General features: G+C 42.2%; 1 pseudogene across 1 annotated transcript; it reads left to right on the top strand.

Moving 5' to 3' along the window:
• The first annotated feature begins 6,713 nt into the window (after positions 1-6,713).
• Positions 6,714-30,721, top strand: LOC146577391 (NACHT, LRR and PYD domains-containing protein 12-like; annotated as a pseudogene). The gene is made up of 10 exons (XR_014889429.1): positions 6,714-6,785; positions 10,636-10,767; positions 10,852-10,944; positions 13,117-13,218; positions 20,109-20,350; positions 20,467-22,258; positions 23,769-23,945; positions 25,690-25,887; positions 28,041-28,217; positions 30,587-30,721. The product of XR_014889429.1 is annotated as an NACHT, LRR and PYD domains-containing protein 12-like (transcript).
• Positions 30,722-52,312: the final 21,591 nt, after the last annotated feature.

Raw genomic sequence — 52,312 nt, 5'->3', positions numbered from 1 at the left:
GAGAAATAATATTTTTGGGAAACATTTGGTGACATTGTTGACTGTAGGTTAATGACGTTAGCATTGATTAACAACTCTCCATGAATCATGTTCAAAAACATAAAGGGAATTTCATGACGACAGGAGGCTCCAAATACACCAGTTACACCAGTTACACCAGTTACATCCTGTGTTTTTGGCTGGTTTTGTGACTGAAGTAAATTTCCAGCTTTAAAGTTGCTACAATCCTAATTACAAAAGGAAATAGTAGTCCTCAATCAACCCTAATAACTTTAACATGACAGAAATTATCTTTAAAATAAAATAAAAAATAGGGGTGTGCGTGTGTGTGTGTGTGTGGGGGGGGGGGGGGGCACTCAACATCTGCACATTCAAAAACATCTGTTTCCGTTTCAAATATTTTTATTGAGAGCAAGTATCATGATTGTAGTTTTTACAAATTGACATAACATAGCTTATGCTCCTTTTTTTCTCTAAACTAACAAGGCAAATAATTAAACAACACCAACAACAAAAAAAAAAAAAAAAAAAAGAAAAAACCCGCAGTCACCCATAAGGGGTCCCAATACCCCGGCTGTCAGCAAAAGGGAAGAGAAACAAGTAAACAAAGTTTTATATTTTCCCAAGGTATATAAGTAAAGGGTGCCAGATTAATTCAAAATCTTTTACATTGTCATTCATACTATATCTTATTTTTTCAAGGTGAAGAGTGTTTATAAGTTCAGTAAGCCACATTTTTAATACAGGAGTCTCATTGCCTTTCCAAAGCTGCAGGATCAATTTCTTTGCAATAATCAAAGCATATGCCATAAACCTTTTTTGAGAGTGTTGTAAATTTTGTGTTTCGTTGGAAATCCCAAAGATGATTACTGTCGGATTTGGTTCAATCTTACTTTTAAAAATATTAGACATATAAGTAAAAATATCATACCAAAAACCCTGAAGCCTTGGACATAGTGCAAAACAATGTAACAGATTTCCATAGTGTATCTTGCATTTTTCACAGAGGGGGGAACACTCTGGATACATTTTGTGAAGTTTTTCCCTTGAATAGTGTAGTCTGTGTATAATTTTGTATTGAATTAAACAGTGACGGGAATTAATAAAAGGCGTATTTATGTTGTGTAAGGCCTCCTGCCAGAAATCTTCTGATAGGAGAGTCCCAAACTCTTTTTCCCACTCCTCTTTGATTGAAGTAGTTGAAGGTATACTCATCTCCTGTATTGAATTATAAAATAATGAAATTCTCTGTTCAAACCCCCTTCCATCACTAAGACATCTGTCCAAAGGATCGGACGATATGTTTTCAAATTGTGGCAGGTATGTACGGATATAGTCTCTTAGTTGAAGATATCTAAAAAAATGACTGTGAGGCAATCCAAATCTATCTTTTAAATGTTGGAATGACATAAAAGTATCATTTAGGTATAAATCTTTTAATTTACAAATTCCCAATTCCTGCCATATATTGAAAGCTCCGTCTACACATGATGGAAGGAAAGAGGGGTTAGCTGTAATGGATGTACACATTGATAGTTTTTTCAATTTGAAGTGCTTAATTATTTGTCTCCAAATTTGTACGGTATTATAAATCACTGGATTCGAGTTGTAATATGAGTTTGTCAAAAGAATAGGAGAGAGTAGTATTCCACCAACACAGTAAGGAAGGCAATCCTCCCGCTCCATCTGTAAGCCGTTAGGGAGTATTGCTGTGTCATCCAATAGAAGGGAAATTATTCTTAAATTTGATGCCCAGTAGTAGTACATAAAGTTAGGTAGTGTAAGTCCACCAAGGGATCTATGTTTGCATAGGTGGTCTTTTTTTATTCTATGTGTTTTATAATTCCATATAAATGGCATAATGATGGCGTCCATCTTTTTAAAAAAAGATTTGGGCAAGAAAATTGGGATGTTTTGAACCAGATACAAATACTGCGGGAGGAATACCATTCTTATTGAATTCACTCTCCCTATTAAAGAAATAGGAAGTGTCCTCCAGTACTGAATGTTATTTTTAAGTTTCTCCAGTAAGGGAAGAAAACATCTGTTTCCATCACAAATACTTCAAATGTTGTCTCTTACATAACCAATCCATTTAAAACTATGACTTATTTAGGAGAACACAACATTTTCCTCAGCTCAGCTGGTTTGGAGCTATCAGGATGAGACAGCAGATATTCCTCTACATCTTTGTCTCTTACAAACATGATGTTTCCATGAAAGCGCTCAATAATACTTCTTCTTTTTCTTCCAAGACCAAAGTCGGCATCCATGGTCACAATCATTGTGCCATCAGTCTGAAACCAAACATCAACACTGGTTCATCCATTTCTGTCATTGATGGAACCAAATCTTATGACAGGATTATTAACTTGGTTGGTAGATCATTAGATAGCACCTCACAGACTGATCACCAACCCACTCCAGTGCACATAAGAGTAGAACATATGATCTAGTGTCAACATTTACGGACTTTTTAGCCTGAAACATTTTTATATAGAGAAATGTGTCAAATGCTGTTAAACTGTAGGAACTGCATTGTGTTGCACTGAGGAATGACACTCTAGTGTCCTCAGTTGTTGGTGAAATACTGAGATATGAACCTGCTCGTTTGAAGCTTTAGGAGTAAAGAATTATTGTCAATGTATGAAGACAACAATGATTTTTTTGGATTAGCTACAGAAACATGAATTTATATCAATCGATGATACAGCAGCATAACAGAATGACTCATTTCTGATGTCGTTACAATATCAGGTTGGAAAATGTTGAACCTAAAGTATTAAATGACCTCCAGAAAAGTAAGACAGTGAGTCATCCCACAATTGTTTTTATGAACCTCCTGAGACCCACTGCCCTCATATGGCGACATGGTGATGATGGTAGCTCCACCTTCATCCTCCTCTTGCCAATATATCCACTAACCCTCTGTGCACATGCACAATCTGTCTCAGACTTTCAAACCTGAGCTGTGCCTGCCATGTACTCATTGCTAAACCTTTTCATTTTGTCCAGTCCAAGCATTTAGAAATAAATAAACACAAAAACACCATTCAAAGATAATTTTTACTTTTTCTACTTATCAGGTACGACCAATCTGAAATATCTTTTGGAGAAATGAACAATATATCCTAAACTTGACCTCAGGCCCATCAGGTTAATGCAGTCATTACATGGACATGTTTCATTTTAAAATGAGATCAGAATAGTTTGGCATTAAGTCATAAATCTGTAAGAACAAACCTGTGTTCACAAACATGTTTATCTCTCTTGTGTTTACTGCGCGGGTCTGTGATCCTCTGGTAAATGTAGCTGTAAATGTTGTTTTCCAATATAGACGAGTACTGCTGCGTTCATACACCGATGTTCTCCATGTTCTTTGCAAATAATGCAAATGCTTGTGGATGGTGCTGAGGATTTATATGACATCTTTCAGTGAACCCCACAGGCTGAGTTCTTCTCTCTTTGCCTAACTGCTTGCTGTCTCTGAACCAAAAGAGCTCCAAGTCACATTATCCATGTTCTCAAGTGCAAGTGCTGATCCATGTTCTCAGCCAGTGGTGTGACTGGTGTGGGGACAGGTGAACCAGTCTGACTGAAGCTGGGAGGTGAGGACTTCATTCATTCAATAACAGCCCCTCTCGCTCAGTTTTTTCATTCGCTCTTGCTCAGATCTCTGCGAACCTGCTCGCAGTGTGTCGCTCAGTGTGGTTTATCATCTTCATCTTAACTTCCTGCTTCTATCATGGTTAAAGCTGATGAATCCTCTGGACATCAAACACTGATGGTGTTATTGGAGCTGAGTGAAGTTTGATGGCTTTATTATCCACGCTGTGACACATGGCAGCTGTCAGAGCAGAACACATTAAGTCAGCAGGTGTGTTTAAATGCAGCCTCTGCTTCCTCTGGAGGTCCATGACATCACAGCGTGGCCGCAAAGGGCGTCCAGAATCCTAGCCTCCCACAAACGTGTCCACCTTCTCCCTGGATTTGAAGCACAGGTGGGCCCACCCTATCCCAAGATGCATTGCAGCATGGTGGTGGAACATATATTTTGGGTCCAGAGATGGAGCAGCTCTCTCTCTCTAAGTCTTTGAGGATGTTTTCTGTTTGAGTCTGGCTTCAGTTCAGTCTAATTTAGCAGCTGTGACATCAGAGATTGTAGGGGAGGAACAGCCACACCCACAGGTGAGTTTCCCACCCAGAAACAGAGCGTGAACATCACCTCTGTCTGTGATGTGTTGGTCACAAGCTTTGTTCTGGGCTTTTAAGTGGAGGGTGGAGCTTGTGAGTGATGGAAGCTGAGAGTGGTGTTTGCAGATGCTCAGTGTGACAGGATGTTGGCTGCTGTGTTTGCACATGCTCAGTGTGACAGGATGTTGGCTGCTGTGTTTGCACATGCTCAGTGTGACAGGATGTTGGCTGCTGTGTTTGCACATGCTCAGTGTGACAGGATGTTGGCTGCTGTGTTTGCACATGCTCAGTGTGACAGGATGTTGGCTGATGAGTTTGCACATGCTCAGTGTGACAGGATGTTGGCTGATGAGTTTGCACATGCTCAGTGTGACAGGATGTTGGCTGCTGTGTTTGCACATGCTCAGTGTAACAGGATGTTGGCTGCTGTGTTTGCACATGCTCAGTGTGACAGGATGTTGGCTGATGAGTTTGCACATGCTCAGTGTGACAGGATGTTGGCTGATGAGTTTGCACATGCTCAGTGTGACAGGATGTCGGCTGCTGTGTTTGCACATGCTCAGTGTGACAGGATGTTGGCTGCTGTGTTTGTACATGCTCAGTGTGACAGGATGTTGGCTGCTGTGTTTGTACATGCTCAGTGTGACAGGATGTTGGCTGCTGTGTTCGCACATGCTCAGTGTGACAGGATGTTGGCTGCTGTGTTCGCACATGCTCAGTGTGACAGGATGTTGGCTGCTGTGAAAGCTGAATGCTCTCTGGTTAGAAGTGATGTCACACATTAGGATAACTGTGCTCGCTCTCTGTCAGAGTACCAGGGCCTCGCTTTGACCACATGACTCTCAGTACACAGCATGATGTGTGCGCTGTAAACAGGAAGCAGAGGAGCAGGACTGAGGTAAACCTCTGAGGGATCAAACTGAGACTGAGCTCCAGATGTTTCCACATGTTTCTGCTCTGTGTGTGTTTGATGATTATTTCAGGTATAGATGATGGAATATGACCATCAGCCTGCTTCTCTGACAGCGCCTCACCTCTCTGTGCTGCCCCCTGCTGGCTCTGATCATTACTGACTGAGTCCTTGCTGCCACTTTATTAGGTACAGCTTGCTAACACAGGCTCAGACCTGCTTTGCCTTTACAGATACCTTAAACCTTCATGGCTCAGATTCAGCGAGGTGCTGGAAACATCCCTCAGAGTCATGTGATCAGTGACGCCTGCTTCAGCACTGACAGATAGAAAAGTACATCCACATAAACAGGAAATATAATAATAATAATAATCAAATGCTGATTCTCAGCTTTTCAGCCCTTTGTCTGGATGTTAATCCAGCAGAGTGTGTTTGTGATGATAGTAAATAAATGTTAGACTTACAGCTCCTGTTTTACTGCATTAAAGTGATCAGATTACTTCAGCGCTTTTACATGGATGGTAGTGAAAGCAGGACATGACAAATGTAGCACAGCAGCAGTGTTTAACACGTCTGAGCTGGAAACAGAAACTCTGGTATGAACATCATTCATAGAACAGCTTCCAGCTTCTTTTGCTCGGCTACATTTTGGATGGATTTGCATTTAAAGATGAGACTAAAATGGTTAGGGTCAGGAGGTCAAAGGTCAGAGCTTCAGTGGGTCTGAGGACGGCCTCACGCTGGAGAAGGATGAAGGAGTCTGACCTGAGCCAGTGTTTGACATGAACACATCAGCACTGCTGTCAGTGAGCCTAACGACAGCCGTTAGCATCATTTCAGTGTTTCAGTCATAAAAACACTTCCTGTCACTGTGGTGGTTACAGTGACATCATGCAGTTTGTGCTTTGACCTCCAGAGGGCGACAAATCCGCACAGACAGAGAGCTCCATTCAAACTTTGCTGCCAAAAGTAATAATTCTTCAAATATAATCATCAGTGTTTGAGCAGTTATGATATCAGGGACAATCTAGACATGTGTGACAATACTGAACATGTCACATGACACACCTTAAACATCATGTGATCCACTCTCAGTCTGCACTTTGATTCATTACTTCAACAGGTTGAAATTAGAGTTGAAGAAACTTTCAGTGAAATAAAGCTTTCATCACAGGATTCATGTGAGCAGCAGATGAACTTTGTACCAACAACATCTTCAATAACAGAGTCTGAATGAAGCTCAGGTGTTGATGCTGCTCACTGATTGGACGCTTGGTTTCAGCTCTGCTCTCAGTCTTTACTGCACAGGTGAAGGTAGAAAGTGTGACTGGATCTATAGACTGGAAACAGAGAAACATGCTGAACATTTGAAGCTTTGCAGCAGAAATGTTCATGTTACAAATACAGCAGAGCTGATCTGGGATCAGTGTGTTCACACCTGCAGCTACAACAAGGTTTCATGTCTCCACACGTCAGCATGTGAACTTTACTCTGACTCAGTCTGAGCAGTCAGACGGCATATTTTTAAAGTTAACACGTCAGCACACACAGAGCTGAGCCCCTCCCACCCGTGCTGAGTTTCAGGTGGAGTCCCGCCTCCTTCCAGGAAGCAGCTCACCTGTGTGTCCGTGTTTAGTGTCCAGGTGTGGAGTGGAGCTTGTTGTTGGTGTGTGAAGAAACTGTAAGTTTGCTTTGTTTCCTCCTTTAACAGTTTGTCTTTAGGAACTTTACTGTTTGTTCAGCTCACATTTGATTTCTTCACACAACAAACTGTGTGTTTGTATTTCCGGTCTCTCCATTAAAGTCAGTGTGTAATGTTTCCTGGCTAACATCAGCTGTGTGCAGCTTAGTTCCAGCACAAACAGCACAAATCTGCCGCTCCATAGTTCACGGTAACGGACTCACAGCTGGACCAACGAGGCCGAGTGTGTCCGCCACTCTGAGCTACGTTCCTGTTTTGTGTACTTGTAGTTTGTACTGTGTCCCAATTAAGAGAGTGCACGCTTGAAGTACGCGCACTACGCGTACTACGTACGGTGCGTACTATAATTACGAGAAGTGCGGAAGTGAGAGGTTTGTGAAATGGGACGGTCTAGCCTTCGTCGCGCTGCTCAGGTTGCCTAGCAACCATGATACTAACAGCGAGAAACGTTTCATACAGCTTTGTTTGACAGAAATGGAGAAAAAATGTTTTGTTGCTCAGCCATTTTTTTTCATGATATCACTTTGATTAGTTGAGTATCTGAGGCTGAGACCACAGGACTGTAAAACATGATTGTTGGGCTTCATTTCTGTGCTGAACAGTCATTTAAGATTAGCTAGTAAATAACAATTAGCTAATGTTGTTCATGAGACTAAAGTCATCTCACTGTGGTAATGTAAATATAATATGGCCAATATTATATTTATTGTCAGATTATTATGATATATATATATTACAGCAGTGAGCTTGAACTCTGTGTCAAAGATTCAAGTAGCAGTTATTTATATTTCCTATCACCTTAAATCTTCAATCAAAGACAAGTATCTTTGACTGTGTATATATAGATGTATTATATATAAGAAACAAATGTTGTTCTTTCAGTATGTTGGCATTACTAAATTTGGCTCAGTGCTTACATATATGTGTAAAAAGAAAATGTGCGAGCTGTGGTAACTGTGTCTGATAGAATGAAGAGTAGACTGATAAATGAAATATTCCTTTATTGGGTGAGAAAATCAGACCATGTCATAACTGCTTTAAGTCACACAGAATAGATATCAGAGCCTTAAACAGGCTGACTTCTGCTAAATGGGTCAAACTGGGCAGAAAGTCTACAAACACATAACATCCTTATAGAAAATGATGTAACACTATAGATCAACTTAGCTCAGAATATATAAAGCATATAAACAGTTACAGCAATATGATGCAACAAACACAGCAGCTACTGATCCAAAATACTCAAAGCTTCATAGAAGTGAAACAAACATTTATTTTTAGCTCCATCCTGCTGCTGATACAGACTTTAGGTTTCTGAACATTAAACTTGTTGCTGCCTTTCATAGTGTGTAACTTGAAGGCCCTGAGTACTTTCTCCCACACTGAAAACACTGGAATGATCACATTATTTGAACATTACCTAATAAGACTGATTCAGAACAGACAGTTAGTTATTCTAAACTTTCCTAGCAGTCCTTCACAAACAGGGAACAGTCTGTCTATTCTCTCCATCTGTCAGCTGCTGCTGGCTCTTCCTCCTCCTCTTCCTCACACACTGCTGAGTTTGTCCTGGTGGATCATCAGGGCTGCAAAGCCTCACAGGTGATGTGCAGCAGTGGCTCCCTCAGTCTGTCCTCACTCTGGACACTTGCAGTCGTCACACATGGAAATCAATTTGTGATAAGCTGCAGGATTCAAACACAAGTGTAACTTATAAACACATGTTCATACTTTTATTCCACAATCAGAGAGAAAGAAACAGAGAGAGAGTGCAGGACAGACAGACAGGTGACAGTCTCAGGTGTACACACTGCTACAAACAGGAGGATTTAGTGTTTGTGTTATTACGAGTGCTAAACAAGAAGAGTTCCAGATGGTGCAGTGGACACATGTGTGACTGCTGTGATTAAAGCATCTTTCTTTCAGCTTAACGAGTGAACCGTCAGCTCGTTCAAACACATGTTAAAGTCCGTTTGGCTCGACACCACCGAACAGAGGCAGCAATATAACATAGCTAACATTAACGGTGCAGTGAATCCTGCTTGTGCCGTGATATTCAGGACTGCAAACCGAGCAGCATCACTGACTTTCAGCTTGTTGTGTTTGTGGATATATGACTGACTTTAATTATTCATAAAATCATCAGATTCTCTGTAAGATTAAGGTCGACTATACATATATATATTTTGAAGTAGAGGCTTTAAAACCAAGTAAACGCTGAAAGTACAAACATCACTAATGTCACATAACTTTGCCGACATGTGGCCAACAGGAATGTTTTAATGTTTTTCATTATTAAACATCTGCACATAAATAAGTGACATAATATTCAGTACTTACTTTTGAAGGTTTACTCTTTGGCCACTCCGCTTCTGCCGTCTGCCGTATAGGGCTTTGGAGTTGATGTCACACCGCAGTGCATTGTGGGATTGCTGCACCATGTCAGAAGGCCAAAATCAAAACAAACACACTGTGTTGGAAGCAGGACTGTCAGAACCATGCTTAAAATCAGCGCAAAGGACAAAGGGCTGTATCGCAACCGATTGCGCCAAGACGCCAAAAGACGGTACTTGGACAAAATAGCGTGCATCGGTAATGTGGACCCGTATGAAATAAGGCAGCGGAGCGGAAACCCAGACAGCCTACTGCCGTTGTCCTATCCCGATATTTTCGTGTACCTTGTCTGTGGAGTCAGCGCATACACGGCGAATCATTTTCGGAATTATAAATTCCTGGAGGCGCACATCTAATTCACAAACGGTTGGGTACAAGATTTGGCCGTTTTTAAGCCTCCACATTGTGAGTACGTTGACCATATGACCAAGATACAGCTTGAGGTTGCACATAACATTGACTTCTCCTCAGCAGCTGCCCCAAAAATTGCTCTAGATGAACAATTCACGATTGATGCAAGCTGTGCGTTGCCATGTAAATAGTTTGCATTTCATGTGTATGTACTTGCTAAGTACATGTGAACAGATCTTGAATAAAAAAAAATTAACATACTTTTCTTTTCTGTTTTATTGAAACCGCTTTACAGAAAGTACAATTATTTACAATGAACTGTACATGCAACACAACAGTTTTATGAATATTCAACAAGAGCAAGTTTCATTTGGCCCTGGTTTGACAACCACACTGGGGCACATATTCACCAAAACACAGCACACCTTAACAATCTTATCAAGCAGTGTTGTGCGCCGGTCCGAGTTTGACACAGGTATGTCGTCGTGCCCCATGTGCAGCGTTGGAGCCAAGTCTGGATTTGTTACATCCATTTCATATGCTGGTTTGAGTGCAATAATGCCAAATAATAAGCCTCTCCGTCAACATGACGTGGTTCTGCAGCATCACACATTAGGATGCTTTATCTAATTATCTATGACCTCAGCGCATTCAAAATGACACTAAAAGCCTATTAAGAGAGATATGAATTTATTTAGAACTCACCAGAAAGAAAATGCTGCGAGCAAACCAACAAAAAATTGGGGATGGCAGAAAACTCGATATCCACTCGTCTGACCTCTGCAAACCAAGCTTGACGTATTTGTTTAGAATGTTGTTCACACCTGTTGAACTGACTGAAACTTCTAGTCACAGTAAATCAGTGTGTGTCAGTGAATGCATCGTGTGTGCTTCGTGGCTCCATCGATTGGACTGATAGTAGAGCAGCTGATGGCAGCTTCGTCTGCCTCACACTGCTGTCTGACTGCATTCAGCTGACACTGAGATGAAGCAGGAAAGAAGCAGCTGATATTTGGACAGCACACATGATGGAAAGGAGGATTTCAGTTGATGTGCACATGAATGATTTGTGTTTCCTCTGCAGGTGAAGGTAGAAAGTGTGTGTGAGCTGATGTGAATTGAGCAGCATGGATCAGTGTGAGGACAGAGAGGAGGGAGTCCCTCCCTCTAAAAGCACTCTGTGTGGGGAACATGAGAGCCAGACCAAAGCTCAGAGGTGAGATGACCATCTCTAACTGTCCATGACTCTTCTCCATGTCACAGCTCAGCACTCACATCACTGCTCCATCATTATTCACAGGAACCAGCCTGGACCTCCACCCAGCTCTGTGTCCCTACAGAGTGACGTGTCTAGAGGTTTCCTCATTGATTTTAAAGTCTCTGCTGCAGAGAGGTGAGCTGTTAGTAACAAGAACTCTCTGATTTAAAGGATTTTGATGTTTCCTGGTTTCTAAAATGCATCTCTGTAGCAGAGCAGTGTCTCCAAGGACACACAGGCTCAGCTGTAACTGTCAGTTTATCTGGTTTTAAGACACATTTGGACTCAATTGGCTGTTTTTAACTATGTATTTTAATCAGAGGTGTAAATTTAGAGCTCACACATCTGGATCCTAAACTATGATAGAAACAGCTGCTAGCAGTGGGTAGTTTGACTTTGATACGCTGCTCTAGAAAGCAAACAAAAGTTTTTGCAGCTCCTCTGTTCAGCTGCAATCTTTTCTAAATGGACACAATGTTCTTGAGAGGTTTCAGTCTGGTTTTAAAACTCTTCATAGCACAGAAACTGCACTTTTAAAAGTTCTTAATGATCTTTTATTAGCCACTGACTCAGGTGACTCAGCTGTGCTTCTGCTTTTAGATCTGACCGCTGCCTTTGATACTGTTGACCACAGCATTTTAATCTCACGGTTGGAGCATTGTGGCGTAAAGGGCACCCCATTAGAGTGGTTCAGGTCATACCTGTCTGACAGGACCTTCTCTGTGAGCTTTGGCGATTTTATCTCTTCCTCAGCTCCCCTTACTTGTGGTGTTGCCCAGGGATCTATACTGGGGCCAATATTGTTCTCCATTTATATGCTGCCTTTAGGTCTAATTTTTAGAAAATACAACATTTGTTTTCATTCATATGCCGATGATACTCAGATCTATCTTCAATTGAAGGGAAACAGTCCTGCCTCACTAGAACCCTTACTTCAGTTAAATGAAGTGAAGTTAAATCCTGGATGGCCTCTAATTTCCGTAACTTCAATAAGAACAAAACCGAAGTGATAATTTTTGGACCAAGCGGCAATCCCAACACTTCTAATTTTAACCTGCACAGTCTTGAGCCTTTTGTCAAATCACATGCCAAAAATTTGGGGGTTATACTTGACAGCAATTTCACCTTTGAAAAACAAATTAGCTCAGTTGTACAGCGGTCTTTCTTCAAACTGAGGCTTTTATCTAAGGTGAGATCATTTTTATCTTTTAAAAACTTTGAACGAGCGATTCATGCTTTTATTATATCCCAGCTGGACTATTGTAACTCCTTATATGCTGGAGTCAGCCAGACCTGCCTGGCAAGGCTGCAGTTGGTCCAGAATGCTGCAGCTCGTCTTCTGACACGTACTAAAAGATGTGAACACATTTCCCCGGTACTTGCCTCCCTTCATTGGCTCCCTGTCCGCTTCAGAATTAATTTTAAAATTTATTGTTGACTTACAAAGCCCTGAATGGACAGGCTCCTGGGTATTTGTCTGACCTCTTGCAGACGTATACCCCCCTTAGATCTCTTAGATCAAGTGATCTTTTGCTTTTAGCCGTACCAAGGTCGAGGCTGGTTCATAGAGGTGATCGAGCATTTGCAGTCGTAGCGCCTAAGCTGTGGAATAATTTACCCCTACACATCAGACAGGCTCCAGCTGTCAATCTTTTTAAATCTTATCTTAAAACACATTTTTATTTACTGGCTTTTAATACAGCATGAGAGTTGTTTGTTAATTTATATTTGGTGTTTGCTTTTAATACTCTAAGTTGTTTTATTGTGTATGTTGTGTTCTTGTACAGCACTTTGGTCAACGCTCCTGTTGTAATTAAATGTGCTATATAAATAATTAAACTATTAAACTCTTCAGAAAAGTGTTCAGAGAGCAGCTGCTGTATTAGACAAAGGCTCGTCGTGTGAGCCCAGATGTGTGTAACAGCTGGATGAAGGAGAACCATCACAGTCGTGTCTCCATCCCGCCTTTATTAATGAACTTCCTGTTGCTTGCAGATGACAGGAACACAAAGTGTTTGTGCCACGTGATGCTGCAGGATTTGTTAACATGTCCATGATGGTAACATCTCCTCGTCTAACTGCAAACACATGAGCGCTCCTAACGGCAGCTATCACAGCCACACAGGCAGACTGTGTCTCACTGTTGCATTCAGGGACATTTGTTTTCCTGTAAAAAGCTGAACTCTAATCTAAGAGGACTGTTACTGACAGGAAACAGCTGCATTATCTGCAGTCTATGTGATCACAGCTGCTTCAATCACTTCATCAGAGAATTGATCATTGAATGAAACATGTTTGTGTCTGCAGAGGTCAGAGGTCACAGTCTGCAGGATCCAGCTGTCCGTCTGTGAGGAGTGACTGGTCCAAACATTACCCTCCAGACTTCAGTGCTGAACCTGGACCAACGAGGTCAGAGAACTGTGATGACTCCTTTACATGTTTGTGTTTTCCTGGATAAATATGACCAAAGATTCATTAAAAAGATAAAAATCTTAGACTTTGTCCTGTAGCGCTGTGTGGCAGGCAGGATTGGACCCAAACACAACAGGATGAAGTCAAAGAGGCAGCTTTATTTCAGCTGTGAACATGCAAACAGCAGAAATAAGGAAACATAACTGTAGGTTTGCAGTGAATGAAGCCTCAGCTCGACGCTCCACTTTGTCCCTCTTTTCCTTCTCCAAACAGCCACATCAGGAGTCTTTGATGGAGTTTTAAAATATTTAATTACAAATGTCCAAAGATGGGTTCAGGATACCTGAATCCACAGTTATTAAAGCTAAAATAGTTCACAGGGTTTGGACTTTGATGTTCTCTCGTTACCTAACAAAGTGTTTTTATCTTCAAACAGTATTTTTATCACTTCAGTTGCTCTCACAGCCCTGTTTGTTATTTTAGTAAGTAAGTAAGTAAAGTTTATTTATTAAGTGCTTTTCATAGACAGGTAGTCACAAAGTGCTGCACACAGAGATTAAAATAAACAGTACGATAAATAGCAAAATGCACAATATACACAATATAGAGTTTAAATGTAAATTAAAAGTATAAAAATGTAAACAGCATTGGTCAACAGAAAGCTTGTTTAAACAGTAAAGTTTTTAACTGTTTTTTAAAGGATCCCACAGAGTCAACCAAACGTAGTTGTAGAGGTAGACTGTTCCACAGCCTTGGTGCCGCAGACTGAAAGGCTCCGCCCCCTTTCGTCTTCAGACGTGTTCTGGGAGCAACCAACAAACTCTGAGTCTGTGAGCGGAGACAGCGAGCAGCAGTGTATTTAGTGAGAAGCTTGGATAAATAATCTGGGGCCATTTAGTGCTCTGTACGTTAAAACAATCATTTAAAACGAATTCTAAAATCTATTGGGAGCCAATGTAAAGAACATAAAATAGGAGTGATGTGAGCTCGCTGGGTAGAGCGAGTTAGTAGTCTGGCTGCTGCGTTTTGTACAGCTTGGAGGCGAGAAAGAGATGATTTATCCAAGCTGGTAAACAGGGAATTACAATAATCTAAACGCGATGACACAAATGCCTGGACAATTTTTTCCAGTTCAGCTAAGGAGACCATATGTCACAGTTTAGAAATATTCCTTAAATGAAAGAACCAGGAACGAGACAGAGACTTTACATGTGAGTCAAGGCCCAAAGAAGAGTCAAATATTATTCCAAGATTTCGAATATTTGGCTCAGCAGAAGAACAGAAAGGGGCAACAACTTGACTGATTTTAGAATATAGATCAGGAGGAGCTATGATCATGGTCTCTGTCTTGTTCTAACAAGGTAATTGTTAGAAAGCCAATCAGAGATTTGAGTTAAAGCCTGGACTAGGGTGGACAGCCTATCCAGCTGATGAGGCTTAACCAGAGCTCTTATGTTTCACTCAGTGCTCCCACCAAACACCTTGGAGGACACATTAGTGTGATTTAGATTTCATTGGTGTAAACACCAGTCACACAAGCTAACCCATGGAGGCAGCAGCAGGCTTTGTGTTTGGTAAAGTCTGCTGGCTTAAACTAAGAGAGTTTAGTTTGTTAGCACAAAGAGCTGTCAGCTAAAGCCCCGAATGCACTTTGAATACAGACGAACTGAGAAAAACACTTTAAATACAGCAAACAGTCAAACTGACCACATGTTTTTCTGCTGATCATCCACAGCAGTACGTTTAGCATTCATGCTAGCAGCAGGCTATGACTGTTAGGGTTGCCAACCGTCCCTTAAAAAACGGAATCGTCCCGTATTTAGAAACAAAAGCACACGTCCCGTATTGAGCTAATAAGGGACGCACTTTGTCCCGTAATACAGTGAGAATCAAAAGTAGTCTATAAATGTTAATGGAATTAACACTTTGTTTGAAAACATAATTCCCAGCCCCTCTCCTGCTTTGTGACCAATGAGCTGACAGCACACTTATGACAATTCGAGTATGACAATTCAGATTACCGCTCATCTCATTGGTCGAGGAAAGGTCGCTTGCGGAGAAAATACCGGAAGACAACAGATGACCACAACAAGAAGCATGGCCAACAGGGAAACAAACGCCGACACTGCGGTGCAAGTCTCGGACGACAGTACACCTAAAGCTGGGCAGACACTGTGCGATTTTTTTCAGTCACGTTATTCAGCTCCTGCTCAAACTGCACGATTGACTCGCAGGGGTTAGAAGTTGGTAGGTCACGATGCAGGTCTCACACTATACGGCCCGATGCTCTGATGCGACCTGAGTGCTCACACTGTGCCTCCATAAAATGAAGGTTATAACAGAAAATCTGTCTCTCTCTCTGTCTTTCACTCACACAGACACACAAACCACCACCATCAACTTTGCTAAATTGCTAATGAAAAACATTGATCAGGCAGCTGTGATTGAGCAGCAGTGTAAATCCAACTATTTTCACGGTTGTTGTGGTCGTGATCATTTTGTGATGCCACATCGAAAAGGCTCGGATGAGCTTTCCAAAGTTCTACAAGTTGTGCCTCCATCGCTTGTGTCCAGATCACACGCTGCACAGCCGTGCTGCTCCGTCTTTTTCACCGACGTTTACGTGTTTGCGCGTGAGCAGTGTGAGCGGCTCACGAGCGATTGATGATCGGGAGCTGCTCGAGGTGTTAATCGCTTCTCGTTACCCCACGTATACTGCACGATGAAGGCCAAAAAAGGCTGCAAAAGTACAGGGAGGAATGGGAAAAGGGAAACACCTGGCTGGAAAAGGTCACCATAACACCTATAAAGCGCACTGCACTGTGTGCCGGCGCACTTTTTCCATAGGCATGCTTCTAATGGTGGGGGCACATGAAGAACATGAGGGGCGTGAAAGCTCGGGGAACCCTTAACCAATTTTTTGTCCACCAGGCCACGGCAGAAGCAGATATGGTATGTAAACACTAGGGGTGCAACGATATTCGTATCGATATTGAACCGTTCGATACAGTGCTTTCGGTTCGGTACGCATATGTATCGAACAATACAACATTTGTAATTTATTTTATCAACTTTCCTTCTGACGATGCTGTCTGTGTTGAGCGCTCAGTGAATCTGCGTTCGACTACTCCGCCTAGGCTGCACTGTCCAGCGCAGATCCACTGAGCGCTCAACACAGACAGCATAGTCAGAAGGAAGAGCGCAGGGCAAGCTAGCAAGACAGAAGTTAAGCTCTCCTTGCAAGATGGACCTCCCCCACCCTCATTCAGATCTGGCGTTTGGAATTATTTTGGTTTTCATGTGACGTATGACCCTGAAGGTAAGCGAGTCATGGACTAAAGTAAAACAGTATGTTGGATGTGCCACGCAATGCTTAATTACATGGGTGGGAACTAGTGTGTTAGCGCAGTTAGCTCGTTAACGTGTTGGCCGTCTAGCCCCATGCACGGGGCGATCGGCGGTAGCTCGTTAACGGAGATTTGCCGTGTTGTGGCGTTAAGGTCATTTCAACGAGATCAACCTGAAAGCACTAGTGGGAACACAACGAATATGACTGCACATTTATGCCGACATCATCCTAGTGCAAAGACAAGTGGAAGCAGACAAAAAAAAGCAAGCATGCTACTAACTTTAGCCGAGTCATTTAGACAGCTGTTAGCACATGATCCTCCTTATGCTGCTGAGAATATAGCCCAGAAGAAGCGGATAGTATAGCTTTTATTTTGGAAAGAGACATTTCTCTGTAATAAACTCTCTTTTCCAAAGATGAGTGATTCCTCAATCAGATACAGGGCTCGCAAAATCGCTAGCCCGACGTCCTGGGGCTAGCGATTTTTTTCAGACGGGCTACCAAAATCTATCTCTTCCCTGCCCGTCGGGCTATTGTAGGAAGGAAAAATATATGTCAATGCTTTTGCATTCTTTCAGAAATGTAGCTGGGTAATTATGTCATTGGCATCGGTGAGCCACTGTCAATATGTGACATATTGAAATCGCGTTTGAATTTGCGCTTGTTTTTTTGCTTTCACTTTGCAATCGCGCAAACTGTGTATAGAGAGCGACAGCACTGATCTGTGAGTGATGATAATTTGTGCACCAATTCCTCTGACGTTGTCTTATTAATTGTTAGCTTACTATGCAAACATGACAAGTGAAATCTCACGCAGCAAGCTTAAACATGTGAGAGGTTGATCGCGCAGAGAATCGCTGAGCTTATGTGAGTGAGTGTGTAAAAGCAGCAGGATATATATTTGACTACGATGACCTGGATGACTGAGAACCTTCACAGACAGATATATATTTTAGTTCTGCTGAGCCAAATAAGACAGGTCAGGGTGAAGAAGTGACAGCCAAAGAAAAGCTTACCACAAAACGGAGAAGTTATGACAAATCAGACTATAAGGCAAAAAGAAAGTGCAGCTTTATGGTTTCATGGACAAAAGAATTTCTGTGGCTGCAATATGACGAGCTAAATAACCAGGGCTGCACATAAGTGGTCCGCAGGTGCGCATTCGCTGTCAAAATAAAAAACACGCACAAGGGTTAGGGTTAAATTTAAAAACTGTACTTTTGAGTTAAAATATATATTTATAATTTTAATAAATGACAAATTAAAAAGGCATGAACATTTTTTTTGTATCGAAAAAATATCGAACCGTGACACCAAAGTATCGAACCAAACCAAACCGTGAATTTTGTGTATCGTTGCACCCCTAGTAAACACTGGTTTGTTTTTTAAACCCTCTGGTTAAGGTTAATATGGGCATGTGCAGTGAATATCAGCGCTATGTGGCCAGAAGTGTGATAATATAATTTATTTTGTGTAATAAACAACTGCAAGGATAGATGATTACAACAAATAGATGACTAATACATAAAAGTAATACATAGATGAATAATGATGATGAGTTATGATGTGTAATCATGGGAACAAGTGGGTTTACAAACAGGAGCAGCTGATTAGCTTTAGAAAAGCTGAAATAATACCTCAACTGAAGCCAATTGTACTAAATGCACTAAATGTGCACTGTTACAAGAATATTTTTCGTTCTATTGTTTTCTATTAATTTATATAATTTTAAGTTAAGCAGGACAGAGTTCTTTTAAAGAAAGATTTACTTATATTCTCAAAAGTTAAGCATGACAGGCTTCTGTTTAAGAAAGAGACCTGTTTTACTGTGTTAATGTTGTCATTTTGAGCTAAAAATAAATGGCCAAATGATCATTTGTTTCTCATATGGTCATATCACAAAGAATATGCATCTGCTTAAATCAAATTCAAGTCAAATGGTTAAAAAATAATTTCACACACACAAAAAAGAGCTACCACACTGGGAAGGGTGAAGACAACTAGGTTGCCCGGCCCTGGCCACGAGGTGCCCCTTATTTATTTTTCAGGGAGTTGGCAACCCTAATGACTGTCCACTGAGCACCAACACAGGTAGGAGTGAGCAGTGATGAAGCAGGACTGTGGGCAAGTTTGAGCTACAATCCTATTGGCTTCTCAGTTTCTCCAAAGAAAAGGGGAAAAATTCTTGGTGTTGTGAAGATGTGAGTTGGTCTTGTTGTCGTGGGGCTGGAAGGATGCTGGCAGTGAGAGGCTTTTCATACAGTGTTCAGTAACAGAATGAGAAGAAAGCCACTGCACATGAAACAAGGTGCTCGTAGTGTTTGTTTACTGTGTTTGTGCCACAATGTCAGATCAGTTGTAGATTCACATGCAGACTTGTCCAGTGAAACCAGTGCAAGTACTGCAGTACAGAGCAAAGACTAAGCAAGCCAGGAGAGCTCTCCAACTTTCTGAAAGTATCAGGATATTTGAGTGATAAGAAAAAGTGGATCGTGCAACAATGTCCCTCAGCACACAAAACAATCAAAGCAGAATAAATATAATTTTTTTTAGATCAAACACTTACAGGGACCTGAAGAGAGAGAACCAACAAAATGTCATGGCTAACAGAGGAACTCAAGCACAGACTGAGTTCTGACAAACAAAAAGGTGACAGTTTATTTACCAAAGGGGTGAACCACAGTGCTCTATGTACAGTGAGTTGGGGAGGGGGTCCAGGGCTCCAGGGAAAAGAGGGAAGGGAGTCCACTCTCACTCCTCTTCAGTCACTCTTGTCCTGCTCTCCACTCACACAGCCACACACAGGAATCACAGGTAAGTGTCTGTAACCAGGTCCGGGGAAATATTTACTCAAAGTATACACAAAGTTAACCCAACTGGTGAATTTAGAGAGAGATTTCTTAGCAAAGAGCTGAGATCATGAACACAGGAGGGTCAATGTCCCAGCGACAAACTGCTCCATGCCGCAGCGTTAAATGGTTACCGGTAAGCCCAGGTGAGTCAGCAACAGGTGGTGTAATCATCATAGCTGTGTGGACCAAGAGCGAGAGGCCATTACAAGCTCCACCCAGGCAGGCAAAACGCTAGCAGGAGAGAGCAAAACATAAAACCTGAAAAGCCATCATGAGCCAGCCAGAGAGACACAGAGTTTATACTAGAAGAGAAACCTGCTCATCTTCATCATGTTTGTTTAAACAGAGAAAATCAGAAGTCTCTGTGTGTCAGACCACGGCTCTACACGGACACTTCTAAGCTGCTTCAGAGTGAACTGACCCAGATAATCTGCACACAGCGGCTGTAAAACAGTGAAAGTCATAACTGTCTCTCTGATGGAAAGCTTTTATTGTGAAGTCAGGAAGTCTGCAGGAAGTGTTGAGTTTGTATTCATCACTCAGTGTTTAATGAGACAGGCAGACAGGAAGAGCAGCTCATTAGTGTTGATGAAATCAAAGGAACTGTGAGGAACTGCAGTTTGGTCACATCTGGATGTTTTTCACTGACAGTAAATGTTTTTAGTGATGAAGAAATGTGTTCACAGAGAGAGGAAGAGGAAGAGGAGTGGTGTTTGTGAGGAGGAGCAGCTGTCCTGCTGTGCTTTGTGTCAGGACGTCCTGAAGGATCCAGTCTCTACCAGCTGTGGACACTGGTTCTGCAGACAGTGCATCTCCTCATACTGGGACCAGTCTGCTTCATCAGGAGACTCCTCCTGTCCCCAGTGTGGAGAAAGATCCAGAAGCAGAGCTGGACTGCAGACAGCCAGTCAGAACAGCTGTGTACAAAGTAAGACTGAACATCTGTCTGCTGATGGACTCATTTCTGAAAACTGGACTTCTTGTGTTGTTCAGACATTGAAGAGTTTTCTTTCTCTTTAGTCTCATTGTTTTTCTTTCTTTCAGCAGATGTTGGTCTGCAGGAGGTTTTAGATGAACATAAGATCAGTCTGAGGAGGAGATGTGAACGTGTGACTGAAGGAAGTGATGAAACAGGAAGTAGAACCCTCCTCAACAGGATCTACACTGAGCTCTACATCACAGAGGGACAGAGTGAAGAGGTTCATACCCAACATGAGGTGAGGCAGCTGGAGACAGCTTCCAAGATGGACGCCCTCCATGACGCTCCAATCAGGTGCCAGGACATCTTTAAAGCCTTACCTGACCAACAGAGATCCATCAGAGTGGTTCTGACCAACGGCGTGGCTGGTGTTGGAAAAACCTTCTCAGTGCAGAAGTTCACTCTGGACTGGGCAGAGGGCTTGGAGAACCAACATGTCAGTGTGGTGGTTCTGCTTTCATTCAGGGAGCTGAACCTGATCAGAGATGAGCAGTACAGTCTTCTGGAGCTGCTCCATGTTTTCCATCCAACATTACAGAAGGTCACAGCAGAGAAGCTGGCTGTCTCTCAGCTTTTGTTCATCTTTGACGGCCTGGATGAAAGCAGACTTTCATTGGATTTCACCAACAGGAAGCTGCTGTCTGATGTCACACAGAAGTCATCAGTCAGCCAGCTGCTGACAAACCTCATCCAGGGGAATCTGCTTCCCTCGGCTCTCGTCTGGATAACTTCCCGACCCGCAGCAGCCAATCAGATCCCTCCTACATGTGTTGACAGGCTAACAGAAGTACGAGGCTTCACTGACGCCCAGAAGGAGGAGTACTTCAGGAGGAGATTCAGTGATGAAGAGCTGTCCAGCAGAATCATCTCCCACATGAAGACATCCAGGAGCCTCCACATCATGTGTAGTATCCCAGTCTTCTGCTGGATCACTGCTACAGTTCTGGAGCACATGTTGACTACAGAGCAGAGAGGAGAGCTGCCCAAGACCCTGACTGACATGTACTCACACTTCCTGCTGGTTCAGACAAAGAGGAAGAAGAACAAGTACCATGAGGGACGTGAGACGAGTCCACAGGAGCTGACGGAGGCTGACAGGGAAGTTCTTCTGAAGCTGGGGAGGCTGGCGTTTGGACATCTGGAGAAAGGAAACATCATGTTCTACCAAGAAGACCTGGAGCAGTGTGGTCTGGATGTGACAGAGGCCTCGGTGTACTCAGGAGTTTGTACAGAGATCTTCAAAACAGAGTGTGTGATCTTCCAGAAACCAGTCTACTGCTTTGTTCATCTGAGCATTCAGGAGTTTCTGGCTGCTGTCTACATGTTCCACTGTCACACCAACAGGAAGACAGAGGTGCTGAAGAACTTCTTGGGACAAAAATACAACGAGTCCTCTCTGGATGATTTCCTTAAACGAGCCATGGAGAAATCCCTCCAGAGTAAAAATGGCCACCTGGACCTGTTTGTTCGCTTCCTTCATGGCCTCTGTCTGGAGTCCAACCAGAGACTCTTAGTAGGTCTGCTGGGTCAGACAGAGATCAGTCCAGGAACCATCCAGAGAGTCATCAACAACCTGAAGTGGATGAACAGTGATGAAATCTCTCCTGACAGAAGCATCAACATCTTCCACTGTCTGATGGAGATGAACCACCTCTCATTATTTCAGGAGATCCAAGAGTTCCTGAAGTCAGAGAACAGATCAGAGAAGTTACTCTCTGAGATCCAGTGCTCAGCTCTGGCCTTCATGCTGCAGATGTCAGAGGAGGTTCTGGATGAGTTGGACCTGCAGAAGTACAACACATCAGAGTGGGGACGACAGAGACTGATTCCAGCTGTAAGGAGCTGCAGAAAGGCTGGGTGAGTCCAGATGTGATCATTAACATCATTGATCAGTGTAGGTTAGTAGTTTAATGGTGAAAATAAAATCAGATTGTAACCACAAAGTGTTTGTGTCCGTACGCTGCAACCTTCCACACCATTCCTTTATTGTACAGACTCAGCAGCAGCTCCATGGATCCCAAATCCAAGAGTGGAGAACAGATTTGAAGTGTGTCACATCCATGCAGTCACAGCTGTTTCCACCATGTTTCCACTGATATTAATCCTGTTCAATGACACGTTTCATATCAGTGAATATGTTCTTTAGGACGTCCACTGACATGTTTAAGTGTCCTGCTGGAAATCACTCAAATCATCCATGAAATCCATGAAAAATCCTTTTAGTGTTTCTAACTTCACCCTCTGTCCTCTCTCTCTCTCCATCCTCCTCACTGCTTCTTTCACTGATAATCACACAAACATCGTATTCAGCTACAAAATAACACAATAATATCATCTGATGATCATTATTATAAGAGCAGGATCCATATTTGATATCAGAGTAACACACTGCTTGGTTATGTGCAGTCATCATCAGTGACTGTGGGTCAAACAGAAGCTCTCTGATTGGTTGCTGACCTTGGTCACCTGTCCACTCTCACCTGTTTGTGTTTGCTCTCTCTTTGCTGTCTCCATCCTCTCTCTCCTTTCTCTCCCTCTCTGTCTTTGTACGTCACTCAGGTCCAATGGAAACAGTGACATTTACAAACCAATCAAAGACAAACTGATCCATGTCAGGTTATAACAATATTCAAAGTGAATACAGGCTGCTGCTGGACACAGACAGGTAACATCATTTTGACTTGCTGTCACCTGGATCTGGACTCATAAACACTGAAGCCCTGAACAGGAATACAAATCATTTTCTGCCAACTAGCGACACAGCAGCAGATAATGGCTCAGAAAGCTAAAATGAGCCAATCATTTCTGTGTTTAGTTCCCCTGAAATCAGATCTGATATCAGCAGCTCTGAGTTCATTCATCATTATTGTCCAGTGATGAGATTTCTGCTCCGTTTGGTAACAGTCAGCAGGTTTTTCCTGCGTGTGGACGTGAACAGTCGTACCTGACAGCAGGTAGCAAACAGAGATCATCTTTCCAGCTGGAACTCTTCACTGAGCTGAACTCATTCAAAATGTTCTGGAGTCAAAACAGGAAACAGTCCAAATGTGTGTCTTCACTCTGACTCTGGATCAGATCTCAGTGACAGACTGTGGACATTATGGAAGCCTAAATGTGACACCATCTTCCTCCTTCATCTGCAGATTAAAGCCAAACAAAGATTCTCATTAAAAGTCTGCAGGTCTGAGAGAGACTCAATCGTTGTGTCATGTCAAACACAGTAAGAGGAGCTGAAGCACAGATGTGAAGAGCAGATTCATCAGATTATGACCTCACTCTGTTTTGTCTTCATATACATTCAGTCTGTGTTTATAATGCAGATTTTCTGCTTTTATAATAACACATTTTATATTTTCTATCATCACAGACTGACTCAGTGTCGACTCTCAGAGTCTCACTGTGAAGTTGTGGCCTCAGCTCTGAAGTCCAACCCCTCCCATCTGACACAGCTGGACATGAGTTACAACCTTAACCTGCAGGATTCAGGTGTGAAGCTTCTGTGTGCTGGACTGGAGAGTCCAAACTGTCGACTGGAGACTCTGAGGTGAGTTCACTGACTGCGGCTGTTGTTGTTTTTCTATATTTCAGGTCTTTGATTGATGTTTGAAACTTTCTTTAGTTCCTAAATGTTCAGGATGTGTCTGAAGACAAATGTGAAGAAGTTTGAGTGCTTTCAGAAATGTTGTCTTTCCAAACGACTGAACAACAGTTTTTCCTTTTGGCTCCAAACAGAAGTGACAGACTTGAGCAGGGTTCATTTAAAGGCTGACAGAAGTGGAGTGGTGACGGGGAGATGTTTGACAGGACAGTGTTTCAGCCTCCACAGGTTCATGTTGTGCTCCATCAGTCAGTGAAGATGAAGTCAGTGCTGATGAGGCTGTAGAGTGTGTGAGGGATGTGAATGAGGATGATGAAGATCTGATGATAGCAGATAAAAACAGGCTGCAGAGACTTTGAGCCATACAGGGCACACAGTGTGTGTACAGAACAGCTGAAATCATTATGGAGGCCTCACTGGGATATGGAAGCATCACAGTACAGCTTCAGTGAAGCATTAAAGTCTCTGATATGAGATGAGAAATGAAGCAGCCAGAGCTTTTTCATGAGTGGAAATCCACTGTGACTGTGAGCTGCTGCTACAGCCTCCAGATTAGCCAGCAGCTCATCCTGCTCAACATTTTCTCACCAACTTTAATGGAAGTGTGATGTTTTCAGCTGGAGTGATGGTCAGGGTGGCCTCCCTCTCCTCTTCTTCTCCTCTTCCTCTTTCATTTGTAAAGCCACTTCTGCTGCTTTCATTCATTTGGAAGTCCTGTAGCTGAGTTTGGGAGAGACTAACAGCCTCGGCAGCAGAGGGGAGAAAGGCTGTAACACCACCACTTTACTCTGTTCTACCTGTCACATCATTTTATCAGGAAACAAATGTGCTCATGTTTTTACTATGTTTGTCTTGAAGATGTAAGAAGATCACATGGTGCTTTTTATTATTGTGTTGGTTTGTTTCCTGTCTCTTGGATGGAGCCCAGCTGTGCGTGGCCCCTGGGCCTGTGGTCAGAGTGTGTGCTGGATAATCCGGCCCAGGATGAGGCCAAACTGACATGGGATGAAATGTCTGTCACATAATTGAGCTTAGTGTAGTTTCATTTCTGCACAATTTAAAAACAACCAAAACTTTGTTCTGTCTTTTCTATGTTATACTGTAGACTTTCTTTGATACTGTGTCCAAAAGGAGCAGCTTTTACTTTGAAGGGGAGGCGTCTCTGTTTCCTCTTCAGGTTGGATGATGGAAGCAAATGAGTGTGTGATGTTCTTTCAGTGTTGCACTTTGTAGACGCTCCCTGAGCACTGGTCTCACAGCCAGCTGCACATAGAGACCAGTGTTGTTAGTCCAGGTCAGAAGATGACTTGTTGGAATGAAAATGAGCTTGTAGTTTGTCTGCTTTAATAATGTGACTGGAAAAAGGTGTTGGACTTCAAATATGTCCATTTCTTTCACACTTCACCTTTAAAAGTGAAGCCTTGTGGTTCCTGGAAGGAAAAACACGACTTTTTCAAGTCTTTGTCCTGTTTTTATGATAAATGTACGACTTTAATGTGAAACATTCAGAGTTTCTTCTCTTGTTGTGTTTGTTTGAAGCTGCTTCCTGTTGGCTTCAGCTGTTTGGAGTTTCCATTTTCTAAACTTCTACATTCTGAACCTTCTTCAGCTCTGAACAGATGATGAAACACTGAATGATTTCAAGCTCACACTTTGTCTAATAAACTTACATCTTTCATTCTTTATACAGATTGAGGCGCTGTGGTTTGTCAGAGATCAGCTGTGATTATCTGGCAGCAGCACTGAAGTCCAACCCCTCCCATCTGAGACAGCTGGACCTGAGTAATGAGTACTTTAGGTCTTCGACAAACAACAAGCTGCAGGATTCAGGAGTAAAGCATCTGTGTGGTTTCCTGGAGAGTCCAGGATGTGGACTTGAAACTCTGGGGTCAGTCAGCATGTTTTAGTTGTGCTGAGATGAATATGATGTGAAAGTTGTGCTGACACTAAACTGCAGACATCAGGCTGATATTATACTGATCCACACTGAGGATCTTCATGGTAAAGTCTGTTTTCTTCTTCTCTGGTTTAGTCCATTGACTGCAGCAGAACAATGTTCACATTTCAAACAGTGAGACTCAACGTATGGCCCGCGGCCCACACGCGGCCTGCCCACCTTTCCTGATTCAGAGAGAGGGGACCCTGATTAACTGTGTAGTGTTCTTCCTCACAGTTCTAAGTATCAGACACAACAATGAATAATCCACAGCTGACTGTCTTTAGCAGGTCAAAGGTCACGGCACACAGCAGACAGTGGGAAATATTATAACTCTGATCATTTATCAGCACATATCCATATGTATAAAAACAAAGCTGACACTGTGAGACTTGATCAGAGGTGTGATCATCACAGCAGAGGCCTTTGTGTCAAAGTCACTGAGGATCAAACAGAAACACATGAAGCAGATTTTCCTGTTCTGGCTTTTTATAGCAGATAACCTTCAAAATATTCTGCAGTCCATCAAAAACTGAAGCAAACCATGAATCAACATGTGAACATGAGCTGATGCTGCTGAAGTGAAGCAAAGTTACAGAGGTTTGATTACAGACACAGCTGAGAGTTTGTAATCTGTCATCATTTTAAAAGGTTTACATTTCTTCAGTATTGAACAGCAGAAATGAGGCTTTGTTTTCGGAGGCCGACAGCAGTGAACACAACAGCAGACTGGTGCGTAATAAGCAGTGAATAATGCAGGAAACAGATTTTTGAAGGTAAACTGTTCTTGAAGTACACTGAGAGAGAGAGAGCTGTGCAGGAAGTAAACGTCAAAGTCAGAGAGAATTCATGACGATGCTCATCAAACGTAAAGCGTAGTTTGGATCTTCTTCTGCTGCTGGTTCAGTCAGTTTTGGTTGGAGACAGATGAAACCTGCAGCTTCAGGATCTGTGAGCTGTCCACTTTCAGCCCCGACGGCGTGTCCGTGTACGTGCCGTCGAGTGAACGATCCACGCTCTGTGTTTCCATCTTTGTGTGTTTAGCTGCTCTCATTTACTGTTTTATCTGTTTGCTTGTTGTTGAAATACTTTTGGGAGCTTTAACCTGAGATTCTGGCAAAATACATTTATATTAAAAATCGATTCAGGATTGAATGAATCAACATCGCTTTATTCAAATTAAAACCATTTAAATAGGAAAATCCATTTTTTTACAGCCGCCTCTAATGCTGGGTAATGTCAGCTGGTCCATGTGCAGCTGGCTGTGAGGCTCAGGGAGCGTCTACAAAGTGCAACACTGAAAGAACATCCATAAATATTGAGTAATAACTGGACTCTCATACAGCGAGACTCAAATGCCTTTAAACATCAGCTTATCCTGCTGATCCAAGTCCAACACTGAGTTTGTAAAAACATGTTTGTCAATCATTTTGTTTGGTTTCTGAGGAAACTGATTCAATAACTTGCTGCTAATACACAACATTTCATCATATTTCCTCATAACCCTCTTTTGTCTGACCATTTGATCCCGTTTGAATTTGCAATAAAGGATCCACAGAGTTTGGTGACAATAATGACAGTAGATGTTTGTGTGAAAGTGCTGGAAGCAAATGAGTGTGTGATGTTCTTTCAGTGTTGCACTTTGTAGACGCTCCCTGAGCACTGGTCTCACAGCCAGCTGCACATAGAGACCAGTGTTGTTAGTCCAGGTCAGAAGATGACTTGTTGGAATGAAAATGAGCTTGTAGTTTGTCTGCTTTAATAATGTGACTGGAAAAAGGTGTTGGACTTCAAATATGTCCATTTCTTTCACACTTCACCTTTAAAAGTGAAGCCTTGTGGTTCCTGGAAGGAAAAACACGACTTTTTCAAGTCTTTGTCCTGTTTTTATGATAAATGTACGACTTTAATGTGAAACATTCAGAGTTTTTTCTCTTGTTGTGTTTGTTTGAAGCTGCTTCCTGTTGGCTTCAGCTGTTTGGAGTTTCCATTTTCTAAACTTCTACATTCTGAACCTTCTTCAGCTCTGAACAGATGATGAAACACTGAATGATTTCAAGCTCACACTTTGTCTAATAAACTTACATCTTTCATTCTTTATACAGATTGAGGGGCTGTGGTTTGTCAGAGATCAGCTGTGATTATCTGGCAGCAGCACTGAAGTCCAACCCCTCCCATCTGAGACAGCTGGACCTGAGCATCAACAACAAGCTGCAGGATTCAGGAGTGAAGCATCTGTGTGGTTTCCTGGAGAGTCCAGGATGTGGACTTGAAACTCTGGGGTCAGTCAGCATGTTTTAGTTGTGCTGAGATGAATATGATGTGAAAGTTGTGCTGACACTAAACTGCAGACATCAGGCTGATATTATACTGATCCACACTGAGGATCTTCATGGTAAAGTCTGTTTTCTTCTTCTCTGGTTTAGTCCATTGACTGCAGCAGAACAATGTTCACATTTCAAACCTTCAAAGAAGAAGAAAAATCCTCCACTGGATAATTCACTGTGAAACTCTCCAACTCTTCATTGCACCTTAAAGTCTGTCTGACACTGAAATCCAAAGCAAAATGTGCGTTTGCTTTACAGACAGCAGTCCAACACAAACATACACACATCATCCAAAACACAGTCCAACATCCAAATCTCCTCCACTGTCAGCATGAATGATGGGAAAGAGAAGGAGGAACACTCTGACATTCAGGGTTAGAATGAGTTTCATGAAGCAGACTGTGAAGATCAAAGCTGCATTAGAAAGCTTACATGAATGAATGAGTGGACAGAAGTGGACAGAGATCATCTGAAGCACTTCAAAGGCTTTAAATCAGCACATTTCTCTTTATTCTTTATCAACTCTGTTAGTTTCTCTCAGTTTTCTGTGGAATGAAGCTAACAGCAGGCTAATAAGATGCTGACCAATAGGTTTCTATTAAAGGTTGTAATTTGTATATGAAAAAGTGCTTTGGCTCAGCAGGGATCAGCTTACAGGTAGAATACAGCTGCTGGATGGGATTAGCATGTCATAGCTATCTACCAAACTGCTAACTGGGGGATTTCAGGCCATCTATGGATCATTTTTGCTAACTGTTTATTCAGCTTAGGCTCACAGGGCTGCAGCCTGTGCCCTAGCTGTCATAGGGAAGAGGCGTGGTCCACCTGCACAGGTGAGCAGTCCATCACAGGGCCAACAGAGAGAGACAGAGAAGCACTCTCTCACATCCACACCTACAGCCAATTTAGAAGCACCAATGAACCTAAGCAGCATTTCATTGGACTGTGGGAGAACATCCAACCTCCACAGAAAGGCCAACAAGCTTCAACCTACAACCTTCTTGCTTTAAGGCACTAGTGCGAACCACTTTTCCCCATTTCAGCCCAAATCCTGCATCTTCCTGTTTCTGACTCCAGGCCAGCTCCACTAACACTTTCTCATCAGACACTGCCACCTAGTGGAGGAAGTCTTAGTTCCATTTGAAGCTTCAGATTACAGTTAGTTCCTTTACAAAGAGGTGGAGGTGGTGGGGCCACAGCACCATCATCACTGAGTGCCATAGGACACTTAACCTTTGTTTCCATATGCTGGGAACTTCCTGTTGTTCCAAGGAGGACTGGAAAATGTGTGAAAATCTCCCAGTCAGTTCCTCACAGCACACTTCAATCATTTCCCTCCCACAGCATCAGGACCAGGGCTTTTTCTCTCTTTGCTCCCACTAAGAGATTTCCACACAAACACCTCATCAGTGGGACTCTCAGAGCTACCAGCCCTTTGCTACAATCACAAAGCTCTTCATTGAAATCAATGATATCAAAGCTGGAATCAAATGAGTCCAAGTCTTCTGCTGATTCAGCATCACATTCATCTTTGCTCCTTGTTCTGCATCCCCACCATGGACTTCATTCCTTTCCAAGCCAGCCTTGAGTGTCCTTTATTCAGCTCATCCTCTGCTTTACTTTTACACCTGATTTTAGCTGCTTTATCTCTCTTTCAACAAGTTTCTGTGCCTCAATCTTTTTCTTCTCTCCCTCATAACAAGACAGCTTCTTCTGCCTGAGAACATGTTGGAGTGATTTACTAATCCAGGGCTGCTTATTGGGGAAAATACTTCCTGTTTCCAAAGTAATCCCCATTTTTCCCAGAAAGAAATGTAAGTAGAAATCGATGATCTAAGTGAGAACATGAGCCTTTAAAAAGTCCCAGTGGGTGCAGTCAAAGCAGTCCCTCAGTCCCAGTATAGAGTCTTTGGTCCAGACTGGAACAACTGTGTGCCCAGTTTGAGCTCTCTTCAGTGCTGTGACCTGACAGACCCAGAGGGGCCATCACATCACATTTAGAAGCTCCCCTAATGGAGCCACAACACATGTCCAACACTTAGTCTGTCTTGTTGGACCAACTGGAAGAAATGATTCAAGGACTTAGTCACAGAACAGAGATTCAAATCTCCAAAATCCAACTGACTGCATCAGGACATATAGTCTGAAACTCTGCACAGTTTCCTGTTTGAAGCTGCTTCCTGTTGGCTTCAGCTGTTTGGAGTTTCCATTTTCTAAACTTCTACATTCTGAACCTTCTTCAGCTCTGAACAGATGATGAAACACTGAATGATTTCAAGCTCACACTTTGTCTAATAAACTTACATCTTTCATTCTTTATACAGATTGAGGCGCTGTGGTTTGTCAGAGATCAGCTGTGATTATCTGGCAGCAGCACTGAAGTCCAACCCCTCCCATCTGAGAGAGCTGGAGCTGTACTACAACAACCTGAAGGATCCAGATGTGAAGCAGCTGTCTGATCTTCAGCAGAGTCCAGACTACAGACTGGAGACTGTGGTGTAAGTAGAGTGATGGAGTGAGTGGGTGGTGCTGTCAGCAGTATTGTACTAAACACAGTCAGTATGAAACAAAGATCCAGTGTTTCCTGTAAAGCTGCAGCTTCTCAGTGAAGCTGTGAGAGGAGAATGGTGACAGGCTTCAGGATTGGACACAAACACTTCCTGTTTCTGACCTTTATGGTCACCATAGTAACAGCTGACACGCTCTGATCAAACGCTGTCAACAGCCAATCAGCTCTCTGAACAAAGCAGCACGCAGACCAATGACTGCATTCGTTTCCAAGTTTAAAGCAGTGAAGAACACAGTCTGTAGGTGAGGAAGAATTTAGTGAGAGCAGATGTTTGGATGGAATTCCTCCAGTTAACAGCTGGAACCGTCCATCTGGATTGTTGGGCTTGTTGTTGGGTTCCTACAGAGCTCAGAGTGGACACACCAAGGCTCTTCTAATGAATGAAAGTCCAAACTCAAACTAGGAGGGAAAAACATTTTCATCAACTTCAATAAAAATCCAAAGATTAGAAAAAGTGAAGCAACAATGAGTCCTAGTACAGTCCCAGCACTGAAGTCCCTGCTGCTCTTTATACTGGATGTGCTGCATCACTGACTGACAGCTGATGAAGAGTCTCTGGAAACACTCGTTTATCTCCTCTGCTCTTCCTTCTTCTCTCTGCAGGTGGAGCTGATGATGGTAAACAGGACGGTGTGTGTGCTGAGAGAGGAGCAGCTGTGTCCTGATGATCCAGAGAGGTTGAAGCAGCAGCAGCTTGTGTGTAGAGACGCTCTGACTGGGCCATGTTACTGGGAGGTGGAGAGGAGAGCTTCATCCAGCAGTGACTGACAGAGGAATGAGAAGAAGTGCAGATGACTGTCAGTGCTGCAGAGTGAACTGCTCTGAGAACAGCTCCACTGTCAGACACAATGTAGAGTCCAGCATCATCCCTGTGTGTCCCTCTGGATCTGACAGAGGATCATCAGTGTATCTGGACTGCTCTGCTGCTGCTCTGTCCTTCTACAGTCTCTGCACAGTCTCTGTCTGACTCTGGCTTCAGACCCTCCTGGATCAAACTCACCTGGAAAGACTTTCAAACATCACTCAATAGATTTGAATACAGAATATATTTGATATATACTGTAGATGTACTGTAGAGTTGCAGTTTGTCACTTGTAAATACAGTCTGTGAGCAGCTGTGAGCTGAAAGATCTTTCTAGAAACAGGAAATGTTTTCACTCTTCTGTTGCTTTTTCATATATTTCCACAACATTAATATTGATCCCACCTGTCTCACCTGTTTCATGCTTTTATACATAATAACAGGACACGTGTGATCTGAGCGCTGCTGTGGTTGCTGTGCTGCACGTCTTCATTTAGATAACAGAGACATCTAGTGGTTCAGAGGGAGAACTGCAGGAGGTGGAGCTGTGTTTTAGCATGGAAAACTTTTTATCTTTTAGGCGCAGATACAAATATGACAAGTATCAGTGTGAGATACAAAAGGTCACATCAGTCAGCAGAGGGAACAGTGATCACACAGCAATGTAAGAATAGAAACATAACAGTGAATCTGGACATGTATACAGATGGAAGCAAACAAACAGGATGTAACACTACATTAAAGCCACAAATGAATCATCAGAGCTGAGCAGGTGATTGAGAAACAGGTTTACCTTTTAGGTGACATGAATGAGTTGATGGGAAGTTATGAACTGTTTCTGAGAGACAAATAACACCAGGATCCTTTTCTAAGTAGCTGACAGCTGGTAACTGTGCAGGGGCGGGTCTAGTAAAGTTTTGCCGACCTAAACCAGGGGGTTTAGAGCATCATAGAGTTTTTGTGGTTTGTTTTCTTTAAGTCATTTCACAGATTTTCTCTATAATTTCAATTCCTTGAATAAAACAACAAACTTAGGGGATGATTTTGTAATCCGACTTTATGTATGAAAGATTTGACTAAACGTAAAACAATCTTCCAACTCAGTCGTCATTCTTATCTTGTGAAATCAAACCAAACGTTCTGTTGTCTCTAAATCAGGGATTGATGAAATCTTTGGTTGCATCCATTTATGAACATGTTCTCATTCATATTAAATCGTAGTCTAAGTCCTTCTTTAGAGGGATAAATGTCATTCATTATCTTCAAATGTGTTTCTGTTGTTTTGGGGGGAAGTTTGAAGTCCATTGTTCAAAGTCTGTTAATGAAACTTTATGAAGTTTATGTAGGATGTTTTTCCTATTTTGTATTTGTTTGAATTATGATGTATTTCTGACTCTTTCTGCCATGATGCCAGGTCTCTCTTGAAAACAACATTTTTAATCTCAATTAAATTTTCACCTGGAGAAATAAAGATGATAATAATAATTTTGTCTTCAGGGAATCATTTCTCTGTAAAACAGCTTCTTCTGAAACTCTTGTTACATTTCTTGTTTATTGTTTGCTGGTTTTAGAAAAATGTCATCGTCTCTGTGTGAACTTAAACTCTACATGTGGTGTCAGCTATAAACGAGCTCTAGAGTCTAATAACGATGCTTTTATTATTGTCTGGTATCCAACCTAACCCTGGGCCTCTGGCTGAATGTGAAACACCAGCAGATGTTAAAAACTGTCTGGGTTACACGTGCATCACGTCGTGTGCTTCCTGACATGGATATGATTGGAATCTGGGCCTGTTCAAGCGGTGCTGGTATCGTTGTTGTTTCTGAGACTTTCCAAACCTTTACTGGATAAAAACGTAGCAACTGATGGATTTAACATTTAGCACTCAGACTGTCCCAGAAAAGGCGGAGGTCTGGAAGTTTACGTGAAGCTCTGTCTTGCTGCTCAAGTCTTGTTCTCTCCATCTGCACCTCAGCCATTTGAAATCTTGGCCTTAACTATTGATCTGTTTGGAAATCAGACTGTTGTTGGCTGCTATCAGCCTCCACCTGCTTCCCCCAGCACATCACCGTCTCTGGTTCAACTTTTATCTGAGCTGCATTTTAATGACGTCTTTCAGATGGATGATTTTCATTGGGACTGGCTTTCTTCTGTGTCTGATGATTTTAAGGCACGCTGCTTGTTTTTAAAACTGACTCAAATTATTTAAAGCCTCACACGCCTTGATCCTAAACACCCAGATAAATCTGCTCTTATTGACCTTTTTTAACTAATATGCTGCGTAAGTTTTCCACATCTGCAGTTTTTGCCAACGACCTGAGTGATCACTGCATAGTTGGTGCTGTGAGAAACACTAAAACCTCACGCTCCGAGCCCGCATCAGTTTGAACTGGGGTCGTATTAAACAGGCTGACAATGTCAGTTTGGGAACATTTACAGGAGAGTTGTGTCTACTTTGTGGACAGACACGCCCCTTTTTGCCAGGTCAGGGTGAAAGGTCGGGACAGGCCTGGTTTGGTTCAGTACCGGCCGATCTCCTACATGAGAGAAACCAGGCCTGGGCAGGAAGTCTGGCTCTGATGCTGATTGGCTACGTTTTCATTAGCTGTGTAATCGGATTACTGCCTCCATCATCAAGATGTAACTATTTTTTACTTTAACGACTGACAGTCCAAACGACCGTAGGAGGTTTTGGCAAACTATAAAGTGTCTCTGCCAGCTGTGACTCCTCAGAGCTTCCTCCTCACTTAAATATCGACTCCACTCCTGTGTCACACAAAACTGAAATGTTGCTTTAACAAACACTTTGTTGCTTCTTGCTCTTTGTTCAGCACAGTATCTGATGGTAAACCTCTTGCACACAACTCTGCTCGTAGTTCCTGCTTACTGATACCTTTTCCTTCACACCTGTCACAGTAGAAGAGGTTTGTAAGGCTTTGAATAGCCCCAACACCAGAAACTCGTCCTCACAATCGTTCTCCTTCCTTCTTGCACTTGGCTGCAAATATCATAGCTGAGCCAGTGTCTTATATTTTTAATCTTTCTCTACAACAGAAGGCTTTACCACAGATGTGGAAGTGTGCCTCTGTACTCCCCCACTGAAAGCTGGTGATTCTTCAACAGTTAGTAATTACAGGCCAATTTCCAAACTCTGTGTCTTATCTAAGGTTCTTCAAAGGCTGGTAAATAATCAACTTCAAAGTTATCTGGATGAAAATAGGATTTTATCTCCCTTCCAGTCTGGTTTTAGGAAACTGCACAGTACTGGAACTGCTTCGATAAAAGTTCTCAAAGACGTCTATGAAGCGCTGGATGCAAAGAACTACTGTGCAGCTCTTTTTATTGATCTATCAAAGTCTTTGACACTGTCGACCACAACAAAAAATCTTCTGGCACAACTTCACCTACTTCCAAGCTGCGTGGAGAGGATGAGGATCTAACAGCACAGGAACTCCAGCAACACTCAGCAGCAGCTGCTCCCAGTCCCTTGGTTTATGAGCTGAGCTGCTGACCACAGCATTTTATGTCATAGATTACTGGAAATAGGCCTTTCAGACCGAGCAGCTGGCTGCTTCTCTGATGTTCTTTTGGACATCAGCAGTGCGTTCAGCTCAATGGTCTCTCTTCCAGCTTTTTAAATGTCACTAAACAAGTGCACAGGGTTCTGTCCTGGGCTACTTATGTCAACGGTGTGGCACAAAATCTAGATGCATCTGTTCATTTTATACCATCAACATAGTTTTCAAACCATTACAGCAGCTGTTGATAGTATTCAGTCTCAGCTGGCTCAGACTGGCTTTAAATGTAGAAAAAACCAAAGTCATGTAGTTCACAAACAGAAAGAGGGTCCGGCTTTATTTCCTTCTCCTGTATCTGCTCAAAGTATTTCTATTGAAACTGTGGCCTCGTACACATACCTCGGTATTGTGGTTGATGACAGTCGTTCCTATAAGCCACACATTGAACATCTAATAAAGACACTGAGGCTGAAGTTGGGCTTCTCTTCCAGGAACAGATCATGTTTCACAGGAAAAAGCTTGTTGCTGCCACCTTTTTTTTACCTGCCCTGGATTACAGTGACATGATTTATATGAATGACTCTGCTCGCTCTCTTCATCTGTTGGATTTTGTCCATCATGGGGCATTAAGATTTATAACTGTCTGTAAACCTTTAACACACCACTGTACTCTGTGTTCTCTGGTTAACTGGTCCTCATTGGTCTTACACAGGATGGTCCATTAGTATCATTTTATCTATCAATCTGTTTCTGGGTTACTGCCTCCTATTTATCAGAGTACATGTTAGGCAAACAGTTTAGTCACAGCCTGCAGTATCAGGACATCATTACATCCACTGTTCCATCAGTTCATGCAGAGCTTGGGAAGAAGGCGTTCTCCTTTTCTGCTCCGTCTTCATGGAAAACATAACCAAAGGATTTAAGGCTCTCCGTTGATTTCACTTGCAGACTTCAAAAGACGTACACATGTTTTTGTGAAACCATCTCTGGGAACTTGTTCTCGTTTTTAATGTGACTGAGTACATTACACAAACTTTTCTTTTATTGTTGTAATTTTAATATGTGTGTCTGGAACAGGTCTCTCTTGTAAATGAGACATTGAGTCTCAATGAGCCGACCTGTATAAATAAAGCTTCAATTACAAAGTCCTTTGTTTAAAAGCTCCTTCAGCTGCCAGTGGGACGTGCTGTGGCTCTATCGGTTTCTGAGCCTTTATATTGTTAGTTAGAAACTACAAATATAATGGCTCACTGTATTTCAGAATCAGAGAAACTTTATTAATCCAGGAGGGAAACTGAGTTGTCATAGCAGCAAATATACAAGAAACAACAAGCACTCATATAAAGTGAGTGTAGAAACAGTTATGATAGATTAATATTCAGATAAATAGAGAAATAGAAAAATATAGGTATAAATTGTTACGAAATCAGTTTTACCCCGGTTCTTTTATTCGTCGAGGCATCCAGAGACGGCACCAGAACTCAGTAGTTATTTCACAAAACCTTTATTCATCTTCATTTAAGAATAAGAATCTTTACTCTTTAATGTCACAAATTCCTCTTTGTATGTAACATAACAACATACATGATACAGCTGCAGCAACTGAGGCGAGGAGAGAGGCAGCAACAAGAAAACTGGAAGAAGGAGACCAACAACACCACCTGTGGAAATCTTTCCCCAATCAAGCATCATCATATCAGCATTTCATCAAAAGCACACATGCTCCGAGCTGACAATGCAGAGGTGTGGCAAAATCATTGAAATCATTTATGAAACAAATGAGTGCATCAAAAATAAGAGTGGAGCTGCAATGAAAGAGAAGTGAACTTTCTTCAGTCAACACAAAGTTTTCCCTCACAGGTGACATTTAATTAAAGTGACTTTATCACCACACACACATTCAGAGGCAGTCTACAGGAGCAGAGCTGCAGCTATTCAGCAAATGTCTCCCTGCAATCCTCACTGCAACACCTACATGTGAAAATGAAACCACCTCTACTGTTCACACATGAAACGTCGTGTGAAGAACCAGTTTTCCTCAGATCTCTGTTTTAGTAACTCTGAAGTCTGAACTTTGGATTTTTGCATCCTGTTTGTGCTGATAACTGTCAGTGGATGATTTTGATCCCAAAGGAATCTTTAACACACATGTAGTGATGGGACGTGTGCACTGAAACAATGGTTAGGAAACAGAAATCGCCTGAGAATCTGCTCATGTTTAAGATTTCTTCTTTGCAAACATTTTCTATGGCTGTTCCCAGTATGACCAGTGATACAAAGCATGGGAAATGGGGATTAGTTCATTCAGACAAATACACTTTTTAAAATGTAAAAATAAAGAAATGAATCAATAAAATAAAAAGTCAAAGAAATAAAAAATAAGGGTCTGAGGCGTCTGTCTCACTGTATCCATGGCAACAATTTACTTCCTGTTCCTTCATATCAGAACCACATCTTTGAAATCAAAACATTTAAGATTCAAATTCAACCACAGATGTGTTCAATTAGATATTAAAAGAAGCAGTGCAATGTTTTTATCACTATCCAAGTTTGAACTCTAAGTAGAAGATTTAAAAAAGCAACACACACACACACACACACACACACACACACACACAGTATGCAGACATGATTTAGGTGATGATAATATAACGACTGCACAGACCCGTGGGGTGATTCATGTCCTTTTTCTTACTCTATGCAATGATGAACTTCTTGCTTCAGGACCTTCTTGATGAATTTGTTTTCTAATCCACAGTTTTCTACCTGATCTGTGTGTTTGAAGTAAAATGTGTTGCTTCAAATGTAAAAGTTAAACAGACAGAAAGCATCAACGTGGACTTCAGTCAGTGTTTTGTGTTCATACAGGTCAGCTGTTGCACACAGAGCTCCTGGATTTACACTGTGCCCTGGTTCCTGTGTTTCTGTATGTAGTTTAGTCTAAAGTGGATCCTCCTCATGTACAGACTGAATTATCTGTTCAACAATCAGCATTTCTGATTCATGGATTTCATTTGTTTTTGCTAGTTTTGACTGAGATTTCAACATATCTGTGGTGGCATCTGTTCAGTGTTATGGAAGTTTTACAGCACTAATCTCACTTCACTCTGTAACATAACAGTGAACAATATTACTATTAGAAAGATTATTAGAGAAGCCACAATCAGATGATCCCCTATGAGGTGTCCTTGGTTATAGTGTGTATTCATCTGAGGGGAGAGAGAAGAAAGAAACACTTCAGTGTTAATGAAAAAGTCATCAGTCTTCTTATGGGAAGAGACCTCCACCAGACCAAGACAGGTAACCATCCAACACGTTCTCATCCCGAAACCTAACAGACCGATGCCATGTGACAAACCGATGCTATGTGACTATTAAATTCCCTTCTTTTGAATTCTCTGACTTCCGACTCAGAGTCGTCAAGTTCAAAAAATGATCTTTATTGTACATTTCCGGAAACAGAGACCTGTACCCACTAACACACGCTCAGGTCTGAAAGCATTAGAAGCCAGAATGGGTATACATAGTTCTGCTATAGGTCGCACACAGACACACACAGTTTCCATCAAAACAACTCCTTCTGCTCTGACTAATGTGTGTGTGTGTTACTTAGTTCTGCTTTTTCTGTCTGGTTTCCTGTATTTTATTAATATGCCTCTGCAGCTCTGCACTAAACTTTCTGTTTTTTAACCTCCCCTTACTAAAGCCTCTGTTGCTAGGCGACCTGTCACCCTCTGACCTAGTTTTTTCTCACATCTGGGCTTGGTTTATAATGGCCTCTCTTATTAAAATACATAAAACAATCTAATCAGAAAATAAGCACTAAGAATATATATTTATCTTGTAACTTTGTTTAAGTTAATGAACAATTGTGTTGAAAATTGAGATTACAATATCAATCAAGATAATTATAATTATGGTTTTTGCTGTAATTAAACAGTCATGTGGAAATGTGGCAACCACAGAACTTTAGAGGCCTTTTGTTCAGTTATGTGTGGACTGTTTCTTTAGTCTCATACACAAATTGTTCTCAGTGTCTATGAGACTGGTGAAATATCCATGTGTGCTGAAAGAGACTATGCTGGTCTGACCCCCTCAACCTAGGTATTGTGGGTAATGAAAGAGCAGATAGGTTGGCTAAAGCAGCTGTTAAAAAAGTAGACATAGACGTGCAGATACCATTGTTGAAATCTGAGGGAAAAGAATAGTTTGGAGACAAAGTAAGAACTTCTGGAGAATGGCATGGGATAATGGAACAAAAGGGAGACATGGGGTACAAAACACAATAGAAGTTAAGAGGAGTAGTGGGTTAAATAGGCAGCAGGAGAATACAAACAGGTCATTGCTTTTGTCATGTAATCAATATATTCTTAGTGTTTATTTTCTGATCATATTTTTTTATGTACTTTAATAATGAAGGTTTGCAAAGCAAGGCCACTTTTGACTCATAAACTAAGTGCTCACCCAGACTGAAAAACAGGACGTTAGTGTAGAGCTATACAAGCATATTAATAAATACAGGAAGCCAGACAGAAAAGAGGAACTTGTACCATATAAGGAGTTGTCGAAACTGTGTGATGTGTAAAGTACCAAAATAACACCTATATGAGACACATTTTTAGATTCTAATGTTAGAGATCCTGCAACTGCCATTGGGCTGTGCAGGGCTCTCTCTTCCAGAGGATGATTGAATAAAAAGAATTATAAATGTTTTGACCACTATGAGTCAGGTTTTCTCTGTTCTATCATGGGGATCAAAGAATCGGGTTTTAATATTTGGTGTTTCCTGCCCGGTTCCCTTTGCAACAGAGAGAACAAATGTGGCCGAAGGTTGGATCTGATATGAGGCGAACAGGAGACTGGTCTAAAAAGATTTAAAAGTAGGCACAAACCTGTTCAAAGAAAAAGCAAATTTGTGCATATTGGATGAATTCTAAATTATCTGTTCGCTGAGTTGATGATCTTAACTATTAAATTGGCTCAGTAGTGGTAGAACTAAATTCTTTAGAATAAAGTAAAGCTTTGAAGTAATGATAATGAAACTTTGAGAATGACAGTACTGAGTTAAAGGTAATATGGTATTTCATGGTAAAAGAGAAAAAGAAACAATGTGTGTGTTAAGAGATTTTCTACACTACACACTATAACCAAATCTCTTTAATACAATATAATCAAGTAGGCCTTATATTCTAACCAAGTGTGCCTTATATTGAGTGTGTTCATATATTTTCACATAACCAAGCCTATTGTTGAAGAATCAGCTAACCAAGTTTATTGTTAAAGAGAACATAATGCATTCCTTACTTAAGTGTCTGAAATGTTTGAGATGTTTTGACAGCATGATATAATGATGCATTCTTTCCTATAATGTCTGTGATGTCAGATAAAGCATGATATACTACTGTATTTTTAATCCCAGTGTGTGAAAGATCAGATAAGCTGATTTCATGTTTAACCTCTTCCCTGACTGTTAAAAAGAGGAAGTACTATGTAACCCATTTTTGCCTTATAAATAAAGCAGCAAGCCTGTGCTCGGGGTGGTGTCTTCTCAGAGAGACATTCACCCGTGCGCACGTTTTCTAATTACTCTCTGAGTTGGTCTGCAGTTGTCTCATTTCTCTTACTTGTGTTTGAACAAATGTCTAAACCCCTGACATTTAATTGGTCCTTCGAGCCGGAGAACTGACTGTTATTTTTAACGTCTAGTTTTCCAACAGACGGTCTTCATCGGATCCTGACGTCGTGACGCCTGCGCTGGAAAAGAGTCTGTGCACAGCAAAAGAAAACCCGGACACGTGAATTCGATCTCCGGTCGGCGTCCGGCCTTCACGGCTGCAGGAACCGATGAGCACCGGATCCAAAAACGCAGCGCCACAGTAAGGTGAATATGAAACACTGCATTCCATCAAGCGTTACAATACGTTGATATTGAGATTTTCCTTTAAAATAGTGTAAGCCTGGTGAGCGCCGACAGATCTCATAGTCCAGAGAGGGACTTAAGGAGACAACAGGCAAGAGCGATAATCTAGAAATCGCTATTAAAAGTTCCGGTTGCTCTGGGTAGCAGCTGTAACGGAACGAGTTCCGGTCACTCGAGGAGTGGCTGCAACGGAACAGGTTGAAGGTTACATGAAATAGGCCTATGGAAAATCTCAATAAAAATTATAAAAAACGCGCTTTGTTTGTGTTGAAATAGAGGAGTGAGTTGTTTTTACGACCCAATAAGCGGTCGAACCACTTCTCAAACTGTTTTCCTGTGTACACTCACGTATTGGTTAAAGTGGAAAAAGGGTTGTGCGTCATCACGTAAAATCAATAACCGCTCACTCGAATAGCAAGTGAGTAGAAGGCTGTTATTGAAAACCCATTCTCACTTTTTCGTGCCAAAGAAGGTGTCACAGTTCTGACGTAATTAGTTCAAAATGGGTAATTCTAAAACTAAAGTAAAATTAACAGCAGATGAAGAAAAGCTTGAAAGAAACTGTCAAAATGCAGGAAAAGTCAGTGCAAATAGGTGGAGAAATCCACATAAAATTTATTGTCCAGCCTGGCAAGGCAAATGCAATCAAGAGTCAATAACTGCTTTAAAAGCTGCTTTGCAAAAAGAACTATTTGAGGAAAAAAGTCAAAAGAAAAAAGCAAAACGTGTAGCAGAATGGCGACTTTTCAAAGCATGGGAAGCAGAAAATGATAAACGCAGTGCTAAACGTGCCCAAAAACAAGAAAATAAAGATAGACAGAGAGCTGCAGGAGAGGAAAAAAACCCCCCTCCTTATGCACCTTCCTCTCAGCCCACACACACAGCAGCAGCAGCAGCAGCAGCAGCTGCACCAACTCCTGCGTCACCGCTTCCTGTAATCTCTCCTCACAACCCTTTTGCTCCAGATCCCTATGCTGAGGCAAAACATCAGCTTAATCTTATGACTAAACATAATCACTACAAAAAAGAAGGAACTGTAGGTCAGTTTCCAATGGTTGCCTTATCAAATCCTAGGTATGGGCAACCCAGTGGGCCTGTAGACGCCCAAGGAATCATACCAATAGATGGAGAACCTCTGATATACGCATTCAGACCCTGGTCCCATAAGGACAGAGAGAATGTGCTAAAAGATGTCCCACCCCTTAATGAAGGTTTTCAACAGTGGCGACATGCAGTAGAATTGATTCGTAGAGGTTGGGGTTTGAATGGTCATGAGATGCTCCAAGTTCTTCAAGATTTATTAGGTTTACGTTTTCCTAGAGTCAGAGGAGCCTACACAGGAAACGACCAAAACGGTGATGTTCTGGGACCAGACACTCCTCAGTTAGTTCAAGAAATAAATGACTTGTACGGCAGAATAGAAATCAATTTAGCCCCAAGGCCAGATTATGGAAAAATAGGAGAGTGCAAACAAAAGGAAGGAGAGACAGCATCAGACTATCTGGATCGCTTACGTCCTGTTTTCGGGCAAAATTCAGGACTGGATTACGATCCAAATCCACAGTCTGCTTTTCAACAACAATTAAAAAATGCCTTCCTGAATGGCCTAATGCCCAAAATAAAAACACATGTAGACAAACACTGGGTGACACAAAACACAGGCACTCTGCCTGACGCCCTGCAATATGCTGAGCATGCAGTTAAAGTGCATAAACAGAAAGAAAAAACAGAAGGAGTTTTCATGATTGACCCAGGGACAGGCTTCATAGCTTTCTCAGGACAACAAAAACACACAGCAGGTTTTAAGCCACGTAAGGGAAAGCAGAAAGTAGGACAAAGAAGAGACAAAAGAGATATACAATGTTATAACTGTGGTAAATACGGGCACTTTGCTCGAGACTGTAGAAGTGTAAGCCAGGACCAAGAAAGTGATGATGACAGGCGCAGACGCCGTGATGAATGACTAGCACGAGAGGAAGGAAGTGAAACAAGTGAAGGGGAAGTTTACAATATTGAACAACTGCTGCTAGGATCAGAAGCAAAGCCAACAGTTATACTACACGTGAATGGTGTCCCAGTAAAATTCCTTTGTGACACAGGAGCGTGTAGATCTGTCTTAGCAGTAGAAGTCCCAAATGTAACTTTCTCAAAAGACACTTTAATTGTGAAATCAGCCTCAGGACATGTGACATTGCAACAGCTAACCGTTCCCCTCTTTATGTCACATAGAGAAAGTGGTCGTGGCTGCAAAAACCAGTGCATCTATGACCCATCTTGTCCACTAAATTTGTTAGGAAGAGATGCTTTAACAAAATTAAAAATAGGAGTTATCCCTGAAGAAAGTGGCATGCAAGCCAGACTCCTACTCTCTGAAAGTCAGAGCCAAATTGAAGACATTTTTGTTTGTGAAGGTTCAGGTGAGCCAAATTATTACTGGACCTTGGATTTACCAAAACTTGAACCTCTGGAAGCCAAGGCTAATGTGTACTTACCTGAACACTCACAGAGGCAGGACCCAGCAGCATACCACAACACCCTGTGGTATAAACATGTCCCAGGCCCAGACAAAATTTATGATCAGCAAGTGCACAGACTAGGACCACAAAAACTAGTCCTACAACACCTGTATGTAACACAGAGTGGCAATGCAGTATGCTCAGTGTTACAGACAGATGCAGTGCAACGCATAAATAAAATGTTGAACCCTCATGTATCTGTTGCATGCAACGACCAAACGCCTTGGTCTGAGTTAGGCACAGTGCTGAGAAATGTAGAAATGGACAGATATGACAAAACAGAGTGTGAGGGCTGGCAAAAAGGCCGTAGAACAGGGTGCATGAGACTCACGCTGTGTTGGCCGGTGACAGCCACACCAGCTACACATTTAACCACAACAGAGCAAGACGAATGACAAGTGTTAACAGTTGAAACACATCCTGAACTAGAAAAGCTACCACAAACATTATGGTCTCAAGGACCCACAGATGTAGGCCTAATAAAAGAAGCAGATCCAGTAGTGGTGAAAACTACAACCACATATAGGCCTGTGAAACCACAATATCCTTTGAGTGCAGAGGCGAGAGAAGGAATTGGACCAGTCATAGCAGATATGCAAAAAGCAGGTATTCTCGTGAAAACTAATGAAGCCACGTGTAATACACCAATTTTTCCAATAAAAAAGGCTAATACAGGAAAATATCGCCTAGTTCATGATCTAAGAGCAATAAACGAGGTAACAGAGCAAATACCTCCAGTGGTTGCAAATCCACACACAATTTTAAATCAGGTAACACCGAAAGAACAGTGGTTCTCTGTAATAGACTTGTCCAATGCTTTCTTCTCTGTGCCTCTACACCCTGACTCGCAGAAGCTATTCGGATTCACCTTTAACAATCAAAAGTATACTTATACAAGGTTGCCTCAAGGATTCCAGAATAGCCCCACTCTATATGCTGAGGCTTTGAGAAAATCAATGTCATCTTGCTCCCTTCCTGCTCCAGGGCAATTCTTGCTGTATGTAGATGATATATTGATTACAGGCCATACACAGGATGAGTGCAAAACAAACACACTGACAGTTTTGCAACATCTCGCAGAGCAAGGCCATAAGGTATCACAGCATAAATTGCAGTTGTGGAGCCGGGAAGTGACATACCTTGGCCACAAACTAACAGGACAAGGCAGACAGCTGTTAGACAGCAGAAAAGTAGCTGTACAAAATGCTCCAAAGCCAATCACTAAACAACAAATGATGAGTTATTTAGGTCTGTGCAATTTCTGTAGATGCTGGATCCCAGAGTATGCACTGCTGGCCCAGCCACTACAGGACCTCATTTATGGCAAAGATCTAGCATTAAAAGACAAAATGCAATGGACCCCAGAAGCAGAAAAAGCTTTTGTTGATTTAAAAGTAGCATTGCAGACATGTACCGTCTTAGCTTTACCTGACTATGAAAGACAGTTTGTTCTCCATGTTGATGGTGCAGGAGGGTACATGAAAGCAGTGTTAACTCAAGCTTTTGGAGAAAAACAACGCCCATTAGCTTTCTACTCATGCAAACTTGACTCTGTAGCTGCTGGATTACCTACCTGTGTTCAGGCGTGCGCAGCAGCAGCAGAGGCAGTTAAAAAATGTGCAGACATTGTTTTGGGACATAAGTTGATCATTAAAGTCCCACATGCTGTGACCTCTATTTTACTCCAAGCTAATCTCTCTTTCCTCACACATGCCAGACAACTTTCTTATGTGGGGATTTTACTTTCACAATCACATATCACAATAGAGAAGTGTGGCCAGCTAAACCCAAGCACACTTTTGCCGACCCCTCTGGATGGAGAACAACATTGTTGCATTAAAAAATTAGAGGAAGACACAAAGCCTCGCAATGATATACACAGTTCCCCCCAGAGCAGTTTCAGTAATGTTTTTGTGGACGGCTCAGCGTCAAAAGATATTTACGGTAGAAATTGTGTGGGTTACGCGGTCACAACTGTTGATGAAGTGGTAGAGGCAAAAGCTCTCAGTTCCTCAAACTCTGCTCAGAGCGCAGAATTGACCGCAGTCATCAGAGCATGTACATTGTACAAGGGTCAAAGTGTCAATATACACACAGACAGCCAATATGTCTATTCAGCAGTTCATCATTTCGCAAAAATATGGCATAACAGAGGAATGACAACGTCCTCAGGCAACCCAGTTCAACATGCAAACCTTCTAAAAAAGCTATTAGAAGTAATAACGTTGCCAAAAGAATTAGCACTATGCAAATGTGCAGCTCATCAAAAGGATGACACAGAAATAACAAGAGGAAATAACTTTGCTGACAAAGCAGCCAAAGCAGCTGCAGAAAAACATATTGATGTTTTAACAACAGAAACCATAGATTTAATACCATTAGAAATACTAGCAGATGCACAGAAAACAGCATCGCTGAGTGAACAAAAATCTTGGTTGAAAGATGGAGCAGAATTAAAAGACAATCTCATGATGTGTAATGGCAAACCAGTCCTTCCAAAAAATTTGCATAAAACTGCTGCATTAGTGACACATGGCAGAACGCATGTGTCAACGGGTGGAATGGTTTCTATACTCAATAAACAGTTCTATACAAAAAATTTTGAAAGTTCAGCAAAAGAGTTTATTAGAACATGCATGATTTGCCAAAAACACAATGCTCAAGGTAATTTACGGCCAAAGCGAGGCCGGTTCCCTAAACCGCCACACCCATTCCATACTATCCACATGGATTTTATAGAACTAAATGAATCTCAATCCTCCAAGTATGCACTTGTGATAATAGATGTATTTTCCAAGTGGCCAGAAATATACCCAGTGAAAAAAGCAGATGCAATTTCAGTAGCAAAATGTTTGTGCAACCATTTCATTCCAACATATGGCATTCCATCTCTGATAAGATCAGACAATGGCACACATTTTGTAAATGAAGTTATAAGTAAAGTTTCTGAAGCTCTAGGCTTCAGCATAAAACATCATTGTTCTTATCATCCACAAAGTGCAGGATTAGTCGAGAGAACTAACGGCACAATTAAACAAAGATTGAAAAAATGTATGGAAGAAACTAAAAAACCATGGCCTGAATGTCTAAGCTTAGTAAAGTTATGGATGAGAATAACTCAAGGAGCAGGTGGTCTAACGCCATTTGAAGTTGTACATGGCAGACACTTCCCTCTTCCCATAACGAGCGAGCCAATTAATAAATCTATTGCAGAAACAACAATGGCAGAATGGATGACAAAACTGTTTGAAAATAAAGAAGTGATTTTAAACAATCAACTGCCGAGTGATCTATCTCCAGTCTCTTGCAGGTTGAACCCCGGTGATTGGATTCTGATTAAAGTCCTCCAGCGGAAAAACTGGAGTGCTCCGAGGTGGGAGGGTCCCCATCAGGTGCTGCTTACTACACCAACAGCTTGTAAAATCGCTGAAAGACCTTCTTGGATCCATCAAAGTCACGTGAAGAAAGTGTTTGCACCACAATAAGACGCCGGTTCCCCCGACTCTCAAGTGATCCCCTGGTGAAGGGAAGGGCTGATTGGGTATACCCCGCCCTTTACCTTCTCGCCAGTGGTCTCCTCACTTGGAGCTCAGGTGTGCCTGGTCGCCCTGAAGAACAAACACATAATAAAGAGTGACCCATCCCACCAAAGAGAGGAACCAATGACAACACCGGGGACGCCTAGAATGCAGAGAGCCAGCATGATGAATCTAGAAGAAGAAGAGCCACCAGCCCCAGCCCCAAAGCTGCTATGCTTAAGTGCTTGTCACTTTCAACGGAAACGGTTCATGTGCCGCCTGATCTGTCTGGTGGCCGGTGTCATCTTAGGGGTGATGCTCCTCTGGCTGATACCTGGAGGAGCCCGCAGAATAACACCAACTATTCCCCGTCTCAAGAGGTGGACCCATGACAACTCCCATCTAACTGAGATGACCCAAGATCACATTCACCCTTGGATGAACAATGCCTGGTACCGATATCTACACAACACCATAGATGAAAAAGAATGTTATGTCTGTTCTCACATGCCTTCAACTTCAGTCTACCCCACCATATATGGTCGCAAAATGGACAGTCACGTGCAAAGTGAATGTGCAGCAAGTTTCGCCAGCATTGGAAGACAATACTTTACAATCGGCATGAAAGCTTCACTCCCAGGTGCAAAAGGCCTGAAGAAGGATGGAATCTGTGACGACAAATTCTGGGTAGATATGACAGTAAAAAACAGAAATGCTTCTGTCCCTTTCCCTGTTTTTATGACCCATACAGAGACATGGCATCCTCTGTGCTTCTACCAAGCGTCAGTGCAAGGACGCCACCCTCTGGGCCATACCGACAACTGCAACACAACCTATGGAGGAGTAGGGTATGGGACAGTCAACCTAAATCAACAGGTAAATGGCACCTATTGGGTACAAGGTATGGCATGGCTGTGCGGACAGCGTGCGTACTTTATGTTGCCACCCAACTGGTCAGGATGCTGTGCACCTATCTTCATTTCAGATCACACTTTTAAGATCTCTGTGTACAACAAGACCAGAGTTAGGCGTCATATAGAAATCAAGCCTCATGATTCAATCCTTGGAACAGATGTGCCAGAGGAATTCAAACTCTGGAGTACCGCCGACAAGGTAATGCACTCTCTGTTTCCCTGGACCGGAGTAGGAAAACACGCACTACGAATTGAGACTTTAGACTATCGCTTTGGACTGTTTTTGAACGCTTCAACCCGCATTGACAAATCACAGAATGAAGAAATTGACGCAATCCGCATCACTGTCATGCAACACCGAGTAGCTTTGGACCTTATTCTTGCAGAGAAAGGAGGTCTTTGCGTACTGTTCAACAAGACATGTTGTACTTACATACCTGACAACATACACTCATTAAACATGACAAATGCTTTGAATGTTCTGAGACAACTAAGAGACGCTCAGCAACAGGACTACGTAACCGATGAGCATGGCTGGTGGGACTGGTTGCTGAGCGGCTCCTGGAAATCTTTGCTGATTAAAGGCCTGTTGGCCCTATGTACTGTGATGTTCCTATTTTGCATTTTTGCTGCTTGTATTATCCCTTGTCTGAGACGCATGGTGATGAGTATGTTTAATCGTACTTTAGGAAATTTTGTTTTGATCCAGAGAGATATGGAGGATCCCTTTCGCCAGTATGATATGCTAACTAGAGAGACCAGAGAAGAGAATGTCTATGATAATCTTAATCTTAACAGAGCTGATGTTTAGATACTTCACTGAATGATATGCAAGTTGAAAATGTGATTTAACAAGTGACTATGCATTGATATTAAACATGTGAAATATATTAACAACAGGAGGGAAATGTTAAGAGATTTTCTACACTACACACTATAACCAAATCTCTTTAATACAATATAATCAAGTAGGCCTTATATTCTAACCAAGTGTGCCTTATATTGAGTGTGTTCATATATTTTCACATAACCAAGCCTATTGTTGAAGAATCAGCTAACCAAGTTTATTGTTAAAGAGAACATAATGCATTCCTTACTTAAGTGTCTGAAATGTTTGAGATGTTTTGACAGCATGATATAATGATGCATTCTTTCCTATAATGTCTGTGATGTCAGATAAAGCATGATATACTACTGTATTTTTAATCCCAGTGTGTGAAAGATCAGATAAGCTGATTTCATGTTTAACCTCTTCCCTGACTGTTAAAAAGAGGAAGTACTATGTAACCCATTTTTGCCTTATAAATAAAGCAGCGAGCCTGTGCTCGGGGTGGTGTCTTCTCAGAGAGACATTCACCCGTGCGCACGTTTTCTAATTACTCTCTGAGTTGGTCTGCAGTTGTCTCATTTCTCTTACTTGTGTTTGAACAAATGTCTAAACCCCTGACAGTGTGTTTAAGAGAATATAGGATAATAGGGAATTGGTCATTGGTTTGTCCCTATTGAGTATAAAGCCGGGCTTGGACATCAATAAAATTGCTTGTGTGGTTTTGTGTGGTGTTTTCAAAGAGATTAAATTGTTTAGAACGGGGCGGGGATCCCTAAGAAGTGCATTTGCTCAGAAGGTTACGCTTCAACTCTGTGCCCGGACACGGGTCAGAGTCCTCCGGTGGAGAATTAGTTCGGTTAGCCACCGCGAAAACTGGGGGCATTCCTTAATAGCCAGTGGTCACAGGACCATTTCTTGTCATCCGGGACGATTTTATGCACTTGTTTGACTGAGAGAAACCGGGTTTCGGGCGTGGAACCTCGACTTGGTTGGTTGGTTGACGCTTTTAAGGCTGGAAGGATGCTGGGAGTGTGTATTGAAATGAAAATATGCATCTTAGGAGGAGGAGTTGGCCGTCCGACTGCGGTCTGGAGTGTGGAGCCTTCCTGCTGCTGCGGAGTCGGGGCGGTCTGCCTCCCCCCACCGCAGGGAAAAGGGAAACACCACCTGGGTCTGGGTGCAGTTCCCCCCTCCAGGGGCGGGGGCACCTAGACCCGGTTTGTAGAGTACGCTTGGGGAGTGTGATCGTGTGTACAGCGTCTCTTTATGTCTGTCTCCACGTTGGTTGAGTGTGGAGTAAGTGCATATGAGAGCATGAGGGTGGAAATGGATGTTTGTATCTGTGTGTGCCTGTATGTCTGTGTCTATATGTCAGGTTGGGTGTCAGGCGCCACCTCTCTGGGGACATCTCAGGCCCTCCAAGGTTTGGAGGCCTATCTCCCCCTACCACCACTTCCTCTGCCAGTGGCGGACCCCCTCAGACATCGGTGCGTTGGTGGTTCTTTGTGTCCGGGGATGGGCGTCCAGGTACACACCGGCTCACTCCTTGGCGGCCGCTTATCGGGGCCTGGAGCCTGGGGCTCGCTCGGGCCACTTCGGAGGTGGGGTGCCCCCGGCCTCTCGGCCTGGGGCTCGGTCACTCAGGCGCAGCTGGCTGCCGGCGGAGCTCACGGGCGCGTCACTGCAACTCCCCCTGGCTTCTGCTCCGCGGCTGCTGAGTGAGCCCTCATCTGGGACTCCCCTCAGCTCTTTCCGGGACAGTGGCGCAGCTGCCCCTCTGTTGGTCTTCCTTGGTCTCTTGTGTTCTGGGGGCCTCTGGATGTCTGGAGTTTTGATCTCCTCCACACCTGCTTCACGCCCTGGAGGACGGGGCTGTGGCCCCCCCACACCCTCTAGCAGATTATTACATGAAGGAACCTTTTAAAAAAACAAAAAACAAGCGCGTCCATGCTCACAGGTGTACACACGGGTGATCACACCCACAAACTACACCCTTTTTGGCTCCTACCTCAAAGCACACTGTGTTCTGTTGATCTTATGTGCTGCACAATAATGTTTAACATTTAGTATTTACTGTCATATTCCCATATATCATTGTGATGTTGTTTATTCTATTACTCTTGTTCTCTTCTGCTTGCTTTCTTTTTTCTTTCTCAGCAGGTGATCCAGGTGATTGATATATGCATTCTTTTTTCTCTGCCCGTTCTGTTGGTTTTTGTCTTTTGCCCTTCTCCCCCGTCCCTCTTCTCAGCTGTTTCTCTTTCCCTCTTTCTTTCTCCCCTTCTTTCCCCCAGTCAAGTCTGTCCCGTATTCAGTAAGTGAAAATAAAATAAACAATAAAAGGTGAATCAAATGGACCATTACGGCAAGGCTGGGATGGTCAGTTTGGTAAAGTAAATCCGTTGGGCATCTTTCTTTGCCTTTAGACAACAATTCTGATGGCAAAAGAGCCAAACGGGACAGGCCAAAAAAAAAAAAAAAAATGCATGTTGTGAAATCTTTTTAATCATTGGTGATTCTATAAATATATTGTTGTGAACATCGCTGAATTTGTGGATTTTTAGATGCTGGCTTATATATATTAGAACATAATAAATAAAGTTTGGGTTTCTTTTAGTGAATTTTGATGAACTGATTTATTTTTTGGTCTATAGTGGATGAATTGTGCATACTGCAGATATTGTGTCGGGCCTAAACCCTGAGGCATTAAAGACAAATATCTCTGTTTAAATAGCAAGTTTAACTAGGCAAGAATTTCAGTAATAAATGTTGGTGTGACTTATTTTTGATTTTGGTGTGTAATGTGAGAATTGATTAGAGGTTTTAATTGTTTTTCTTTCAGTTTGAGGCTGTATACGCACTTAACAGGGTGCGGTCTACTTCCTCTTTCTGATTCTAAACAGCACGTTTGATGAAAATAGTTTATCACAAGTGTGTGATTCTAAGTGTGTGAACGTTGTGGGTACTGCATCTGAGTGATTCTGTGTGATTTGTACAAAATAACAAATAAGTAATAATAACACTACTGGGGTGAAGATCGTGGGTTCATAGCAGAGTGCGTGGAAAGAGGAAGTCTGAGAAGAGAGTGTGTCTGTGTCTGGCAGGAAGTGAACAACTTTGCATGCCCATAAAAGGAACTGGCTGATGTGTGGGAAAATGATATTAAATAAGTGTTTTAGTGTGTTAATACAGGTGCCCATGGACTTACTCAACCTCAAAACATGAGTACAGCGGCAAAATGATAGATTAACAGAATTGGGACGACAAACAGACTTTGGCTTAAAAATTTGACAGCTTGACCTCTCATTCTGTCCTCATCCTGAGAAGAAGCTTTTTTTCGTTTTCTTTTTTTTTTTTGTGTCCCGTTTGGATCTTTAGCCATCAGAATTGTTGTCTTAAGGCCAAGAAAGATGCCAAGCGGATTTATTTTACCAAGTGGATCGTCATGGCCTTGCCATATTGGT

The sequence above is a fragment of the Mchenga conophoros genome, linkage group LG3 (genome assembly GCF_057382185.1).
Source record: "Mchenga conophoros isolate Kocher_MC1m ecotype Shallow Benthic linkage group LG3, M_conophoros_male_GT1.1, whole genome shotgun sequence".
Lineage (NCBI taxonomy): Eukaryota > Metazoa > Chordata > Actinopteri > Cichliformes > Cichlidae > Mchenga > Mchenga conophoros.
The sequence above is the reverse complement of the archived record's forward strand: the minus strand, read 5'-3'. Positions and strand labels throughout refer to the sequence as shown.